At 40.3% G+C, this 72,089-nt stretch overlaps 2 non-coding genes across 2 annotated transcripts; both read left to right on the forward strand.

The window, feature by feature from the left end:
• The first annotated feature begins 10,115 nt into the window (after positions 1 to 10,115).
• On the forward strand, positions 10,116 to 10,223 carry LOC148576862 (small nucleolar RNA R71). Its single transcript, XR_015903430.1, has one exon. It is a non-coding gene; the product is annotated as a small nucleolar RNA R71 (small nucleolar RNA).
• Positions 10,224 to 42,120: 31,897 nt separating this feature from the next.
• On the forward strand, positions 42,121 to 42,227 carry LOC148576863 (small nucleolar RNA R71). Its single transcript, XR_015903057.1, has one exon. It is a non-coding gene; the product is annotated as a small nucleolar RNA R71 (small nucleolar RNA).
• Positions 42,228 to 72,089: the final 29,862 nt, after the last annotated feature.

A 72,089-nucleotide genomic window follows, 5' to 3' on the forward strand; every position in this document is an offset into this window, starting at 1 on the left:
CTAGTATCTGTATACCTCCCATCAAAGCAAGCAGTTTTGAGCTAAATCCTCAGCTCATTGTCATGGTGCAGCAAAATTGCCAGTATTCCGGTCTTCCACAGGAAGAACCTACTGAGTTTCTGACACAGTTCTTGCAAATTGCTGACATAGTACATGACAAGAAAGTAGATCAGGATGTCTACAGATTATTACTATTTCCATTTGCTATAAAAGATCAAGCTAAAAGGTAGTTAAATAACCAACCCACAGCAAGTATAAGAACATGGAAACAGTTATCAGACAAGTTCCTGAATCAATATTTCCCTCCAAAAAGGATGACACAGCTAAGGCTGGACATCCAAGGCTTTAAACAAGAGGATGATGAGTCCCTTTATGATGCCTGGGAGATGTACAGAGGAATGTTAAGGAAATGCCCCTCTGAAATATTTTCAGAGTGGGTACAGTTAGACATCTTCTACTATGGGCTTACAGAAAAAGCTCAAATATCTCTAGATCACTCGGCTGGTGGATCTATACACATGAGAAAGAAAATTGAAGAGGCTCAAGATCTCATTGATACAGTTGCTAGAAATCAACATCTGTACTCAAGCAGTGAGTCCTCCATGAAAGAAGAGGCTAAGGCAGCATCTACTGATCCTAGTCCTCAAGAACAAGTTGTTGAACTCAGTCAGCAATTGCTTCTTATGACAAAACAGTTAGCAGAATTTAAAGAGATGCTCTAAGACACTAAAAATGCTAACAAGAATATGGAAGCACAATTGAATCAGACAAGACAACAGCTATCTAAATAGATAATAGAAGAATTCCAAGCTGTTCAACTAAGGAGTGAAAAGACATTGAATAATTCAGCTCAAGGTAGCAGAAAGCCAAGAAAGGAACAACTGATAGAGGATGACCAAACCACAACCCAAAGTCCCTCTGAGGACAGTAAGAGCCCAGAGAGGAAAAATTCTGGCGTTCAAACGCCAGAAAAGGGTGAAAAATTGGCGTTAAACGCCCAGTGAATGCCCACTTCTGGCGTTCAAACGCCAGAAAAGGGAGGGAATCTGGCATTAAATGCCTAATCCATGTCCAGTTCTGGCGTTCAAACGCCAGAAAAGGGTAGGAATCTGGCGTTAAATGCCCATTCATCTCCCTATCCTAGCGTTCAAACGCCAATGAGGGATCAGACACCTGCAAGTGCTGATAATAACTCCCTCAAAAAGGCTTCTCAACCTACCTCTGTAGGAAATAAACCTGCAGCAACTAAGGTTGAAGAATATAAAGCCGAAATGCCTTATCCTCAAAACTCCGCCAAGCGGAACAGGATAAACAATTTTCCTGCTTTACAGACTATCTCAGGACTCTTGAAATAAAGATCCTGTTTGCAGAGGCACTTGAGCAAATACCCTCTTATGCTAAGTTCATGAAAGAGATCTTAAGTCATAAGAAGGATTGGAGAGAAACTGAAAAAGTTTTCCTCACTGAAGAATGCAGTGCAGTCATTCTGAAAAGCTTACCAGAGAAGCTTAAAGATCCCAGAAGCTTTATGATACCATGCACATTAGAGGGTGCTTGTACCAAGACAGCTCTATGTGACCTTGGGTAAGTATAAACTTAATACCTGCATCCACTATCAGAAAGCTTGGCTTGACTGAAGAAGTCAAACCAACCCGAATATGCCTCCAACTTGCTGATGGCTCCATTAAATATCCATCAGGCATAATTGAGAACATGATTGTCAAGATTGGGCCATTTGCCTTTCCCACTGAATTTGTAGTGCTGGAAATGGAGGAGCATAAGAATACAACTCTCATTCTAGGAAGACCCTTCCTAGCAACTGGACGAACTCTCATTGATGTACAAAAAGGGGAAGTGACCCTGAGAGTCAATAAGGATGAGTTTAAGTTAAATGCTGTCAAAGCTATGCAGCATCCAGACACATCAAATGACTACATGAGCATTGATATTATTGACTCCTTGGTGGAAGAGATCAATATGACTGAGAGTCTTGAATCAGAGCTAGAGGACATCTTTAAAGATGTTCAGCCTGATCTGGAGGAACCAAAGGAAACGGAAGAACCTCTGAAAACTACTCAAGAAGAGGAGAGGCCTCCTAAAACCGAGCTCAAACCACTACCACCATCCCTGAAATATGTGTTTCTGGGAGAGAATGACATTTTTCTTGTGATCATAAGCTCTGCCTTAGAGCCACAGGAAGAGAAAGCACTACTTCAGGTGCTAAGAACACACAAGACAGCTCTTGGGTGGTCCATAAGTGACCTTAAGGGCATTAGCCCAGCCAGATGCATGCACAAGATCCTATTGGAGGATGATGCTAAGCTAGTGATTCAGCCACAGAGGCGGTTAAATCCGGCCATGAAGGAAGTGGTACAGAAAGAGGTCACTAAATTACTCGAGGCTGGGATTATTTATCCTATCTCTGATAGCCCCTGGGTGAGCCCTGTCCAAGTCGTCCCAAAGAAGGGAGGTATGATAGTGATTCATAATGAAAAAAATGAACTAGTTCCTACAAGAACAGTTACAGGTGGTGTATGTGTATTGACTACAAAAGGCTCAATACAACCACCAGAAAGGATCATTTTCCTTTACCATTCATAGACCAGATGCTAGAGAGACTAGCAGGTCATGACTATTACTGCTTTTTGGATGGCTATTCAGGTTATAACCCAATTGCAGTAGATCCTCAGGATCAAGAGAAAACAGCATTCACATGTCCATCTGGAGTATTTGCCTACAGAAGGATGCCTTTTGGTCTGTGCAATGCACCTGCAACCTTTCAGAGATGCATGCTCTCTATTTTCTCTGATATAGTGGAAAAATTTCTGGAAGTCTTCATGGATGACTTCTCAGTATTTGGAGACTCCTTCAGCTCCTGTCTTGACCATTTAGCACTTGTTCTGAAAAGGTGCCAAGAGACTAACCTAGTTTTAAACTGGAAAAAATGTCACTTTATGGTGACTGAAGGAATTGTCCTTGGGCACAAAATTTCAAATAAGGGAATAGAGGTGGATCAAGCTAAGGTAGAGGTAATTGAAAAATTACCACCACCTACCAATGTTAAGGCAATCAGAAGCTTTCTGGGGCATGCAGGATTCTATAGGAGGTTTATAAAGGATTTTTCAAAATTTGAAAAACCTCTAAGTAATCTGTTAGCTGCAGACACGCCATTTTTCTTTGACACGGAATGTCTGCAGGCGTTTGAAACTCTGAAAGCTAAGCTGGTCACAGCACCAGTTATCTTTGCACCAGACTGGACATTACCATTCGAACTAATGTGTGATGCTAGTGACCATGCTATTAGTGCAGTATTGGGACAAAGGCATAACAAGCTCCTGCACGTCATTTACTATGCTAGTCGTGTTCTAAATGACGCACAGAAGAATTACACAACCACAGAAAAAGAGCTGCTTGCAGTGGTTTATGCCATTGACAAGTTTAGATCCTATTTAGTAGGATCAAAAGTGATTGTGTATACTGACCATGCTGCTCTTAAATATCTACTCACAAAGCAGGATTCAAAACCCAGGCTCATAAGATGGGTGTTGCTTCTGCAAGAGTTTGATATAGAAATAAGAGACAGAAAAGGGACAGAGAACCAGGTAGCTGATCACCTGTCCCGGATAGAACCAGTAGCAGGAGCATCCCTCCCTCTTACTGAGATCTCTGAGACCTTTCCAGATGAGCAACTATTTGCCTTTCAGGAAGTACCATGGTTTGCAGACATTGCAAACTATAAGGCTGTGAGATTCATACCCAAAGAGTACAGTAGACAGCAAACGAAAAAATTAATTTCTGATGCAAAGTACTACTTGTGGGATGAACCATATCTCTTTAAGAGATGTGCAGACGGAATAATCCGCAGATGCGTGCCTAGAGAAGAGGCACAGAAGATCCTATGGCATTGCCATGGATCACAATATGGAGGACATTTCAGAGGTGAGCGAATAGCCACAAAAGTCCTCCAATGTGGCTTCTACTGGCCTACCCTCTATAGAGACTCCCGAGAGTTTGTACGTAACTGTGACAGTTACCAGAGAGCTGGTAATCTGCCTCATGGTTACGCCATGCCTTAGCAAGAGATCTTAGAGATTGAGTTATTTGATGTATGGGATATTGACTTCATGGGGTATTTCCCACCATCATACTCAAACACTTACATCCTGGTGGCAGTGGACTATGTATCTAAATGGGTAGAGGCAATTGCCACACCCACTAATGATACTAAGATAGTGCTGAAGTTCCTCCAGAAGCATATCTTCAGCAGATTTGGTGTCCCTAGAATACTAATCAGTGATGGAGGGACTCATTTCTGCAATAAACAGCTTGACTTTGCTCTGACCTGATATGGAATTAACCACAAAGTGGCAACTCCATATCATCCACAGACAAATGGGCAGGCTGAAGTCTCAAATAGAGAACTAAAATGATTCTTGGAACGGACTATAAGTTCCCGTAGAAAGGATTGGGCAAGGAGTCTGGATGATGCTCTATGGGCATACAGAACTGCATTCAAAACTCCTATAGGGACCTCTCCATACCAGCTTGTGTATGGAAAAGCCTGTCACCTGCCAGTGGAACTAGAACATAAAGCCTATTAAGTAACCAAATTCCTAAACCTTGATGCCAAGTTAGCTGGAGAGAAAAGATTGCTCCAGTTGAATGAGCTAGAGGAATTCAGACTCAATGCTTTCGAAAATGCAAAAATTTACAAGGAGAAAGCAAAATGGTGGCATGACAAGAAACTGTCATCCAGAGTCTTTGAGCCAGGACAAAAGGTTTTGCTGTTTAACTCTAGGCTCAGATTATTCCCTGGGAAATTAAAATCCCGGTGGAGGGGCCCATATGTGATTACAAGTGTGTCACCATATGGATATGTAGAGCTTCAGGATATTGACTATGACAAAAAGTTCATTGTTAATGGACAGAGAGTAAAGTATTATCTTGAAAGAAATGTTGAGCAAGAATGCTCAAAACTGAGACTAGATTAAAGCTTAGTAAAGTCCAGCTAAAGATAATAAAGAAGCGCTTGCTGGGAGGCAACCCAGCCATTAGTAAAGTTTATTTGTTATTTAAATAATAATTATAGGAGTTTGATATAAATTATCTTCAAGGTTAATTATCAATTGCAGGAGTTCACAGAGTTACAGAAGGATTCAGAGCATAAAGTAGAGAAAAGGAGCTCACTGGCACAAAAACACCAGTAAGGGGTGTTTTGGGCGTTAAACGCCAGAATGGATACTGTTCCGAGGGTTACCTGAAACTGTAGGTCGATCTCGGACGAGATCTTCTGTACTGGCCGAAGATGATGTGTCCGGCTGGTGGGCGGCGGTCGGAGCTGTCGTGTTCGACTTGTTGGACTGGCTATGCTTCTGATCCTTTGTCACCGGAGGGTGGTGGTACCTGCAAGGGACTCCGATGCTTAAGTTAGCAAGGGTATTAAGCAGGTTTTTAGTAGAATCAGAGTATGAGTTATACCTGGGTGCTCCAGTGTATTTATAATGGTGTGGAGTGACCTTTTTAGATAAGATAAGTTAGTTATCTTATCTTATTTTATCTTATCTTATCTTTGGGTGAGGTCAGCTTATCTTCAAGGGAACCGCCTTTATCTCTATAGGCTTGGACTGCCTTTGGATTTGGGTTGTGTTCCTCTATTTGGGCCCTTTACTGGGCTTTCCTGGTAATTTGGCCGAGCTCTTTAAGAAGAGGTCGGGTAGTCTGACCTGAAGAGGTCGGTTGTCTTGTCGCTACACATCCCGGGTCGAACAGCTTGACCCAGGGTATGAACAGTGCCCCTGCTCGAGCTCGGTCTTTCTCTTGAGGTCGATTCTTAGTTTTAGGACTTTGATCCTTCTCTAGTGAAGCCGAACTCGAGCATTTTGTCGACTTCTTCTTTTGTAGAGTTCTCCTTTGAATGCGGAACGTTTTCTTTTGAATTTTATTCTTTTGAAAACGCGCGTCTCCTTGCTTTGAGAATGCGCGAGGGTTTAATAACCTCATTAATTCTTTAAGTGCTCCGTTTCCTCGTTTATTTTGAACTTTTCACAAAAACGGTTTCTTTTATCTGTGTTTTTGCTGTAACTTCCCCCTTTCTTTCTCACTTTCTGTTTTCGTCTGAAATTTGCCTTTTCGCGTTTCTCTTTGTGACGTCGCTTGGTGATTGTTGGTGCTTTCTTTGTTCTGAAAGGCGATTTTGGATTCTATCTTTCCGTCCTCGATCTCCTTCAAAGCTTTCTCCTTTTTCCAGGTTGGTTCTTCTTTTTGCTTTTTTACTTCTTTTGCTTTGCCTTCGGTTCTTGGTAAAGTTTTGGTTTTGCTTGAATGCATGTTTTGGAAAGCTTGAATCTTTTTGTGTCGTCGTGCTCGCTTGTCGCTGTGCTGCATGTTTTTCTGGTTTTTATGAACCTGTTTACTTTACCCAAAAGGTTGCTCCTTTTGATGGTTTTCGCTATGTTGATGATTTTACTGATGAACCTTTGTAGAAAGTTGGTGCACGAAATTGTGATCATCAACAATGGCACCAAAGGACTTGGAGCTCTCAAACATGAATCACACTTTGTCACAATTCCGCACAACTAACCAGCAAGTGCATTGGGTCGTCCAAGTAATAAACCTTACGCGAGTAAGGGTCGATCCCACGGAGACTATCGGCTTGAAGCAAGCTATGGTCACCTTGTAAATCTCAGTCAGGCAAATTCAGATGGTGATGGAGAATTGATAATTAAAAGATAAATAAAACATAAAATAAAGATAGAGATACTTATGTAATTCATTGGTAGGAATTTCAGATAAGCGTATGAAGATGCTTTGTTCCTCCTGAACCTCTGCTTTCCCATTGCCTTCTTCCAATCATTCATACTCCTTTCCATAGCAAGCTTTATGTTGGGCATCACCGTTATCAATGGCTACTTCCCGTCCTCTCAGTGAAAATGTTCAACGTACGCTGTCACCGCACGGCTAATCATCTGTTGGTTCTCGATCATGTTAGAATAGGATCCATTGATCCTTTTGCGTCTGTCACACGCCCAACAATCGCGAGTTTGAAGCTCGTCACAGTCATCCCTTCCCAGATCCTACTCAGAATACCACAGACAAGGTTTAGACGTTCCGGATCTCAGGAATGGCCGCCAATAATTCTAGCCTATACCACGATGGTTCTAATCTTAGATTAGAAACCCAAGAGATACACAATCAAGCTTGTTTGCATGTAGAACAGAAGTGGTTGTCAGGCACGCGTTCATAGGTGAGAATGGTGATGAGTGTCACATAATCATCACATTCATCATGTTCTTGGGTGCGAATGAATATCTTGGAGAAGAAATAGACTCGAGTTGAATAGAAAAACAATAGTACTTTGCATTAATTCATGAAGAACAGCAGAGCTCCACACCTTCTTCTTGGCCACAACTTCATAGAAGTGGTCTTGATGCACCCTTGAGAGGAATCTCTCCATCTCTCATGACTCGGAGGTGGAAGCTTTCGCCTTTCCTTTCCTCTTTCTAGAGGTTTCTCCGGCCTTTGGTGCCATAAATGGTTATGGAAAAACCAAAAAGCTTTAGCTTTTACCACACCAAACTTAGAAGGTTTGCTCGTCCTCGAGCAAAAGAAGAAAGAAGAGAGTAGAAGAAGAAGAAATAGAGGAGATGGAGGGGCTTAGTGTTTCGGCCAAGGGGGAGAAGTAGTGTTTATGTTGTGTGAAAATGAAGGAGTGAAGATAGGTTTATATAGGAGTGGAGAAGGGGGTAAGGTTCGGCCATTATGGGTGGGTTTGGGAGGGAAAGTGGTTTGAATTTGAATGGTGAGGTAGGTGGGGTTTTATGAAGGATGGATGTGAGTGGTGAAGAGAATGGTGGGATTTGATAGGTGAGGGGTTTTTGGGGAAGAGGTATTGAGGTGATTGGTGAATGAGTGAAGAAGAGAGAGAGAGGTGGGGTAGGTGGGGATCCTGTGGGGTCCACAAATCCTGAGGTGTCAAGGATTTCTCATCCCTGCACCAAGTGGCGTGTAAAAATGCCCCTTTCTGCCAATCCTGGCGTTAAACGCCAGGCTGCTGCCCATTTCTGGCATTTAACACCAGCTTCTTGCCCATTCCTGGCGTTAAACGCCAGTCTGGTGCCCATTTCTGGCGTTAAACGCCCAGAATGGTGCCAGACTGGGCGTTTAACGCCCATTCTGCTACCCTTACTGGCGTTTAAACGCCAGTAAGTTTCTCCTCCAGGGTGTTCTATTTTTAATTCTATTTTTCATTTTGTTTTTGCTTTTTCAATTGTTTTTGTGACTTCACATGATCATCAACCTACAGAAAACATAAATTAACAAAAGAAAATAGAAATTTAACATAGATAAGTAAAAATTGGGTTGCCTCCCAACAAGCGCTTCTTTAATGTCAATAGCTTGACAGTGGGCTCTCATGGAGCCTCACAGATGTTCAGAGCAATGTTGGAACCTCCCAACACCAAACTTAGAGTTTGAATGTGGGGGTTCAACACCAAACTTAAAGTTTGGTTGTGGCCTCCCAACACCAAACTTAGGGTTTAACTATGGGGGCTCTGTTTGACTCTGTATTGAGAGAAGCTCTTCATGCTTCCTCTCCATGGTTACAGAGGGATATCCTTGAGATTTAAACACAAGGGAGTCTTCATTCACTTGAATGATCAATTCTCCTCTGTCAACATCAATCACAGCTTTTGCTGTGACTAGGAAGGGTCTGCCAAGGATGATGGATTCATCCATACACTTCCCAGTCTCTAGGATTATGAAGTCAGCAGGGATGTATTGGCCTTCAACCTTTACCAAGACATCCTCTACAAGTCCATAAGCCTGTTTTTTTGAATTGTCTGCCATCTCCAGTGAGATTCTAGCAGCTTGTACCTCAATGATCCCTAGCTTCTCCATTATAGAGAGAGGTATGAGGTTTATGCTTGACCCTAGGTCACACAGAGCCTTCTCAAAGGTCATGGTGCCTATGGCACAAGGTATTGAGAACTTTCCAGGATCTTGTCTCTTCAGAGGTAATCTCTGCCTAGTCAAGTCATCCAGTTCTTTGATGAGCAAGGGGGTTCATCCTCCCAAGTCTCATTACCAAATAACTTGGCATTTAGCTTCATGATTGCTCCAAGATACTTAGCAACTTGCTCTTCAGTAACATCTTTATCTTCTTCAAGGGAAGAATACTCATCAGAGCTCATGAATGGCAGAAGTAAATTCAATGGAATCTCTATGGTCTCTGTGTGAGCCTCAGATTCCCATGGTTCCTCATCAGGGAACTCCATGGAGGCCAGTGGATGTCCATTGAGGTCTTCCTCAGTGGAGATCACTGCCTCTTCCTCCTCTCCATGTTCGGCCATGTGGGTTGTGGTTATGGCCTTGCACTCTCTTTTTGGATTCTCTTCTGTATTGCTTGGGAGAGTGCTAGGAGGGAGTTCAGTAATTTTCTTACTCAGCTGACCCACTTGTGCCTCCAAATTTCTAATGGAGGACCTTGTTTCAATCATAAAACTTTGAGTGATTTTGATTAGATCAGAGACTATGGTTGCTAAGTCAGAGGAGCTCTGCTTAGAATTCTCTGTCTGTTACTGAGAATATGATGGAAAAGACTTGCTATTGCTAAACCTGTTTCTTCCACCATTATTGTTGTTGAAACCTTGTTGAGGTCTCTGTTGATCCTTCTATGAGAGATTTGGATGATTTTTCCATGAAGGATTATAGGTGTTTCCATAGGGTTCTCCCATGTAATTCACCTCTTCCATTGCTGGGTTCTTAGGATCATAAGCTTCTTCTTTAGAGGAAGCTTCCTTAGTACTGCCTGTTGTTGCTTGCATTCCAGACAGACTCTGAGAAATCATATTGACTTGCTGAGTCAATATTTTATTCTGAGCCAATATAGCATTCAGAGTATCAATTTCAAGAACTCATTTCTTCTGATTTGTCCCATTATTCACAGGATTCCTTTCAGAAGTGTACATGAATTGGTTATTTGTAACCATTTCAATGAGTTCCTGAGCTTCTGCAGGCGTCTTCTTCAGATGAAGAGATCCTCCAGCAGAGCTATCCAATGACATCTTGGATAGTTCAGACAGACCATCATAGAATATACCTATGATGCTCCATTCTGAAAGCATGTCAGAAGGGCACCTTCTGATCAATTGCTTGTATCTTTCCCAAGCTTCATAGAGGGATTCACCTTCCTTCTGTCTGAAGGTTTGGACTTCCACTCTAAGCTTACTCAGTTTTTGAGGTGGAAAAAACTTCGCCAAGAAGGCATTGACTAGCTTTTCCCAAGAGTTCAGGCTTTCTTTAGGTTGTGAGTCCAACCATGTCCTAGCTCTGTCTCTTACAGCAAAAGGGAAGAGCATAAGTCTGTAGACCTCAAGATCAACCCCATTGGTCTTGACAGTATCACAGATTTGCAGGAATTCAGCTAAGAACTGATGAGGATCTTCCAATGGAAGTCCATGAAACTTGCAATTCTGTTGCATTAGAGAAACTAATTGAGGCTTAAGCTCAAAGTTGTTTTCTCCAATGGCAGGGATTGAGATGCTTCTCCCATAGAAGTCAGGAGTAAGTGCAGTAAAGTCACCAAGCACCTTCCTTGCATTGTTGGCATTGTTATTTTCGGCTGCCATGGCTTCTTCTTCTTTGAAAAGCTCTGTTAGGCCCTCTAGAGAGAATTGTACTTTAGCTTCTCTTAGCTTTCTCTTCAAGGTCCTTTCAGGTTCAGGATCAGCCTTAACAAGTATGCCTTTATCTTTGCTCCTGCTCATATGAAAGAGAAGAGAACAAGAAAGTAGAGAATCCTCTATGTCACAGTATAGAGATTCCTTGAGGTGTCAGAGGAAAAGAAGAATAGAAGGAGGAGGTAGACAGAGGAGAATTCAAACTTATCAAGAGGGATAGAGTTCGAATTGCACCTTGAGGAGGAGTGTTAGTCCCTTAAATAGAAGGATGTGAGAAGAGGGGAAGAATTTTCGATAATAAATTAAAAAGATTTTGAAATAATAAAAAGAAATTTGAAAATTTGATTGAGATTTTCGAAAACTAAGATTGGGAAAGAAATTAAGTGATTTTTGAAAAAGATTTTGAAATTAGAAATCAAAAAGGTATGATTGAAACTTAATTTTGAAAAAGATGTGATTGAAAAGATATGATTGAGAAGATATGATTGAAAATCAAATTAAAAAGAGAAAGTTTTAAAATTAAAGTTGATTACTTGACTAACAAGAAATTAGAAGATATGATTCTAGAACTAAAACTTTTGATCCTTTCTTAATAGGCAATTAACAACTAGAAAATTTTGAATTAAATTATTAATTATAGCAAGGATTTTCGAAAATAGTAATAAATAAAAAAATTGAAAAGAAATTGATTTTGAAAAGATATGATTGAAAAGATATGATTTGAAAAAGATTTGATTTTGAAAAATTATGAAGATTTGAAAAAAAATTGAATTAAAAACAAAATCTTCCCTCTAGTGTCATCCTGGCGTTAAACGCCCAGAATGGCATCCATTCTGGCGTTTAACGCCCAAAATCCTACCTTTTTGGGCGTTTAACGCCCAGCCAGGTACCCTGGCTGGCGTTTAAACGCCAGTTTTCCTTCTTCACTGGGCGTTTTGAACGCCCAGTTTTTTCTGTTTGATTCCTCTGCTGAATGTTCTGAGTCTTCAATTCTCTGTATTATTGACTTGAAAAGACATAGTTTTGAAATTTTTTTTGAATTTTTCAATGATGAGAAACAATCAAAATACAACTAATCTTAGGAAACTCAAATCAAACAAACAATGCATGCAGGACACCAAACTTAAAAAATTTTCATATAAGAGATACTAACAAATTGAGAATGCACATGAGAAACAACAAAACACACAAAACAAGAGAATTTAAAGATCAGAGCAATGAAATCATCAAGAACTACTTGAAGATCAATGAAGAATAATATGCATATATTCGAAAAATGCAAGAAGAAGAAAGTCATGCAATTGACACCATACTTAAAAATTGATACTAGACTCAAACAAGAAACATAAAATATTTTTGATTTTTATGGTTTTATAAATTTTTTTTGTGATTTTTCGAAAATTGAGTGGAAAAGAGAATAAAGGGATTCAAAATTTTTAATAAGAATTCCAGGAATCATTGCAATGCTAGTCTAAGACTCCGGTCCAGGAATTAGACATGGCTTACTAGCCGGCCAAGCTTTCAATGAAAGCTCCGGTCCAAAATACTAGACATGGCCAATGGCCAGCCAAGCTTTAGCAGAGCATTGCTAACAACAGCAAAATTGATAGAAATTAATAAGCTCTTGTGATGATAAGTTGAAACCTCGGTCCAATAAGATTAGACATGGCTTCACAGCCAGCCAGACTTCAACAAATCATCATGAAACTCTAGAATTCATTCTTAAAAACTCTGAAGAACAAAATAGAAAAAAACAATTTTTTTGTATTTTTGAATTTTTCAAAAATAAAAATAAAATAAAATTACCTAATCTAAGCAACAAGATGAACTGTCAGTTGTCCAAACTCGAACAATCCCCGGCAACGGCACCAAAAACTTGGTGCACGAAATTGTGATCATCAACAATGGCACCAAAGGACTTGGAGCTCTCAAACGTGAATCACACTTTGTCACAATTCCGCACAACTAACCAGCAAGTGCACTGGGTCGTCCAAGTAATAAACCTTACGTGAGTAAGGGTCGATCCCACGAAGACTGTCGGCTTGAAGCAAGCTATGGTCACCTTGTAAATCTCAGTCAGGCGAATTCAGATGGTGATGGAGAATTGATAATTAAAAGATAAATAAAACATAAAATAAAGATAGAGATACTTATGTAATTCAATTGTAGGAATTTCAGATAAGCGTATGAAGATGCTTTGTTCCTCCTGAACCTCTGCTTTCCCATTGCCTTCTTCCAATCATTCATACTCCTTTCCATGGCAAGCTTTATGTTGGGCATCACCGTTGTCAATGGCTACTTCCTGTCCTCTCAGTGAAAATGTTCAACGCACGCTGTCACCGCACGGCTAATCATCTGTCGGTTCTCGATCATGTTGGAATAGGATCCATTGATCCTTTTGCGTCTGTCACACGCCCAACAATCGCGAGTTTGAAGCTCGTCACAGTCATCCGTTCCCAGATCCTACTCAGAATACCACAGACAAGGTTTAGACATTCCGGATCTCAGGAATGGCCGCCAATAATTCTAGCCTATACCACGAAGGTTCTAATCTTAGATTAGAAACCCAAGAGATACACAATCAAGCTTGTTTGCATGTAGAACAGAAGTGGTTGTCAGGCACGCGTTCATAGGTGAGAATGGTGATGAGTGTCACATAATCATCACATTCATCATGTTCTTGGGTGCGAATGAATATCTTGGAGAAGAAATAGACTTGAGTTGAATAGAAAAACAATAGTACTTTGCATTAATTCATGAAGAACAGCAGAGCTCCACACCTTAATCTATGGTGTGTAGAAACTCCACCGTTGAAAATACATAAGAACAAGATCTAGGCATGGCCATGAGGCCAGCCTCCAAAAGCGTCTAAGATAGCATAAGACTTATCAAAGATGAAAATACAATAGTAAAAGGTCCTATTTATAGAGAACTAGTAGCCTAGGGTTTACAGAAATAAGTAATTAATGCAGAAATCTTCTTCCGGGCCCACTTTAGTGCGTGCTTGGGCTGAGCATTGAAGCTTCCATGTGTAGAGACTTTTCTTGGAGTTAAACGCCAGCTTTTGTTCCCGTTTGGGCGTTTAACTCCAGCTTTTGTGCCAGTTCTGGCGTTAAATGCCAGATTTCTTGAGATGACTTGGAATGCCTGTTTGGGCCATCAAATCTCGGGCAATGTATGGACTATTATATTTCTGGAAAGCCCAGGATGTCTACTTTTCAACGCAATTGAGAGCGCACCAATTGGGCTTCTGTAGCTCCAGAAAATCCACTTCGAGTGCAGGGAGGTCAGAATCTAACAGCATCTGCAGTCCTTTTTCAGCCTCTGAATAAGATTTTTGCTCAGGTCCCTCAATTTCAGCCAGAAAATACCTGAAATCATAGAAAAACACACAAACTCATAGTAAAGTCCAGAAATGTGATTTTTAAATAAAAACTAATAAAAACATAATAAAACTACCTAAAATATATTAAAAACATACTGAAAACAATGCCAAAAAGCGTATAAATTATCCGCTCATCAAAAGTAACGATATTTTCTAGTGGCTCATTTTGATTTTCTTCGTGAACTTTGTTTGTTTGGGGTGTTTATTTTCTAAAAAGGGTGGCGTCTTTGATGACTTCTTCTTGGTATTTTCGTTACTTGGTAGTCCCGTCTGCGACTGTGAATTTTGGGAGGTAGTTATTTTGATGACTTTATTTGATTTGTAGCTCGTGGCTTTCTTCTCAGAGTGTTGTCTTCCTGTTAAGACATGTAGTGATGTAGACTTGTAGGTTTCCCTGAGTCCTTGTTCCATAACTTGCCTCCAAAAGGTGCCCCTGGATCTTTAGTGTGGGTCCTGGGGTTTTCTTTTGTTGCTTGTATTGCTCTGTGTCATGCTTGTCCACGCTGTTCTGATATGGTTTGTTTTTTACTTTATCCGAGATGTTTGGGTTAGTAATTTATTTTCTTCTTTTCTTGCTGTAGGACTAGTTGACCTCATGTCTTCTCGCAAGAACATTGTTGAGACATCTTCCCAAGTCCCTGAGGGCATGGCTGATTGGGTGGATTCCATGGTTCTTTTGTGTGTTTCTTTGGTTGATTCCGAATTTTGTCAGCAGCTTAGGAAATTTCATAGGGTTTGTAGTAGTGGTAGTGAGGAAAAAAATTATGAGCTTGTACCCCACTCCTGAAGAGAGAGTTTGTTTCTCTACTCAAGTTGCTGGAGACCGTCCTTTTTTCTATGCATACGATTTTTTTTGGCCAGATGAATATCACCATTCCTTTTACTCCTTTTGAGACCAACCTGTTGTGGTCTTGCAATGTAGTTCCATCCCAACTTCACCCCAATTCTTGGGGTTTTATAAAGATCTTTCAATTGCTGTGTCGTGAATTTGACGTCCCTACTTCGCAATCCATTTTCTTTTATTTGTTTGTCTTGACAAACCTGGGGTGGTGAAGAAAAAGGTTGCCTGGGTTTCTTTCCGAGCTCGCAAGGGAAGAAAGTTTTTTCTATGTATGACGAGTCGTTTCGTGATTTTAAGAACTATTTCTTCAAGGTTCGAGCTGTTGAAGGAGCTCGTCCCTTTTTTTCTGGATGAGAATGAGCCCACTTTTCCTTTAGAGTGGCAAAAGAACGTTGTTGTGTCGAGGTATTCCTAGGAGATGTTGGACGAGGTCGAGCAGGCCTTTGTGATTGTGTTGGAGGAGAATTGGGGGGAGCCTCCCTATCTTGATACCAAGAAATTCTCAGGGGACCCCTCACTCCTCCGAGATGAGCTGGGTAGTGTTCAATTTTGGCTTTCCTTGTTTTGTCGAGTTTATTTCTTTACGAGCTCTTTTTTGAATTGTAACTTGGTTTCCTGCTGTGATGTTTTGTTTGGCAGAGATGATTAAAAATAATGAATCTATGAAGGCTTTCAAAAGGGTAAGAAAAGCTACTGCAACCCAAAACATCTCGGCAAAGGCGGCCGGGGAGGGATCGTCCCAGGTTCATTCGAAGCCGGCCGTACTGAGCTCACCGGGGGTGAGGAAGGTAATCCCTACTCCCCGGGCTCGTTTGGTTGATCCTCCTCAAGCTTCTGTTGCTACTTCTGGTGCTCCTCCAAACAAAAAACAATTGAGCCTTTCAACCTTGATGCCCCTGACTTTGACGCGGTTGAGTTTGTAGATCAACAGATTGGTCCTTATGGTACCATCCCTACCGACGATGTCTATCTCCTTCGCCACCTGGATTTTATTACTCGGAGTAGTGTTACGATGGCACATATAGGAGCTGCCCTGTACCGCACGGCCCAAGACCTCCCTCTTTATGCTCAAAGCTTTTATGGAGGAGGCTAAGCAGGAGTTTGACAGGATGAAGGGTTTGAAGGAGGAGCTTCAAGTGAAGGTGACCAAACTAGAGAAGGAGCTGGAGGGCGAAAAGGCTAGTTCTATTGCCTTGGCGGCTTCAGTGAGGTTGGCTGAGGATACAGCATTGAGGCACAAGGAGAGCTATGTCACATCCTATCGTGAGGTAATGCGTCTTAGGGAGGAACTGGAATCGGCCCAGGCTGATTATGCCGAGCTCCAGGGTCACCTTGTAGGCAGCGTTAATGCTGCTTATGAGAACTTGAAGGAGCAGGTTCGAGTTCTTGCACCCGAGGTCGACCTTACTTCCTTCAGTCTGGACAATGTTGTGAAGGATGGCAAGATTGTCCCTGACGACCCTGATGACGATGATGTTGAACCTCCCTCTGTGCCTGCTCCCAAAGCCTCTGTGGTGTCGACTTCTGCAGTTCCTTCAGCTGAGGTCGGTCATCCCGTGTCAGATCCTGACTGTCAAATCTTGAATCGGGATGATGGGACCGTGGATGCTGTGCCCATTCAGACTCGCCCTCCTTCACCTCGTGCTGATGCTGCCGAGAAGTCTTCTGATGTTAACTGAATTTTCTAACTGCTTGTGTAGATTGCCCGGCTTGTGGGCTTTTTTAAACTTTTTATTTTGTAAGTGATGTTGCTGACTGTTGACACTTTTTCAGTTGCTTGTTTAGCAACTTCGTTTTGAAAAACAAAAAATAGCTTCCAAGTTCTTGGGGCTGATTTGGGTAGCCTCTTTGAACTTGTTTTTATTATAACTTCATGCTTTTAATATCATGTCGGTCTTTATCTTTCTTGGTACCTTTTTTGGGTTTTTGGTAGCGTTGGAGACTTGTTGCTTGACCTCTTTGGATTGCTTTTGTATTTGTGGCTTTTGATTCCTTTGAGGCTTTTGAAGTTGTTTCTAGTAATCCTGTTTTGTTTGGACCTTTCATGAGGTCTCTGACAGGTATTACTTTTTATCACTTTAGCATTTTATGTGGACCGACTTCGTCATGTCGGGTCCTTCTAGGTTATTTTGTAATCCTCTTTCTTGGACTTTGTTCAGGTCTCTTTCAGGGATTACTTATAACTTTACGTTCTGGACCGACTTCGTTATGTCGGGCCTTTCTAAGTTATTTTTGTAATCCTCTTTCTTGGACCTTGTTTAGGTCTCTTTTAGGGATTAATTATAACTTTACGTTCTGGGCCGACTTCGTTATGTCCGGCCTTTCTAAGTTATTTTTGTAATCCTCTTTCTCGGACCTTGTGCAGGTCTCTTTCAGGGATTACTTATAACTTTACGTTCCGGGCCGACTTCGTTATGTCAGGCCTTTCTAAGTTATTTTTGTAATCCTCTTTCTTGGACCTTGTTCAGGTCTCTTTCAGGGATTACTTATAACTTTACGTTTTGGGCCGACTTCGTTATGTCGGGCCTTTCTAAGTTATTTTTGTAATCCTCTTTCTTGGACCTTGTTCAGGTTTCTTTTAGGGATTACTTATAACTTTACGTTCTGGGCCGACTTCGTCATGTCGGGCCCTTCTAAGTTATTTTTGTAATCCTCTTTCTTGGACCTTGTTCAGGTCTCTTTCAGGGATTACTTATAACTTTACGTTCTGGGCCGACTTCGTTATGTCGGGCCTTTCTAAGTTATTTTTGTAATCCTCTTTCTTGGACCTTGTACAGGTCTCTTTCAGGGATTACTTCTATAACTTTATGTTTTGGGCCGACTTCGTCGTGTCGTGCCCTTCTAAGTTATAGTAATCCTCTTTTATAGGGTTGGCCAGACCTCTTTTCAGTGTTTACTTATAACTATGGTCAACTGGTCCGACTTCTTAACGTCGGCCAGTCTTTAAGTTATTATTTAGCAATCCATCTTATCAAGACCTCATCAGGTCCTTTCTCCGGATCACTTTCGATAACTTCTTGCATTATTCTATTTTCATCTTTGCCGATTTGTAGAAGTTGGGTTCAATCCTTCTTTAGTCGACCTTTAGATGAATTTGGTTTTCATCTCTGTTGGTCTTTATCGTGATCATGCAGTGAATTTGTTTTTCACTTTCTGCCGATCTGCTGCTTTATAATCGGACGATGAATGTTTCAGATTAATGCATCTTGAAAACTTGTAGAACATCTAATATATTTTATTTAAAAGAAAATGCAAATATGTACATGCGGAGTTTTTATCCTTTTAAGTCGGATAATTTGTGGATCTCAGCTTGGTGCCTCATTGAAAAACCTTTTCAGGAAAAAGAGCGCATCTTATGCTGAGATCCTTTACCATTCCTAGCTATAGTACCTTCTTAGGTTGCAGGCGTGCCACGACCTAGGAAGCTCTTGTCCATCGAGTTCGGACAGTCTGTAATAGCCCTTCCCAAGTACTTCTATGACTCGGTAGGGTCCTTTCCAGTTTGCTGCCAGCTTTTCTTCTCCAGGTCGAGTTGTTCTGATATCATTTCGGATTAGGATGAGATCATTCTCAGCGAAACCTTGTGGCACTACCTTTTGATTATATCTGGAAGTCATTCGACATTTTAGTGCTTCTTCCTTGATCCGAGCTCTCTCTTGGACTTCAGGAAGTAGATCAAGTTCTTCCCTTTGAAGTTGGGGGTTGGCTTCTTCATCACAGTGGATCACTCTAGGTGACCCTTCTTCGATCTCTACTGGGATCATTGCCTCCATTCCGTATCCTAACCAGAAGGGTGATTCCTTTGTGGTAGAATGCGGCGTTGTTCAATATGCCCATTGGACTTTGATAAACCACTATTTTATGGTTTATCTTGTGCTCAATTGAGTGGTTTTTATCAACTCTTTACCCACTTATTCATACTATTTGCATGAGTTTACATTCTCCTTCCTGATTTTGGGCTATGATTGAAAACATGCTTCTTTGGTCTTAATTTTGATATATTTAATCCTCTCTTATTACCATTAGATGCCTTGATATGTGTGTTAAGTGATTTCAGATATTACAGGACAGGAATGGCTCAGAGGATGGAAAGGAAGCATGCAAAAGTGGAAGGAATGCAAGAAGTTGGAGAAATTGCTAAGCTGTCTAGCCCGACCTCTTCGCACTCAAACGGCTATAAGTTTAGCTACAGAGGTCCAAACGACACGGTTCCAGTTGCGTTGGAAAGCTAACATCCGGGGCTTCGATTTGATATATAATATGTCATATTTGCCCTGACGCTAGGTGACGCGACCGCGTGATCCATGCGGACGCGTCGCAGTGATGAAAATTCATTAAGTTTGAATTCGCAACCAACGAATTCTGGACTGTTTCTGACCCAGTTTGCGGCCCAGAAAACACAGATTAGAGGCTATAAAGTGGGGAAATCCATTCATTCATGAGGAGGTTCTCACAATTCATAATTTTAGGAGTAAATATAGTTTCTAGAGAGAGAGGTTCTCTCCTCTCTCTTAGGATTATGATTTAGGACTTCTCTTAGTTTTAGGAGTGACTCTCAATCCCAGGTTCAATGTTCTTTTTATTTATTTTCTAATTTAATTTATGAATGTCCATTTCAGATTTAAGTTCTTTTGTGAATGCAATTCGAGGTATTTTTAGATTTAAAATTGCTTTGCTTTATTTATATTGATGCTTTTAATTTAATTTAGATATTTTCTTCCTTTTGGCTTTGGTCAAGTGATTGGTAACACTTGAATCAAACTCAGCAAGTGATTGAAATTGGTAGATTCTGATTGAACTAGGATTGCTCTAAAGCTAGTCTCTCCACAGGAGTTGACTAGGACTTGAGAATCAAGCTAATCAGTCCACTTGATTTACCTTCATAGTTAGAGGTTAACAAAGTGGGATTAAAACCTAATTCTCTTCACACCTGATAAGGATAACTAGGATAGGACTTCCAGTTCTTCATACCTTGCCAAGAGATTTTATTATTGTTAATTTATTTTACTTGTCATTTAAATATACCTGTGCCCATGGCCCAAACTCCAAAACCCCAATTTACAAACTCATAACTAATAATAAGAACATACTTCTCTGCAATTCCTTGAGAAGACGACCCGATGTTTAAATACTTCGGTTATCAATTTATTTAGGGTTTGTTACTTGTGACAACCAAAACGTTTGTAAGAAAGGTTGATTGCTTAGTTTAGTAACTATACTTACAACGAGAGTTTACTATAACCTCTAAACCATCAATCCTCAGCTCTTTCAAAATGGCGCCGTTGCCGGAAAATTGCAAACGTGTGCCTTATTATTGGTTATTGTAAATATTTGCTTTTTACTTGTTTATTTGTTTTTATTTTTGTTTTTATTTTTACTTTTTTTTTCGTAAATTAAGAGGTTATTGGTTTTTATTTTAAAAAAAAAATTTATCTTATCTTATCTTATTTAAAATTTCAAAATTCAAATTTCAAAAATTTAAAATTCAAAAATTCAAATTTCAAATATCAAAAATTTAATTTTCAAATTTCAAAATTTAATTTTTAAATTCAAAATTTAAATAACCTTTTAATTTAAAATTTGTTTTTATTTTTGTTTTTAATTTTTATTTGCTACTATGAACTCTCACCCCTTTGGCTATGAGTCTGGTTACAATTATATTGCAGGAAGAGGAAATTACAATGAGAACAGGCATCAAGGTTGGAACAATCAAAGATGGGAGGAGCCACAAGGATTTGAACAACCTCATGGCAACAACCACCTCCAATGGACTATCAACAACCACCACCATATGCCTATAAACCCTCTTCTCAACATAGCTTTGGACCACCATACTCACAAGCCCCTTACCACCAAACACCCTCATATGATCCTAACCCTTACCCACCATACCAACCACCTTATGAGCCATATGAACCATATCAAGAACCACCACTTCCCTATGTACCATGTCCATATCCATCACCTCAAGACTCAACAGAGCGTCTCACGGAAACATGTGCAAAATTTCAAGCAACCATTCACCAATTGAATCAAGCAATAAATCAATTAGCTTCCCGACGTTTGGACACTCAAGGAACCCCCATGGCTTCATGTGGACAATCTAATGAAGAATGTAGCATGAAGGAGATACTAAAAACTCCAATGGACAGTACAGAGCATGATTTTGTACTGAAACAAGTGGAGGAAGCTGTAATTATTAAAGAGGAAGAAGTGGTTGTAGACTTAAGAGATGCTGAACCTCCATGGGAAAATCAGGTTATAGAACCTCCTTCCAAGGCGATTGAAATTGATGTTGAGGAGGGTGTACAACCTCCAAAGCATATCATAGTTGAAGACTTGGAAGAGGTTGATCAAGAGATGGAGATTCAAGAAGAAGAAGCACAACCTCCCATGCCCTTGGAAAGCAATGAAGAGGAGATTGAATTGGAAGAAAGCTACCAAGAGGAAGAGGTTAAAATTGAAGAAGCTTGCAAAGAGGTGGTAATTATCAGAGAGAGCACAAGGGAGTGGAGCTTGCAATTTCATTAAAAATACCTCCCCCTAAGTTGCCATCATCCTTCACAACATTCAAGTGGGTAAAATTCATATCCCTTAGCTTTCTAATTCCACTTGAATATGGGCTACTGGAGACGGATGGTCAACTTAGAACTCTTTGTGGCATTAAGAGTAAGAGGAAGATGGTCAGTGGTAAGAACTATCCTGCAAGGTTCATTATGGTTGAAAGCTTAAAGTTTAAACACAAAGGTTGGTGTAAAGCTCAATTGAATGGGTCTAGGAAGTTGTTTGGATGCTTCAGTGAGAATTCTAAAGCTGAACCACCCGGATGGAATCATGATAATCAACTTGAAGACGGGTGTAAAAGCAAGATTTGGGATCCTGGAATCTGCTCTGACATCCAACACCCCGGGAGCCTAAGAATCTGTTTGAAGCTGCTCAAAGGCTTTACGTGCCTAGTTTGGGATCCCGGAGGCTATTGGAATTACAAACATTGGCGGAGATTCCTGGATGAGTTCAAACACAAGCCACCATAACAGGAAGCTCATCAAATGTCCAACTTAAGGACTTTAACTAAAAGTGCTAGGTGGGAGACAACCCACCATGGTATGATCGTTCCTTTTTCATTTTTATTTAGTTTTATTTGTTTTCGAGTTTTATTTTATTTTATTATATTGAACCTGGAGTTTTGTATCACATTCATATTAACACTGCATTCTGCACTTTTTTTTTAGATTTAAAATAAAAAAAAGGAGAGCACGCACGCGACGCGGGAGCGTCGCTGACGCGTCCGCGTCACCAGTGCAATGGAAAGAAAAGAAAACGAACAGAGAGTCACGCGAGAGCGTGGCTGGAGGCACGCCTTTAGCATAATTTGACCCCACGCGACCGCATCATTCGTGAAATAGCCTCCCCACGCGTCCGCGTCACCCACGCGACCGCGTGGCCCTGTAAATCGACGTAAAAAGGTGTATGGCCGAAAGTTGAGCTGGAATTGGGCTGGACTCGTGCTGGAAGCCCAAGCCCTACCACGCGACCGCGTGCCCCACGTAGCCGCGTCATTTTAAGAAAATGGCCACTCACGCGATCGCATGCCTCACGCGACTGCGTCACCCTGGATTTTGGCAATACTAAGTTTTGAACAGAGAGTTGTGCGACCGCGAGGCTGCACTCGCGCCACTAGCACAAATCGAGTCACGCGACCGCGTGCCCCACGCGTCCGCGTCGCCTAACCTTATTGCGCACCATGCGACCGCGTCACCCACGCGACCGCGTTGCCAGCGTCGCACAACCTATCCAGATTAGTGCCAATTTTCTTATCTTTTCTTCTCCGAATCCTTATTCTTCTCATCTTTTCTTATTTCTTTCTTCTTCCTTTCTTATTTTCTCTCACTTCCATTCTATTTTATTTAATTTATTTGCATACTTTCATTCTTTGTATATTTTTATTTTTCTAAAATTATTATTGGTGTTCAAATGTTCTTATTCAACTGTTACATCTTTTCTGGTATTTTCTTGGTGCTTAGTGACTTGTTTCATTCTTATTGAGTAATATTATTTAAATTAATACCAATCTTTTATATCTGTATTACTCTTGCATTGACATGAATTTATATTATCTCTCCTTCCCCACTCTCTTCTCCATTGTTGCAAATTTTGCACCGCTGGTATGCCATGGCTTCTATTGTTTTCTCACGTACATGTTGAAGCTTCCATGTAAATGAGACCCTTATCATTTGGCATTAACCCACCCATACTTCATTTATTTTCTTATCTCTATTACTGGGTTACCTTTCTTCCCTTTTTCTTTTAGGATGGCCACCCAGAAGGGAACTGGAAGACGTTTACATGGGGAAACAAGACAAGTCCGTCTGCACAATCTTTGGAAAAAAGCGCTAGTTGGAACAACCCGTCCACCTGCACATCTCAGCATGCACCGAGGACGGTGCAATCTTTAATTGTGGGGAGGTCGATACCGATCTCCATGGGTTAGTATTCTCTTATCAACACCAATATTTTATTTTCCTTGTTAGTTGTTGCATTTGCATATTTGTTTGATTTTATGCATCTAGTTACTACTTGGTTAAAGTAATAAAATTCTTTTAAGACCCTATCTTTGAAAAATTTCACTAATTTAAATTGAGAAAAAATATATTTTTTTATGTTAAAACTTGTTTGAAGTTGTATTTGGAACATGATTTTTGAGCTAAAGAACACACAATCTGTGAGATTTGAGCTTATTTATATGGTTACACTATTTAACCATAAATATTTTATTCCTGTGTGTTTCCTTCTCTATGATTGTAATCTATATTTTGTTCCAATCTATATGTCCATTATTTAGTGTATTTACATGCTTGCATATGATTGAGGCCATTGTTTGATTTTAGCTCACTTATCCCAAATAAGCTTACCCTTTAAATCACCCTTGTCAGCCACCTTGAGCCTTTTAATCCCCATTTATTCTGTATTTTATCACATCACTAGCCTTAAGCAGAAAAACAATTAAATATCCCAATTGAATCTTTGGTTAGCTTAAGATAGGGATTGTGTAACAATTAAGTGTGGGGAAACTGTGGGAACATGGGTTAATAAGGGAATGTATCATGTTTCTAATTTATTTGAATATTGAGAATTTGGGAACCTACTCATGAAAAACCAAAATAGAAAAATAATGGAGAATCCATGTGCATTGATAAGTTATGTTTGCTTTTATGATTCAAAAAAAAAAAGAGAGAAAAAAAAATATATATATATATATATATAAGGGGACAAAATTACCCCAATATTAAGTTTAATAAAAGATCAATGCACATATGATAAAAATTAAAGAAAATTTGGTACATGAGTATGTGAATTATACAAAAGTGGGAATTATGGGTAGCTAGGCATGGATTTAAAAGTATATAGAGTATATGTATATTAGGTGAGAGCTTAGGTTAATTAAAGATTCATATTATAGCTCACTTGGCCATACATATATCCTTACCTTTACCTCAGCCCCATTACAACCTTGAAAAGACCTCATGATGTTTGCATTGGTATATTAAATATTTGTTGATTGGTTAGATGAAGAACAAGGTTTAGAAAGCATGATTAGAGAAGAGTAGAGTGATTGACCCTAGACACTTGAGAGACTAGAGTGATATACACTACCAGTAAGGGTTCATTGCTTAATTCTATGTTCCCTGCTTTCATGAGCTATCTTATTACAAGTTTACTTGTCTCTTATTGTATAATTTGAATCAGTGAAATCTGATTTGTGTTTGTCTTGGAGAACTTATTTGCTTTTAACCAAGTAGGTAGAAACATTTTTGCATGTAGTTGCATTCATATAGGTAGGTTGCATTTCATACATTCTATCATTCCTCTTCATCTTTATAGCTTCTCTTGAGCTTAGCATGAGGACATGCTATTGTTTAAGTGTGGGGAGGTTGATAAACCACTATTTTATGGTTTATCTTGTGCTCAATTGAGTGGTTTTTATCAACTCTTTACCCACTTATTCATACTATTTGCATGAGTTTACATTCTCTTTCCTGATTTTGTGCTATGATTGAAAACATGCTTCTTTGGTCTTAATTTTGATATATTTAATCCTCTCTTATTACCATTAGATGCCTTGATATGTGTGTTAAGCGATTTCAGAGATTACAGGGCAGGAATGGCTCAGAGGATGGAAAGGAAGCATGCAAAAGTGGAAGGAATGCAAGAAGTTGGAGAAATTGCTAAGCTGTCCAGCCTGACCTCTTCGCACTCAAACGGCTATAAGTTTAGGTACAGAGGTCCAAACGACGTGGTTCCAGTTGCGTTGGAAAGCTAACATCCGAGACTTTGATTTGATAAATAATATGCCATAGTTTCCCTGATGCTAGGCGACGCGACCGCGTGATCCATGCGGACGCATTGCAGTGACGAAAATTCAGCAAGTTTGAATTTGCAACCAGCGAATTCTGGACTGTTTTTGACCCAGTTTGCGGCCCAGAAAACACAGATTAGAGGCTATAAAGTGGGGGAATCCATTCATTCATGAGGAGGCTCTCACAATTCACAATTTTAGGAGTAGATATAGTTTTTAGAGAGAGAGGTTCTCTCCTCTCTCTTAGGATTAGGATTTAGGACTTCTCTTAGTTTTAGGAGTGACTCTCAATCCCAGGTTCAATGTTCTTTTTATTCATTTTCTAATTTAATTTATGAATGTCCATGTCAGATTTAAGTTCTTTTGTGAATGCAATTCGAGGTATTTCTGGATTTAAAATTGCTTTGCTTTATTTATATTGATGCTTTTAATTTAATTTAGATATTTTCTTCCTTTTGGCTTTGGTCAAGTGATTGGTAATACTTGAGTTATCAAACTCAGCAAATGATTAAAATTGGCAGATTCTGATTGAACTAGGATTGCTCTAAAGCTAGTCTCTCCACAGAAGTTGACTAGTACTTGAGAATCAAGCTAATCAGTCCACTTGATTTACCTTCATAGTTAGAGGTTAACAAAGTGGGATTAAAACCCAATTCTCTTCACACCTGATAAGGATAACTAGGATAGGACTTCCAGTTCTTCATACCTTGCCAAGAGATTTTATTATTGTTAATTTATTTTACTTGTCATTTAAATATACCTGTGCCCATTGCCCAAACTCCAAAACCCCAATTTACAAACTCATAACTAATAATAAGAACATACTTCCCTGCAATTCCTTGAGAAGACGACCCGAGGTTTAAATACTTCGGTTATCAATTTATTTAGGGGTTTGTTACTTGTGACAACCAAAACGTTTGTAAGAAAGGTTGATTGCTTGGTTTAGTAACTATACTTACAACGAGAGTTTACTATAACCTCTAAACCATCAATCCTCAGCTCTTTCAGACTTGTGGGAGCTCTTCAGCCTAGGCTCCCTTTGCGTCCTGTAATCTCCATTTTAGCCCAGCCAATACCACTTTGTTGGCAGCTTCAGCTTGTCCATTGGCTTGGGGATGCTCTACGGAAGTGAACTGGTGTTTTGTATTCAAGTCGGCCACTAACCTTCTAAAGCCTGCATCTGTGAATTGGGTGCCATTGTCTGTGGTGATGGAGTATGGGACCCCGAACCTTGTGACAATATTTCTATATAGGAATTTTCGACTTCTTTGAGCAGTGGTCCTAGCTAAGGGTTCTGCCTCGATCCACTTTGTAAAGTAGTCTACCCTTACTATGAGGAATTTAACTTGTCCCGATCCCTGAGGGAAGGGTCCGAGAAAGTCCAGTCCCCATTTTGCAAATGGCGATGGTGAGGCCACACTGATGAGTTCCTCTGGTGGGGCGATGTGAAAGTTGGCATGTTTTTGGCATGGTAGACATGTCTTTACAAACTCTGTGGCTTCCTTTTGTAGAGTTGGCCAATAAAATTCGGCCCGGAGTACTTTTTTGGTGAGAGCTTGTGGTCCGAGATGATTGCCACAAATGCCACTGTGTACTTCTTCTAAAACTTTCTTTGTATTGGAATTCGGCACACATTTTAACAGAGGTATTGAAATCCCTCTCTTGTATAGAGTATTGTTTATGATGGTGTAATATTGTGCCTCTCGTTTTAACCTCTTTGCCTCCTTTTCATCTGTAGGGAGTGCTTCTATTTTGAGGTAGTTAATTATGGGAGCCATCCATCCTTGATCTTGACCTGTTATGGCTAGGACTTTTTCTTCTTCCGAGATTGACGGAATCTGCAGTATTTCTTGGATGAGGCTTCTATTGTTGCCCCCTGGTTTGGTGCTGGCTAGCTTTGAGAGTGCGTCAGCTCGGGCATTCTGTTCGCAGGGTATGTGGAGGATCTCATATTCCCAGAGTTGTCCGAGCTGTTCCCTGGTTTTACCCAAGTACTTTTTCATAGTGGGATCTTTGGCTTGGTAGCTCCCTGTTATTTGTGAAGTGATCACCTGTGAGTCGCTGAAGATAATGAGTTTTTGAGCTCCGACCTCTTTAGCCAGCTTCAAACCAGCTAGTAGTGCCTCATATTCAGCTTGGTTGTTTGAGGCAGGGAACCCGAATTTGAGGGAAAGTTCGATTTGGGTTCCTTGGTTGCTTTCAATTATCACACTTGCGCCGCTTCCAGTCTTATTTGAGGAATCGTCCACGTAGAGATTCTATTCTGTGGGGGTTTCCGGGGTGTCTGTAAATTTTGCAATGAAGTCGGCTAAGTATTTTGATTTGATGGTTGTCCGAGCTTCGTATTGAAGGTCAAACTCGGACAACTCGACTGCCCATTGCAAGATTTTGCCTGCTAGATCTGTTTTCTGCAATATCCCTTTTATGGGCTGGTTTGTCCGAACCTTAATGGTGTGAGCTTGGAAGTACGGACGAATTCGTCGAGATGTTAGTATGAGAGCATAAGCAAATTTCTCTATTTTTTGGTAGTTCAGCACGGACCCTTGTAATGCTTTACTGATGAAGTATACAAGTTATTGCCCATTGTCGTCTTCTCGAACTAGTGCTGAGGCTATTGTCCGACTTCCTACTGCGAGGTACAATATGAGTGGTTCTCCTTCCCGTGGTCGAGTTAGGATAGGTGTTTGTCCCAGGAATCTTTTGAAGTCTTGGAAGGCTTGCTCGCACTCCGTTGTCCATTCAAACTTCTTTCCCTTCCTTAGAGTGGCATAGAAGGGAAGAGATCTTATTGCCGATCCTGCTAGAAATCTGGACAAGGCTGCCAACCTCCCGTTGAGTTGTTGTACCTCTTTGACACAAGTCGGACTCTTCATGTCGAGTATGGCCTGGCATTTATCCGGGTTTGCCTCGATTCCTCTTTGTGTGAGCAAAAAACCCATGAATTTGCCAGCTTCTACTGGGAAGGTGCATTTTGTAGGATTGAGTCGCATGCCATGCTTTCTTATAGTGTCGAATACTTGGATCAGGTCAAACAATAGCATCTCTTCACATTGTATCTTTATTAACATGTCGTCCATATAAACTTCCATGATTTTTCCAATGTGATCCGCAAAGACCTTATTCATTAATCTTTGATAAGTAGCTCCTGCATTTTTAAGACCGAAAGGCATGACGATGTAGCAATAGTTTGCCTTTGGGGTTAAGAATGAAGTTTTTTCTTGGTCGGGTGGATACATTGGGATTTGGTTGTATCCCGAGTATGCATCCATAAACGAGAGGTATTTATATCCGGAGGAGGCATCTACCAGAGCGTCAATACTTGGGAGTGGATAAGGATCTTTTGGGCAGGCTTTGTTGAGATCAGTGTAATCGGTGCACATTCGCCACTTCCCATTTGATTTTTTCACCAAGACGACGTTAGCTAGCCATAGTGGATACTTGACTTCTCTTATGAATCCTGCTTCTAGTAAAGCTTGTACCTGCTCTTCCACTGCTTGGGATTGTTCTGGCCCGAGCTTTCTTCGCCTTTGTTGTACTGGCCGAGATCCTGGGTATACTGCCAACTTGTGATACATTAATTTGGGGTCTATACCCGGCATGTTTGCAGCTTTCCATGCAAAGAGGTCGATACTGTCTCGTAAGAACCGTACGATTGATTCTTTTATATCTCTCTTTAGGTTAGTACCAATATTGGTTGTTTTGTCCGGGGTATCTTCGATCCAGACTTTTTCTATTTCACCTTCGGGTTGTGGGTGGAGCTCTTCCCGCCTCTGGACTTCACCGAGTTCGATTGTGTGGAATTTTTCTCCTCTACCTCTGAGATTTAGGCTTTCGTTATAACAGCGACGCGCTATCTTCTGGTTTGCTTTTATTGTAGCTATCCCTTCTGTAGTTGGAAATTTCATGCACAGATGTGGAGTCGAGACTATTGCACCGAGCTGATTTAATGTTGATCGACCTATCAGGGCATTGTAGGCAGACTTTACGTCGACCCTGATGTAGTCTATTTTGAGTGTTCTGGATTGGTTTCCCTTTCCGAAGGTTGTATGCAATGAGATGTATCCAAGTGGCTGCACTGGGGTGTCTCCCAGTCCAAACAGACTGTTCGGGTATGCTCTAAGTTCTTTTTCTTCTAAGCCGAGTTTGTCGAAGGCAGTTTTGAACAAGATGTCGGCGGAGCTTCCTTGGTCTTATCAGTGTGCAGTGGAGATTTACGTTTGCCAGTATAATGGTGATGACCATGGGATCGTCGTGTCCTGAGATGACACCGGATGCGTCTTCTTTAGTGAAGGTAATTGCAGGGATGTCGAGTGCTTCCTCCTTCCCCTCAACATGATATACTTCTTTGAGATATCTTTTTCGAGATGATTTGGAGATCCCTCCCCCTGAGAACCCTCCATGTATCATATGGACATGTCTTTCTGGCGTACGAGATGATCGCTCGGTTCGTCTGACATCCTCGTCCCTTCTTCTTTCCCTTTGCTCGTCGTCCCGAGTGGCCAGGTACCGATCTAATTTTCCCTCTCTTACTAATTTTTCTATGATATTTTTAAGTCAAAACATTCATTGGTGGAACGCCCACGGACTCGATGGTATTCACAGTATTCGGTCCGGTTTTCTCCTCCTTTTTTGCCTTTGAGTGGTCGAGTTGGGGGTATTTTTTCTGTGTGGCAGACTTCTTTGTAGACATCCACAAGGAACACCCGAAGAGGGGTATAATTATGATATTTTTAATTTTTCCCCATGTCGATCTTCCTTCTTTTTGGACTCTTTATCCTTGTCCCGGGGGGATAGGTGAATCCGAATTTTGAGGTTTCTCCTAGTCGAGAATTTTCTTCCATGTTGATGTATTTCTCCGCTTGTTCTTGTACTTCATTCAGAGATGTGGGGTATTTCTTTGATATAGATTGGCTAAAAGGTCCCTCTCGTAGGCCATTGATGAGGCCCATGATGACGGCCTCTGTTGGTAGGCTTTGTATGCCTATGCATGTTTTGTTGAATCTTTCCATGTAGTTGCGAAGACTTTTCCGATCTCCTTGCTTGATTCCTAATAGACTGAGGGCGTGCTTAGCCTTATCTTTTTGGATGGAGAATCTGGCCAGGAACTTTTTGGCTAAGTCGTCAAAGCTTGAGATGGACCTAGGAGGTAGATTGTCAAACCATCTAATTGCTGTCTTTGTAAGAGTTGTTGGGAAGGCTTTACAGTGAACTACATCTGAGGCATCGGTGAAGAACATTCTACTTATAAAATTGCTGAGGTGATGGTTGGGATCTGTAGTGCCATCGTATAAAGTCATATCCAGAAGTTTGAAGTCCTTATGGATTTTGGTCTTCATGATCTCCCTAGTGAATGGATCTTGATCCTTGCGAGAATTGTCCTCAGGGGTGGACCGAGTAGCTTTGGCTTTGAGATCGGCTTCGAGTTTTAGAAGTTTATCTTCTAATTCTTAGCGTCGCCTTACCTCTCTTTGTAGATCCTTCCCAACTTCTCGTTGATGCTGGGTTTCTTTTTCAAGTTGCTCTAAACGATCTTGAAGCGCTTCTATCACTCCCGGATTTGATGAGTTTTTGTCCCCGTTAGATTCTGGGGTATCTTTCAGTGTAGTGTTCGTATTTTTGTGCGGTGTTCTATCCTCTAGATCTGAGTCGTGGTCGTTGTCATGGTCGTCCGCCATGGTGATGGGATGACTTCCAGGTTCCCTGGCAACGGCGCCAATGTTCCAAGGGTTACCTAAAACTGTAGGTCGATCTCGGACGAAACCTTCTGTACTGGCTGGAGATGATGTGTCCGGCTGGTGGCCGGCGGTCGGAGCTGTCGTGTCCGGCTTGTTGGACTGGCTATGCTTCTGATCCTTTGTCACCGTAGGGTGGTTGTACATGCAAGGGACTCCGATGCTTAAGTTAGCAAGTGTATTAAGCAGGTTTTTAGTAGAATCAGAGTATGAGTTATACCTGGGTGCGCCAGCGTATTTATAATGGTGTGGAGTGACCTTTTTAGATAAGATAAGTTAGTTATCTTATCTTATCTTATCTTTGGGTGAGGTCAGCTTATCTTCAAAGAAACCACCTTTATCTCTATAGGCTTGGACTGCCTTTGGATTTGGGTCGTGTTCCTCTATTTGGGCCCTTTACTGGGCTTTCCTGGTAATTTGGCTGAGCTCTTTAGGAAAAGGTCGGGTAGTCTGACCTGAAGAGGTCGCTACACATCCCGGGTCGGACAGCTTGACCCAGGGTATGAACAGATACCATTCTGGGCGTTTAACGCCAGAATTGCAGCATCCTGGGCGTTCAGAAAAATGCCCAGTGACAAAGGATTTCTGGCGTTTAACGCCAGCCAGGGTACCTGGCTGGGCGTTAAATGCCCAAAAGGAGCATCAAATGGGCGTTAAACACCAGAATGGATACCATTCTGGGCGTTTAACGCCGGAAAGGGCAGGGGGAGGAAATTTCGTTTCCACTTCAAATTTTTTTAAACTTTCATGTTTTAATTCATAATTTTTTGCATAAACATGTTACAAATTTTCATCACTCACACTCAATCTTCAAAAATTTAATAATCTTCTAAATCCCTTTTCAATTTTCTTTTAAATCCTTTCCAAATCTTTTTCAAAAACTCATTTATCTTTTCAATTCCTTTCCAAATCTTTTCCAACTCATCATATCTTCTTTTAATTCTTAGATGCATCAACAAATTTTCATATTTAGCTTCTTTATATCTTTTTCATATCTTTTGAATTTTAAAATCTCATCTTTTTCATATCATGATTTATTTTTTTTACCAATCATATCTTTCTATCATATCTTTTTCAAAATTCTCAGAATCCCACCCCTCCACTTTTAAATACACGTTCGGCCACCCCCTCTCCTCCACAACTCAAATTTGACTCTCCTCTTATCCCTCTCATTTCCTTTCTTTTGCTTGAGGACAAGTAAACCTCTAAGTTTGGTATGTTTTTCCGTGATCACCAAGCTAAGACTCATTAAGATCATGGCTCCTAAGGGAAAACAAACCACTTCAAGAGGCAAGAAAGAGAATACTCCAAAGCCACTTTGGAATCAAGAGAGGTTCTTAACCAAAGAACATGCAGACCATTACCACAAAATAATGGGTCTGAGGCCAGTGATCCCGGAAGTTAAATTCGATCTGAAAGAAGATGAATATCCGGAGATCTAGGATCAGATTCGAAACAGAGGCTGGGAAATTCTAGCTAATCCTGAAACAAATGTGGGAAGAAACATGGTTCAGGAATTCTACTCAAATCTGTGGCTGACAGATAAGCAGAGAATGACTGGAACTGCCTTCCATACCTTTCAAACTATGGTAAGAGGGAGAATTATTTACTTCCACCTTGACAAAATAAGAGAGGTCTTCAAGTTGCCTCAATTGCAAGATGATCCAGAATCCTTTAATAGGAGAATGTTGAGAGTAGATAAGCGTTTGGACCAAGTTCTAGAGGACATATGCCTCCCTGGAACTAAGTGGATAACCAACTCAAAAGGTGTCCCAAATTAACTAAAGAGATGAGATCTCAAACCAGTTGCTAGGGGCTATTTGGACTTCATTGGGCATTCTATATTGCCCACTAGCAACCGCTCTGAGGTCACTATCAAAAGAGCAGTGATGATTCATTGCATTATGCTGGGAAACGAAGTGGAGATTCATCATCTAATTTCTTGTGAGATCTATGTAATTACAAATAAGAACTCCACTGAAGCCAAATTGGCTTACCCAAGCTTAATCTCTCAGCTATGTAAAGATGCTGGAATGAAGATGGGAGTAGATGAGTTCATCCCAGTCGAGCACCCAATCACCAAGAAGTCAATGGAAGGACAACAAGTGCAAGATAACTCCATCAAAAGGAGGGCGCAGGAGTTCCTCCCAGAAATTCCTCAGATTGACTACTAGACCCGCCTAGAAGCATCTGTCACCAAGCTGCAAGAAGCTATGGATCAACTTAAGGAAGAACAACAAAATCAAAATAGCATGCTCTGCAAACTGCTTAAGGAGCAAGAAAAGCAAGGGCGTAAGCTACAGGAGCTAAGGCACCAGAGGCTCTCCCTTGAGGGACCAGACACCCCACAGATTGAAGGAGCATCCTTCTCCCAAAATAAAGGTTATTGAGTCCTAATCTTAACTTTGTGATAACTTTTGTTATTAGAGATCTATTTTAAGAGTTACATGAGCATTATTATTAGAGTCATTTATTTTTATGTCCTTAATTTCCTTTCTTTTATTATTATTTGTCTGCTTTTATGCTTATCTCATGTCTTATTTCTATTCCATAATCAATAAAATTTAGAGTATATTTCTTAAAGCTATGAATAATTGATGCACAAAAACTTGTCTCTCAACGAATTTCCCTCGGCAAGTATACCGAATTGTCGTCAAGTAAAAACTCACAATAGAGTGAGGTCGAATCCTACAGGAATTGATTGGTCAAGCAACTTTAATTGGAGGAATGTTCTAGTTGAGCTAAGCAGAATTTGATTAGAGAGTTGCAGGAAATTAACTGGCGGGAAAGTAAATGGCAGAAAGTGTAATTACTGGAAATAAAGAACTGAATGTAAATAACAGAAAGTAAATTACAGAATCTTAAATGAGAAATGGGGAAGATGAACATAAAAGTAAATGGTAGAAAGTAAAGAGAATGGGTAAGATCAGAAATGGGGGATTCATTGGGCTCAGAAGATGTTGTATTCTCCGGATCAAGTTCATTCTCATATCTTCCTCAATCAATGCATTCATTGATCTCCTTGGCAATCTTAAGTGATTGGATTCCAATTCCTTGGTAATCCAATCTCTCAAATATTGATCAATAGCCAATTCCTTGGTCTAATTGCTCATGAGAAGAGATGAAGTATGGTCACTAATTATACCACATGTATTCCCAAATCAAAGTATTGGTAGGATTATATGTCACCATATCCACCCAAACCCCAATTTGGTCCAACATGAGAAAGCATTTCTAGCATGATCTCTTCATTCCTCTTCCAAGGTCCGAAGAGATCCAAGTATGAATAGCTTCTTTTCCAAGATAACTACCCAATAGGATGAAGATTGAAAGCTTTCTAGTAAAATTAAGAGAAAAGAAAGAAGAAGAATAATGAAAACTATTATTGATCCATCAAATTACAATAGAGCTCCCTAACCCAATGAAAGGGGTTTAGTTGTTCATAGCTTTGGGAATTGAAAGCGTAAGTGTAAAATACATTATGAAAACTAAAACTAGAAGTTGCAGAGAAAGTAAAGTATACAGAGTGTAGTTCTCCAAAATGCCAAAAGCTCCCTTTACTAATTCAAAACTACTCCTATATATACTACTCTTCTGATCTTCTAGTTGGCTCTTCAAGTCTTGGATATGGGCCTTTGGATCTTAAGTTGAAGCAGTTGCAGTCTTTAGTGGGCTCAGCTTTGCTTGCAGAGAGAAAATGTGAGTTAGGCATGGACGTTAGTTAGGACGTTAGTTAGGACGTTAGTGGTGTTAACATTAAGTGAAAATGTGGGTTCGAGAACGTTAGTGACGATCACCTTTTTCACTAACGTTCCTAACCCAAGATGGTCCACGTTAACTTCAACGTTAGTGGCACTAACATGACCACTAACGTTGCCTCTTGGTCCTTCGCAAACGTTATTGGCATTCACCTTTTCCAATAACGTTTGCTTGTTGCCTTTCCTTCCTACGTTAGAGTCCACGTTAGTGTAGCTAACGTGACCCCTAACGTGGGCATGCCTCAGCTTCGAGAGCATTAGTGACACTTATCTTTGTCACTAACATGGTGATGATTGCCATCTCCAATGTTAGTGACAAAGGTGAGTGTCACCAACGTTGGCTCATCATTTCTTTCCTCCACGTTAATGTAGTTAACGTGGCAACTAACGTGGCTAATAGTGGCTTGGTCCAACGTTAGTGACAAAGGTGAGTGTCACTAATGTTGGCACTTCTTTGTTCCTTCCACGTTAGAGTTCACGTTAATGTAATTAACGTGACTCTTAACGTGGCTAAGTGTGCCCCTTTTTCCAACATTAGTGGTATTCACTTTTACCACTAACGTTGGAGCTTTACTTCTCTTCCACGTTAGCATCCACGTTAATGTAGTTAACGTGGCAACTAACGTAGGCTATAATGGCTCACGAAGGCGTTATTAGCGATCACTTTTCTCATTAACGTTGCAAGCTAGCTCCCATTCCACGTTAATGGTCACGTTAGTTAGACTAACGTGGCTATTAACGTGGCATCTTCCTTGCTTCTTTTATCCTGAAATCAAGCAAGTAAAGTGCATCAAAGCTAGGTTCTAACTCATGAGATCATGCATCATCCACTTTATCATTCAATTCATGCATAATTCTCATGAAATCATTCAAAATTCACAATGTTTGCTTGAATCAAGATGTAAGTGATTATCTACCCAAAACTTGCTTATTAACTTAGAAAATGCATGAAACTACCCTAAAACAGTAAAGAAAAGGTCAGTGAAACTGGCCAAAATGCCCTGGCATCACAACACCAAACTTAAAGCTTGCTTGTCCCTAAGCAAGTACTGAAATATGAGAATGATGAATGAAATGCCAAGAGAAATGAGTCATTATTGTGGAAGTCATGTCCTTGGTTTTATGGGGTTTCATGCATAGCAACTTAGGTTCATTCTTTCACTGGCTTTCAGACCTTTATCATGCCCTGGAATACTCACTTGATTGCATCCTATGAGACTTTTATTTATTGATCCCCTTATATTTTCAAGGTCTACTTGTGTTCTTAGACTAGGTGCTTTGTGAGAGGGCGACTCTTTAAGATAAGCTTTCAGTTAGCACTCCCGAACCAGTTGGTCCAAGGTGCTGGGTGTTAAGACACCCCTAAGGACTTACTCCCTCAAGTCTCTTTCCCCCATACATACACACCACAGGTACATGGTTTGTTATTTTCTTACTTGAGACCTTGGTGTCCAGTACCTCTTTGGGTTACTAAGTGTTCTGTAGCAAAGGTTACTCTTGATAGTGGACTTTCAGCTGATAATCCCAGGTTAGTTAACCCAAGTTACCAAGTGATAAGGCACCCCTGAGAGCTTATTCATCCAAGTAGATCCTTTACACAGGAGCACCACAGACACATGCCTTAAGATTCAACCCTTGGTGCCTAGCGTTATTTCTTATTCTTTTTCTTTATTTCTCAACTTTCATTTTTCTTTCCCTTTTTCTTATTAGGATCTTGTTATTTAGCTAGTCTCATGGGGTGTGTTTCAAGCATATGATTCAGGACAGCTAGTTGCCTTCCTACCTTGTTGGTGAACCAACTTAGCTAAGTAATTACTACACCACAAGCTTAAGAACTTACTCCACAATATGAACCTCACTCTGGTCTTTCATAACATCTCTTTTTATTTGACTTAGAGGACAAGCATACAAGTAGGCAAGTTAAAAATGCTTCAGGTATCTTGAAACAGCACACATATGACAAAGGCGGGGAAAAATGAACATTAAAACTTAGTCATGTAAACTAAAGAGTAGCTAATAATCAGGGATACATTCAGACTTTCAATTTGAGCATTTCCAAGCATGTGGAATCAAGTAACAATACAACCTTTTAGTGGTGACTTCTAGCCATCCCTTTGTTGTCATCGTCCATAGCTTTTGCATCCTTCTTCGCCTCCTTGGATGATGGTGCACTGCTTTTCCCGAAGATTTGATTGAGTTCCTGCAAATTTATTGGAAGTTGCTTGTTCCCAAAGCACTTGAGAAATAGTTAGCATGCATGTATGCTTGTGAATTTCTGAACCTGATTTGATGTGTGGACACCAAACTTAGTTCCTTGCCTAATGCAACAGATTGAATACATGCAGAGAACCTTATGTGCTTTTATTACTAAAACGACTATGAACTAGAAACTAAACTCTTGTCAAGTGGTTTCCCTGATTGGTTGGGGCTAGCAAACTGCTTTGAAGAGGTGTAGTGTGATTCTAACTGAGATCTTTGGTGGAACACCAAACTTAGAATCACACATTCACTCTTGAATTGTTTTGGTGTGCAACACCAAACTTAGCTCCTCGCAATACAGGGTCACTTGTAACTTTTATTGAGATGATCATGAAAAGGAAACTACCTTAGGTTGGGTTGCCTCCCAACAAAGCGCTCTTTTAGCGTCGCTAGCTCGACGATTTCTCCATCAGTTGAGATGATATTTCATTTTGGGGCTTTCCCCCATGTTGCCCATGTAGTGCTTGAGCCTTTGTCCGTTCACAGTGAAGGTCCTCTTTGAGCTTTCCTCCATGATTTCTATGTGTCCATACGGTGAAACTTTTGTGACAAGAAAGGGTCCAGATCACCTTGACTTGAGTTTCCCGGGGAAAAGTCTCAATTTGGAGTTGTAGAGGAGCACTTGCTGTCCTTTTTCGAAGCTCCTAGGTGTAAAATTGAGGTCATGTCTTCTCTTTGCCTTTTCTTTATAGATCTTGGCATTTTCATATGCTTGAGATCTAAACTCCTCCATTTCCTACAGCTGCAAGACTCTTTTTTCACCAACGGCAAGGCTATCAAAATTTAGTAGCTTGAGAGCCCGGAGAGCTTTGTGTTCAAGTTCCAATGGTAAATGACAGGCCTTCCCATACACCAGTTGATATGGGGACATCCCGATTGGTGTTTTGAATACCGTTCTGTATGCCCAAAGAGCATCATCTAGCTTCTTCGACCAGTCTTTTCTTGATGCTCCTACAGTCTTCTCCAGAATCCTTTTTAAATCTCTGTTAGATATCTCAGTTTTCCCACTTGTTTGGGGGTGGTAAGGTGTGGCAACCTTGTGCTTTACCCCGTATCGTAGGAGAAGAGCTTCTAGTGGTCTGTTACAAAAATGGCTCCCTCCATCACTGATGAGCGCTCGTGGGACTCCGAACCGGCTAAAGATATTCTTTCTGAGAAAGTTCATGACCACCTTGTTATCATTTGTTGGGGTTGCAATGGCCTCTACCCACTTGGAAACGTAATTCACTGCTACTAGGATATACTTGTTTGAATATGAGGTTGGAAATGGTCCCATGAAATCGATTCCCCATAAATCAAACAGTTCCAGCTCTAAGATGAAATTCTGTGGCATCTCATTTCTTTTGGGTAGGTTTCCAGCTCTTTGGCATTCATTGCAGTTCTTTGCTACTTCCTTGGCATCCTTGAAAAGGGTGGGCCAAAAGAATACGCTTTGTAACACCTTGGCTGCAGTTCTTTCCCCTCCAAAGTGGCCTCCATAACACGAACCATGGCAGTTCCATAGGACCTCTCTTCCCTCTTCTTCTGAAACACATCTTCTAAGGATTCCATCTGAACACTTCTTGAATAGATATGGTTCATCCCAAACAAAATACTTTGCGTCATTGATGAGCTTTCTTTTTTGATGTTTGTTGATTTCTGGAGGTAAAGCCCCAGTTGCCTTGAAATTGGCAATATCTGCAAACCAGGGTGCTCTATGAACTGTCATCAACTGCTCATATGGGAAGAACTCATTTACACTTGTATCATGTGTTCCTTCTTTATCATGAGGGATTCTGGATAGGTGATCTGCTACTTTGTTCTCCACTCCTTTCTTGTCTCTAATTTCAATATTGAATTCCTGCAACAACAAGATCCATCTTATTAGTCTTGGTTTTGATTCTTGCTTGGCAAACAAATATTTAAGTGCTATGTGATCTGTGAAAACGATCACTTTGGCACCAATGAGGTATGATCTAAACTTGTCAAATGCAAAAACTATTGCCAGCAACTCTTTTTCAGTAGTGGTATAATTTCTTTGAGTGTCATTGAGGACTTTGCTGGCATAGTATATCACATGGACCAAGTTATCTTTCCTCTGTCCTAACACTGCCCCAACTGCAAAATCAGATGCGTCACACATCAGTTCAAATGGTAAGTTCCAATCAGGTGGGGAAATGATAAGGGCAGAGGACAGCCTCTTTTTCAAGTTTTCGAATGCTAGCATGCATTTTTCATCAAAGACAAATGGTGTATCAGATACAAGGAGATTGCTTAAGGGCTTGGCTATCTTTGAAAAATCTTTAATAAACCTTCTGTAAAAGCCAGCATGCCCTAAAAAGCTCCTATTGCCTTGACATCACTTGGTGGGGGTAATTTTTCAATGAGTTCCACCTTAGCTCTGTCTACCTCAATGCCTTGGTTAGAAACCTTATGGCCAAGAACTATTCCTCCTGTCACTATAAAGTGACATTTCTCCCAGTTCAAGACCAAGTTGGTTCTTGACATCTTTTTAATACGAGGGCCAGGTGATTTAGGCAATTAGGAAAGGAATCTCCGAATACTGAAAAGTCATCCATAAAGACTTCAATGAATTTTTCTATCATGTCTGAGAAAATGGAGAGCATGCAGCATTGGAAAGTTGCAGGCGCGTTACATAGCCCAAATGGCATGCGCCTGTAGGCAAACACTCCATATGGGCAAGTGAATGAGATTTTCTCTTGGTCTCTCGGATCAACCACTATTTGGTTATATCCTGAATAACCATCGAGAAAACAGTAATATGCATGTCCTGCAAGTCTTTCCAGCATCTGATCCATGAAAGGAAGGGGGAAATGATCTTTTCTTGTAGCTTCATTGAGTTTTCTATAGTCTATGCACATCTGCCATCCTGTGACGGTCCTTGTAGGAATGAGTTCGTTCTTCTCATTGGGTACTACAGTGATTCCTCCTTTCTTGGGGACCACTTGGACAGGACTGACCCATGGGCTATCTGAGATCGGGTAGATCACCCCTCCCTGCCATAACTTCATGACTTCTTTCAGTACCACTTCCTTCATGACTGGATTCAGCCTCCTCTGGGGTTGAATGGATGGTTTGGCATCATCTTCCAATAGTATCTTATGCATGCATATGACCGAACTGATCCCCTTCAGGTCAGCGAGGGTCCATCCAATGGCATCCTTATGCTTTCGCAATACTTGGAGTAGTTCATCCTCTTGATCTTGGCTGAGGGCTGAGTTTATGATCACTGGGTAACTTTCATTCTCTCCTAAGTATGCATATTTGAGAGTGGGTGGCAGTGCTTTGAGTTCAAGTTTGGGTGCTTCTTTTCTTTCATTCTCCTCCTTTGGTGCACCCTGAACATGAATCTCCGCTGTTGCAGCTTCTTCGCTAGATGCTGATTCCTCTTCTGTTAACCCTTCAAGTTCTTCTTCAAAAATCTCTTGTACTGCATCTTCCAGTGAATCCAACCTCATACATTCTCTCAATGGTTCTTGTGGGTAGCTCATGGCCTTGAACACATTGAATGTCATTTTCTCATTGTGTAATCTTAGGGTAAGTTCACCTTTTTGGACATCAATGATAGCCCCAGCAGTGGCCAAGAATGGTCTTCCCAGGATGATGGAGGCCTTGGCTTCCTCCTTCATGTCTAACACTACAAAGTCTGCTGGGAAGATAAAATCTCCTACCTTCACCAGCAAGTCTTCTACTATGCCATGAGGAAACTTGAATGATCGGTCTGCCAGTTGTAGGGCCATTTTTGTTGGCTTGGCCTCCTCAATCCTCATTTTTCTCATCATAGCTACGGACATTAGATTTATGCTGGCTCCTAAGTCACATAGAGCCTTCTCCACTGTGATTTCCCCTATAATACAAGGGATCTGGAAGCTTCCAGGATCCTTCAATTTCTGGGGCAGTTTGTGCTGAATGATGGCACTACATTCTTCGGTTAGTATCACAGTCTCATTGCTCTTCCAGCTTCTCTTCTTGGTCATTAATTCCTTTAAAAACTTGGCATAGAGTGGCATTTGCTCTATTGCTTCAGCAAAGGGTATGTTAATTTGTAGTTTCTTGAAGATTTCCAAAAATCTTAAGAATTGGTTGTCAACTCCCTTCTTTTTCAATTGCTGAGGGTATAGAGCTTTTGGGACGTCTGGCTTCAGCATTTCTCCTTTTTGCTGTGAACTGGGAGTGAGAATTTGGACTTCATCTCGTTCCTCTTCCCTTTCATTCGAGTTCCTCTCTTGTGGTTTCTTGGGAGCTTCTTTCAACTCCTTCCCACTTCTGAGGGTGATAGCCTGACATTCCTCTCTTGGGTTTGGATCGGTGTTGTTGCACATGTTATGGCTAGGAATTTGCTTGAATAAGTAGCCAATCTGTGTTTCAAGTTTCTTGATGGCAACATCTTGATTCTGCATATTGGACCGCACTTCCTCTCGGAACATTTTACTGTCTTGAACTTCTTTGCATATACGTTTAAGTAGAGTCTCAATCCTTGAGAGTCTATCTTCGGATGATTATGAGTTGAGATTGGAGGGATGAGAAGGGCCATTTTGGCTTTGGTATGGATGTTGAGATGTGTTGTTAGGTGGGTGCTGATATGGTCTCTGTGTGGAATGTTGGTGAGCCGCATTGTTGTTGGGGTTGTGACGTCTCTGATCTTGGCCTTGATCTTGTTGACTTTTCCACCCAAAGTTTGGGTGGTTCCTCCAACCAGGATTATAAATTTTGGAGTATGGGTCATGGGTCTGCCTAGGTGAGTTTCCAATGTAGTTGGCTTGTTCCTAATCACCTTCTGCTTCTACATTCACTCCTTTTTGGGTTGCTGATGAGGTGGTGATTGCTGCTACTTGGTTCCTCTCCATCTTCTTGGTAAGATCAGCCAGCTGCTTGGTGATCATCTTGTTTTGGGCTAGCAGTGCATCCACGTTGTTTAGCTCCATCACTCCTCTAGTGTTGCCTCTTTCAGAAGCATAGAAGTAGTCATTCTCAGCTATAGTCTCAATGACATCTATGGCTTCTTCAATGGTCTTCTTCTTGTTCAGAGATCCCCCAGATGAGTGATCTACTGCCTTCTTTGATTCATAAGAAAGACCTTCATAAAAAATGTGTAACTACACCCATTCATTGAACATATCTGGTGGGCATCTTCTTGTCAAGTCCTTAAACCTCTCACATGCTTCATAGAGAGTTTCACCATCTTGTTGCTTGAAGGTTTGTACCTCAGCTCTCAACCTGTTGATTCTTTGAAGAGGATAGAATCTCGCCAAGAATTTGTTCACCACATCTTCCCAGGTTGTTAAACTCTCCTTCGGGAAGGATTCCAGCCATTTAGATGCTTTGTCCTTGAGTGAGAAGGGAAACAGAAGTAGTCTATAGGTGTCAGGATGAACACCATTAGACTTCACAGTATCGCATATCCTCAGGAATGTAGTGAGATGTTGATTGAGATCTTCTTGGACACTTCCTTCGAATGAACAGTTGTTCTGAATAAGGGTGATGAGCTGTGGCTTCAGTTCAAAATTATTGGCATGTATGGTTGGCTTTTGGATGCTACTTCCATAGTTTCCTGGGTTTGGATTTATGTAGGATCCCAGAACTCTTCTCTCTTGCCCAGCATGATGCGCTGGACCTTCTCTGCCATGGTTGTGAGCCTCTTCTTCATGATGGTTCTCCATATTCTCATCCATGTCTGGTTCAAAATACTCTTCCTCTTCCTCAGCACCAACAACTCTCTTTCCTCTTGCTTCCCTCCTTAATCTAAGGAAGGTCCTCTCAGGTTCAGAATCAAAAGAAGTTGAAGCCCCACTTCTTCTACCTGTCATACAACCAACAAGGCCAAAGAAAAAGGGAGATGGAGAGTATTCTTGTTAAAAATGCTGTTAGTGTGAGTAATGCAATATATCAAACAGTTAGTGGGTTAGTGAACTGAATTGTAACAAATAAGAGAACACCACAAACGGGTAGGGGTAACGGGAAGAAAATAACTGAAACTGAAAGTGAATTAATTAATAGAAATTAAATCAAACAAAAGAAAAATGCTGAATCTAGTTATCCACCAATTTAATCGTTGTTGATACAAAATCAATCCCCGGCAACAGCGCGATAAACTTGATGCACGGAAACTTGTCTCTCAACAAATTTCCCTCGGCAAGTATACCGAATTGTCGTCAAGTAAAAACTCACAATAGAGTGAGGTCGAATCCCATAGGGATTGATTGGTCAAGCAACTTTAATTGGAGGAATGTTCTAGTTGAGCTAAGCAGAATTTGATTGGAGAGTTGCAGGAAATTAACTGGCGGGAAAGTAAATGGCAGAAAGTGTAATTACTGGAAATAAAGAACTGAATGTAAATAACGGAAAGTAAATTGCAGAATCTTAAATGAGGAATGGGGAAGATGAACATAAAAATAAATAGCAGAAAGTAAAGAGGATGGGTAAGATCAGAAATGGGGGATTCATTGGGCTCAGGAGATGTTGTATTCTCTGGATCAAGTTCATTCTCATCTCTTCCTCAATCAATGCATTCATTGATCTCCTTGGCAATCTTAAGTGATTGGATTCCAATTCCTTGGTAATCCAATCTCTCAAATCTTGATCAATAGCCAATTCCTTGGTCTAATTGCTCATGAGAAGAGATGAAGTATGGTCACTAATTATACCACATGTATTCCCAAATCAAAGTATTGGTAGGATTATATGTCACCATATCCACCCAAACCCCAATTTGGTCCAACATGAGAAAGCATTTCTAGCATGATCTCTTCATTCCTCTTCCAAGGTCCGAAGAGATCCAAGTATGAATAGCTTCTTTTCCAAGATAACTACCCAATAGGATGAAGATTGAAAGCTTTCTAGTAAAATCAAGAGAAAATAAAGAAGAAGAATAATGAAAACTATTATTGATCCATCAAATTACAACAGAGCTCCCTAACCCAATGAAAGGGGTTTAGTTGTTCATAGCTCTGGGAATGGAAAGCGTAAGTGTAAAGTACATTATGAAAACTAAAACTAGAAGTTGCAAAGAAAGTAAAGTATACAGAGTGTAGTTCTCCAAAATGCCAAAAGCTCCCTTTACTAGTTCAAAACTACTCCTATATATACTACTCTTCTGATCTTCTAGTTGGCTCTTCAAGTCTTGGATAGGGGCCTTTGGATCTTAAGTTGAAGCAGTTGCAGTCTTTAGTGGGCTCAGCTTTGCTTGAAGAGAGAAAATGTGAGTTAGGCATGGACGTTAGTTAGGACGTTAGTGGTGTTAACATTAAGTGAAAATGTGGGTTCGAGAACGTTAGTGACGATCACCTTTTTCACTAACGTTCCTAACCCAAGATGGTCCACGTTAACTTCAACGTTAGTGGCACTAACGTGACCACTAACGTTGCCTCTTGGTCCTTCACAAACGTTATTTGCATTCACCCTTTCCAATAACGTTTGCTTGTTGCCTTTCCTTCCTACGTTAGAGTCCACGTTAGTGTAGCTAACGTGGGCATGCCTCAGCTTCGAGAGTGTTAGTGACACTTACCTTTGTCACTAACGCTCCAAACGCCCCTTCTCACGTTAGTGCCTCACGTTAATTGTATTAACGTGGCCACTAACGTGGTGGTCATTGCCATCTCCAACGTTAGTGACAAAGGTGAGTGCATAACGTTGGCTCATCATTTCTTTCCTCCACGTTAGCTTCCACGTTAATGTAGTTAACGTGGTAACTAACGTGGCTAATAGTGGCTTGGTCCAACGTTAGTGACAAAGGTGAGTGTCACTAACGTTGGCACTTCTTTGTTCCTTCCACGTTAGAGTTCACGTTAATGTAATTAACGTGACTCTTAACGTGGCTAAGTGTGCCCCTTTTTCCAACGTTAGTGGTATTCACTTTTACCACTAACGTTGGAGCTTTACTTCTCTTCCACGTTAGCTTCCACGTTAATGTAGTTAACGTGGCAACTAACGTGGGCTATGATGGCTCACGAAGGCGTTATTGGCGATCACTTTTCTCATTAACGTTGCAAGCTAGCTCCCATTCCACGTTAATGGTCACGTTAGTTAGACTAACGTGGCTATTAACGTGGCATCTTCCTTGCTTCCTTTATCCTGAAATCAAGCAAGTAAAGTGCATCAAAGCTAGGTTCTAACTCATGAGATCATGCATCATCCACTTTATCATTCAATTCATGCATAATTCCCATGAAATCATTCAAAATTCACAATGTTTGCTTGAATCAAGATGTAAGTGATTATCTACCCAAAAATTGCTTATTAACTAAGAAAATGCATGAAACTACCCTAAAACAGTAAAGAAAAGGTCAGTGAAACTGGCCAAAATGCCCTGGCATCAATAATCCCATAAATCCCTCACCTTTCTTAAAAGAAAAATGTTTTTATTTGCAAAAGAATAAGAAGTACATGAATTTCGAATTATATCTTGAAAATAATCTAATTATTTTGATGTGGTGACAATACTTTTTGTTTTCTGGATGAATACTTGAACAGTGCATATTTTTGATATTGTTGTTTATGAATGTTAAAACTGTTGGCTCTTGAAAGAATAATGAAAAAGGAGAAATGTTATTGATAATCTGAAAAATCATAAAATTGATTCTTGAAGCAAGAAAAAGTAGTGAATATAAAGCTTGCGGAAAAAAAAATTTTGGCGAAAAATAAAAGAAAAAAAGAAAGAAAAAGAAAAAGCAAGCAAAAAAAGCCAATAACCCTTTAAACCAAAAAGGCAAGGGTAAAAAGGATCCAAGGCTTTGAGCATTAATGGATAGGAGGGCCCACAGGAATAAAATCCTGGCCTAAGCGGCTAAATCAGGCTGTCCCTAACCATGTGCTTGTGGCATGAAGGTCCAAGTGAAGAGCTTGAGACTGAGTGGTTAAAGTCGTGGTCCAAAGCAAAAAGAGTGTGCTTAAGAGCTCGTGGCACCTCTAATTGGGGACTCTAACAAAGCTGAGTCACAATCTGAAAAGGTTCACCCAGTTATGTGTTTGTGGTATTTATGTATCCGGTGGTAATACTGGAAAACAAAGTGCTTAGGGTCACGGCCAAGACTCATAAAGTAACTGTGTTCAAGAATTAACACACTAAACTAGGAGAATTAATAACAATATCTGAATTCTGAGTTCCTATAGATGCCAATTATTCTGAACTTCAAAGGATAAAGTGAGATACCAAAACTGTTCAGAAGCAAAAAGGCTACAAGTCCCGCTCATCTAATTGGAACTGAGCTTCATTGATATTTGAAATTCATTATATAATCTCTTCTTTTTATCCTATTTTATTTTTAGTTGCTTGGGGACAAGCAACAATTTAAGTTTGGTGTTGTGATGAGCAGATAATTTATACCCTTTTTGACATTGTTTTTACATAGTCTTTAGTATGTTTTAGTCACTTTTTATTATATTTTTATTAGTTTTTATTCAAAAATCACATTTCTGGACTTTACTATGAGTTTGTGTGTTTTTCTATAATTTTAGGTAAATTCTGGTTGAAATTGAGAGACCTGAGCAAAAATCTGATTTAGAGGCTGAAAAAGAACTGCAGATGCTGTTGAATTCTGACCCTCCTGCACTCGAAATGGATTTTCTGGAACTACAGAAGCCCAATTGGCGCGTACTCAATTGCGTTGGAAAGTAGACATCCTGGGCTTTCCAGCAATATTTAATAGTCCATACTCGGCCTGAGATTTGGTAGCGCAAACTGGCATTTAAACGCCATCTCCTTACCCTTTTCTGGCGTTAAACGCCAGAACTGGCATAAAAGTTGGAGTTAAATGCCCAAACTGGCACAAAAGCTGGAGTTCAATGCCAGGAATAGCCTATGCACGTGAAAGCTTCAGTGCTCAGCCCAAACACACACCAAGTGGGCCCCATAAGTGGATTTCTGCACTATCTATCTTAGCTTACTCATTTTCTGTAAACCTAGATTACTAGTTGAGTATAAAAACTACTTTTAGAGATTTATTTTGTACCTCATGATATTTTACATCAGAATTTATATTTTCTACGGCATGAGTCTCTAAACTCCATGGTTAGGGGTGAGGAGCTCTGCTGTGTCTCGATGAATTAATGCAATTACTACTATTTTCCATTCAATCACGCTTGTCTCTATTCTAAGATATTCACTCGCACTTCAACCTGATGAATGTGATGATCCGTGACACTCATCATCATTCTCACCTATGAACGCGTGCCTGACAACCACCTCCGTTCTATCTGCAATAGGTTGAGTGCATATCTCTTAGGTTTCTAATCTAAGATTAGAACCTTCGTGGTATATGCTAGAATTATTGGCGGCCATTCCTGAGATCCAAAAAGTCTAAACCTTGTCTGTGGTATTCCGAGTAGGATCTGGGAAGGGATGACTGTGACGAGCTTCAAACTCGCGAGTGTTGGGCGTAGTGACAGACGCAAAAGGATCAATGGATCCTATTCCAACCTGAGTTAGAACCGACAGATGATTAGCCCTGCGGTGACAGCGCAGCCGGACCATTTTCACTGAGAGGATGGATGGTAGCCATTGACAACGGTGATCCACCAACATACAGCTTGCCACGAAAGGAGCTTTGCGTGCGTGAAAAAGAAGACAGTAAGAAAGCAGAGATCCCGAGGACAGAGCATCTCCAAAACCTCAACCTGTTCTCCATTACCGCATAACAAGTATTTATTTCATGTTCTTTTACTTTTTATAATTAAAACTAAGAATCATTACTGATATCCTGACTAAGAATTACAAGATAACCATAGCTTGCTTCAAGCCGACAATCTCCATGGGATCGACCCTTATTCACGTAAGGTATTACTTGTTCGACCCAGTGTACTTGCTGGTTAGTTGTGTGGAATTGCAAAAGTGTGATTGTAATTTCGTGCACCAGTACGCATGGATGACTTTGCGCCTCTAGCACAGTTCCAGCGTGGGGGCAGCACAACTTTCTATCCAAAATGCTATTTACGCCAATTTTCCTATCCACGCGTATGCGTCCTTGACGCGCACGCGTCATAGATGCGTATGCGTGGGTCGAATTATGCGCAGAGCACACCAGCCGCACGATTCTATCACAACTTTCTGTTCGTTGGATGGGGGAGCGAGATTGCTATCGACGCCCACACGTGGCCTGCGCGCACGCGTGGTTTGCCCCCTTTTTTTTATGTGTATGCAGAATGCAAAATGCAGAATGCAGGTGAATATGCAGAAATTGTGAACGAATACTACTAAAAATAAAATAAAATAAGATTAAGAATAGAAAGGAACGATTATACCATGGTAGGTTGTCTCCCACCTAGCACTTTTAGTTATTGTCCTTAAGTTGGACATTTGGTGAGCTCCGTGTCATGGTGGCTTGTGCTTGAACTCATCTTGAAACTTCCACCAATGCTTGGACTTCCAACATTCTCTATCAATTCCAGATACATTCCCCAAGCTTTGATGGAGTTCTTCACAAGCTTTGAGCTCCCAAAGTCGATCCTCATGTATGCTTGGATCCCAAATCTTGTTTTTGCACCCGTCTTCAAGTGGAACATGATGATTCCATCCGGGTGGTAAGCAATCTGAATTCTCACTAAGGCATCCAAACAGCTTCCTAGACCAATTCATTCGAGCTCTACACCAACCCTTGCATTTAGACTTTGAGCTCCCAACCACAACGAACCTAGGATTGTGTTTCCAACCACTAACCATATCCCTCTTACTCTTAAAGCCACAAAGAGCTCTAAGTTGACTATCTGTCTCAAGTAAACCATATTCATGTGGGAAAGTAAATGTCAAGGATAAGAATTTTACCCACTTGAATATTGTATTGGATTTTAATGGCTTTGGGGGAGAGGTCTCCAACAGCTTTTGGAAGGAGATTTCAAGCTCCATTCCCTTGTGCTCTCTGATGGGGTCGGTATTCTCTTGACAGTTTAGAAATTCTCAATTGAAGTCTCATTTTGAAGTATAGTTTCTAAACCAATCAGGAATCCTTCCATGCAAAAATTTTGTTTTTAGGTTGTCACAAGTAACAAACCCCAATGAAAATTTACCGGAGCATTTGGACTCCGGGTTATCTCCCTAGGAATCAATGGAGTGCATGTGTATTGGCTATGATGGGGTAAAAAAAAGGGTTTTTGTTTATGAGATAGCAAGAGAGTAAACTAAGCGAGTGAATAAAGAAAACAGAATAAAGAACTCTTGGCTAAGACCTGGGTACTTGAGATCACAATCCTAGTTAACAAACCGATTATTGACAATTATGAGAGGCCAACCCATTAAGTCTACTTCTCGAAGCCTTAAGTACGTAACATTTACTCCTAGACTGGAAGTATGTCAAACAGGTCTAATCAAATCCACCCATAAGTCCTAACCTCCCTACTAATCGGCTTAGTAGATGGTTAGCGTCAATGAGCTTCAAATTGATCACATAGGATTCTCAAATTACCAAATTCATTATATCCAAAAACTCAAGATCACTCAAGTTCCTTGGCCTAGGCCAAGAGTTGATAAAACTACTCAAGAACTAAAGAGAGCATTTCATCAAACACCTAGAGTGCAATAAAAATCAACATCATAAATTGCAAAGATACTAAAATCTACCAACATTAATTGCAAGAAAAGTGAGGTCACAACTCAATTCATCAATCAAAGAAACATCAACATCAAATTGTATTAAATGTAAACAAATCCAACATGAGTCATCATCACAAAAGAGAGCAAAATGAGGAATTGACATAAAAACTAAGAGGGTCAAGATGTAGAAATGAGAAATTATCAAAGAAACAAGATGAGATCTAATATTCAAACATGAAATTGAGATAATCTAACCTAATCCTAACCTAATTCTAGAGAGAAGAGGGAGCTTCTCTCTCTAGAAAACTAACTAAAGGCTCATGTTGGCTAAAAACTAATTGCTACCCCTTTGCTTGGACTTCAATTCTGCATGAAATACACTCAGAAACAAGTTGGATTTGGGCCTGGGCAGCTCAGAAATCGCCCCCAGCGTTTTGCCTTCAAGTGGGCCACGTGAGGGTATCGGCGTGTGCGCGCCATGTGTGCGTGCGCATCGATGGCAAATTCTCAATCCGCGCAGACGCGATATGTATGCGTGCGCGTCCTTTGGTGCATTCCCAATCCTTGTTTCTCCATGCATTCTCCCTTTGTGTATGCTTTTCTCCTCATTTCTTCCATCCAATACTTGCCTTATGGACCTGAAATCACTCATCAAACACATCAAGGCATCGAATGGAATTAAAGTGAATTAAAATCACCAATTTAGGGCCTAAAAGGCATGTTTTTACACTTAAGCTAAATTCAAAGGAGAATTACAAAATCATGCTATTTCATTGAATAAATGTGAGAAAAAGTGACAAAATCTCCCAAAATAAGCACAAGATAAATCAAGAAATCGGGGTTTATCAAATCTCCCCACACTTAAACTAAGCATGTCCTCATGCTAAAATCAAGAAGAAGCAAAAGGGTATTAATATTTATTCAATGCAACTACTAAATGCAATCTATCTACATGATGCAATGGCTTAGTCAAAATAAATCAACCTCCAAGAATATGCATATAAGCACCAGGGCCATGGTATTAGCAATCAAGCAAACCACAATTAGATTGAATCATGGAAAGAGTTCATAAACTTTCAAGAAAAGATGATCACGGGTGGAAACATGTAATTGAGCGATCGAACCCTCGTCGGATGTGTATCCGCTCTAAGCACTCAAGTGTATGGGGTTGATTCACTCAATTCTCCTCTAATCATGCTTTCCAAGATTTATTTTTCATCTAACAATCAACACTTACTTTATGCATGCATACAAATATCATGAGGTCTTTCCCACAGGTTGTAACGGGGCTAGGGTCAAGATAGGGTGCATGTGGTTAAGTGAGCTAGAAATTCGAATCTTTGATTTACTTAAACTTTCCACCTAACCTATGACGACCTATACAATTTTGAGCAAACCTAACTACCCATTCTTCACTTTTCTCACACACTCATCTATTCTTTTTTGATCGCCACACCTATGCATTGACTCTTATTGAATTTCACTTTGGGGCATTTTGTCCCCTTTTTATTGCTATTCTTTTTCTTTCTTTTCTGTATATATATATATATATATATATATATATATATATATATATATATATATATATATATATATATATAAACTAAAATATATACACTAGAACATCAATGCACATGGTTTACACATGATTAATACATGAGTATGTACCCAATTCCCAATATTTTCAACAAAGATAAAAATTAAACTTCTATCTCTACTTAATGTTCCCAACTCTCCCAAAATCAATTGACAAACACTCTCACTAGCCTAAGCTAATCAAAGATCCAAATTAAGGGATATTTATTGTTTTTCACTTAGGCTTGTAATGTGCTACAATTAAGAACAAGTGGGTTAAGCGTAGGCTCAAAATCGGCTAACAATGGAAGATAAAAGGGTAAGCTATTTTGGGTAAGTGAGCTAATTGAACAATGGCCTCAATCATACAAATGCATGTATACACAAAATAATGGACATATAGAATTAAACAAATTAAGGATTACATCATAGGAGGAGAATAATGCACACAATAATGAAAATAAGTGGTTATACGTGATGTAACCACACAATTGGGCTCAAATCTCACACGCTTGTGTTCTTTGCTCAAAACATGATCCACAACGTGTATAACTCAAGCAAGTTCTAAAAAATTTTTTCAACCAGTTGGGGTGGTGCCCTAAAAATGAGTTTCTTGGGAATTTTCATCATATTGATTAAGCTTATTCTAATGCAATATTGTGATTTAGAAAATTTTTTAAAAAAAATTTCCTAGTTTACCCCTTTTTCAATCAAAACACATTTCTTATATAAAAAAAAGGGTTGACTAGATTTTTAGCAATCCATTAATTTTCTAATCACACTCAACAACTAAGATGCAAATCATATATATATATATACTAAGAGTGTGCGCAACCAAAATAAAAGTGTCTACAATAGCATAAATATGTACAATAATCCCAAAATGATCCAAAATATAAAGTGCGGAATAAAACAAAATAAAGTAGTAGCGAATAGAAATAAGAGTCTGAAAGTTCACCACATGGATGCAAACACCGGTCACGAACGGTGACCTCCCCACACTTTAGAATTAATCATCGTCCTCGATGCTACTACTGAAGCTCGGGATGGGGGTCAACAATCAAACCAGGCTGTGGCTCATGCTCAGGCTCGGGCTGTGGAACTGGAGGTGGTACTGGCTGTGGCTCAAGTACTGGCTGTGGAATATCATGCTGGACCTCAGTGGTGGTCTGCGTCTCTGGTGGTGCCTCCTGCTGTGTCAGCTCCTCACTATGCTCCTCCTCTTGGTCCTGCTCGTCAGAGGCGGGAGAGCCTGGAAGTGGAGGGAGCTCAATGCCCTGTGATACAAACACCTGATCTATCCGGTCAAGGCGTCGCATGACACGACGCTCGAAGCGCATCATGAAGCGAAGAAGGTGCTGCACTAACAGGTAAGTCGGCTCAGGTGCTGGTGGCGGTGGTAGCAAGGATGCTGTGGCTGCTGTCGAGGAAGAGGGTCCTACGGCCTCAACTGCCGCTCTAGCCCGAGAACGACGTCTGGTTGAGGGTTTCTCGTGTACCCATCCACCCCATGGAATAGTAACTTCCTTGTCGTCGTCATCTGGGGGTGGTGGTGTCGTATCATCGTCCTCCCACGGGACATCAGCCAGCTAAGCCAAGCTGGTAATAAGCGTAGGAAACAGTAGCAAGCCGCGGATGTGAGCTCTCCACATACTATGCCTAATCAGCCGTGGGAAATACACCTCTTTCCCTTCCATGACACACCCAATCAGAGTCAGCATATCCATCGGGATCTCTGAGAAGTGAGTGGTAGGTAGGACGTAGTGGGCAAAGATCTGCTGCCAGGTCCTAGCCTCCCTAGACAGATATGCAGAAAGCATCCCCTTAGGCTTCTTGTTGTTCGCATCCATCACCCAGGGAGCGTCTGGTGTAGCAATCACGCGCCTAAGCGCCTCATAGTCAAAAGTCATGGAGAGGATAGCCACATCTGCCTGCTGGTAGGCACAAGTCTCAGGAGTACCAGCTCTGCAAAGCAGTGCATCCCCTATAGCCTCCTCAGTGATCATAATCTCTCTACCCCTTACGTGCATTGAATCCAAGTTCACTCGGAAGAAGTTACAGTAAAACTCTTTAACCCATGAAACGTTAATCCTTCCTAGGTCCCTATCAACGAAATCCAATCCCAACTCTGAAATATGGGCGTTTATAGCACGCCTCACGTCATTGGGAAGATTCAGCTTCTTCTCAATGTTCAAGTTTTTCTTTGTATAACGGGAGAAGCATAGCTCGCAGTAGAGGTTGGGGAATTTGATTGAATCAGTGGATGGAAGTGACTAATTTTCTATATCTTCATCATTCAGCGGGTTCTTGGCATAATTAGCATATAGTGAGGGGGTAGAGGTCTTGGAGCGCTTCCTCTTTTTGGAAGTGGTGGCTATAGCTTTTCCTTTATCCGACATCCTGAAAAATAGAGATAATACAATATAAGAAGATAGCCAATGAAACATAAAGCACTCAAAGCAAAGCAAACTCATGAAGCGAAAGAAGAAATGAGATTTCTTGGAATGCAAGCAAACAGAATTCAGAATTTAAACCAAACTTCAAACCAAGAATTCAAACCATATTTTTCACATTGCTTGTTCACTGAGCTTAGAAAGCACCATATCTAAAAGAATGATATAAAGAGTTAAGTTGAAAACCAAAAGAAGTCAGGTGGTTAAATAGGTTAAAGTTAGAAATCAGTTTGAAAATTAGTGATATGGCGATTACTGACTCAACTCGAAAGGAACGCACAAAACAGGGATGTAAGCATGTTCACAATCATGAATTGCAACAAGTCATTGATGATGAAATATGATGTAGCTAGAAAGCAGTTAATGTGAAATAAACCATCAATCAATGCAAGGATCACTAGCAATGTTGGTGAAATTAAAATCTTGAGAGACAAGTAAATCAAGCACATTTAACACCAATTCTAACAATGCACACAAGTCACAAGTTCAAATGTTAATTGGAAGTCTCATGGTCTATGTAACTCACTGAGACAACGTATGAACACAATGAACTAATTGGTCACATAGATGAGAACGTTCGAACTTGTGTGTCCATGCAAAAGAGGCAAAATTTTTTAAGGAAATCACAAGTGATGGTCAATTAGAAAGTTTATTCAAACCATTTAATGCCTATATGCAAGCCATCATGCATAACAAGCAAAGAGGTTAAACGATACCAAAACTTGTTCCTAAGGATTTTCCAAAACCATTTAAGCAACAAAACTTTAATTGAACAGAATTCATCAACTAGGGGTTGCTACATTCATCAAACAAGATCAACACAAAAACTGTGGTTAAGAAAAATCCGGCAGCATTTCAGCAGCAAATTGGCCATTTTCCAAATTCAAACAGTCAAATCAGATTTCATATGAATTCATTAACAATTAGAAGCACAAAATCACACATATACAAGTTCATATGAATATAACAGATAGCCAATAGTTCAGCACAAGGCAATGCAGACAACACAGAGAACAGGGGTAGTTGCTTCAATCAGCACTCCCTTCACCAATCCATCTCAAGCAAGCAGCATTAACACATTACATGAACACAAAATAGTGCAGCAAAACAGAGCAATTTCACACAGCAACAGAAATTCAAACAATGCCTAAATCCACTATTCAGCCCAGATTCGCTAACCACCTAAATCAAACTAAACTAACTAACTAACCTAATTCTAACTACACTAATGGAATTACAGCAAGCAGTAAAAAGAATGCAGAACAGGGGAAGCAAGAACCTGGGGTGCAGAGACTGAACGAGAGCGGCCGGGGCAAGAGTGGTGGCCTGGGATGTCACCGGAGGGTACGCTGGCGACGGTGGGGTTGCAGCTGTCGAGGGCGATGATGGGGCAGAGCAGAGTGAGAGAAAACAGAGAGGAGGGGCAGAAGAGTGAGAGAGCGAGAAAGAAGGGTGAGGGTGCGCACGGCGATAGCGGCGGCGGTGTGCTAGAGGGCTCGCCGGAGTGTTGGTGGTTGCAGGGGTGACGGTTAGCAATGGAGGGAAATGGAACGTTGGGGGTGAAAGGGACGAAGGGGTAGTGCGCGAATGCTTTAGGGCTTCGCGTCTCTGGTTAAATGGGGTTTTTTGAATCCGCGCGAGCACGCACCGTGCGCGTCAGCGTGGGTGATCGGAAATAGGGAGGTGGCGCGGGAGCGCCACATGCGCCTACGCGCATATGGGCGAGTTAAGGGTTGGCGCGGACGCGTACAGTGCACGTCTGTGCGGGTATGCTGGGCCAGAGGCACAAAAGAGGCCCAGAATTGGCACAACTCTCGGGTCCTTTGGCCTGGGTGATGTGAAAACGCATCGACGCGCGCGCGCACCTTGCGCGTTCGCGTGGATGGTATGAGCCTATGGAATGAGCGCGGAGGCGCGAAGTACGCCAACGCGTGTATGAAGAAACAGGGGGTGGCGCGGACGCGTACAGCGTGCGTCCGCGTGGGTTGAGACACAGAGTTGGCCCAAAAGTGGCACAACTCTCTGGTCTTTGGCCCAGATAGCCGAAATGGGCAGCCTGCGCGCGCGCCTTGCGCTTGCGCGTAGGTTGGCTTCTTTTTTCTCTTCTTTTTTTTTTTTTTTAAAGAGCATCAAAGGACCTCCAAAATTTCCATTCTTCTTCAAGACTCTAAACTAGCTAAGATGTAATATTAAGCACACTTTGAAACATATGGGATCTTTCAAACAACTTGAGAAAACTTGCAGTTCAAGCAAAAACTCAATTCAAAGATTTATCCCCTATCAAAGCATAGAATGCATAGACAACTTAGCAAGCAAAGAAAAATATGCACAGAAATAAAGAAACTCTATACAATGGAACTCAATTCATTCATTCATTATATCTACAAGAGAATGGAAAGAGTTTACCATGGTGGGGTGTCTCCCACCAAGCACTTTTAGTTTAAGTCCTTAAGTTGGACATTGAGAGGCTTCTTGTCAAGGCGGCTTATGCTTGTATCCATCCTTGAACCTCCAAAAGTGCTTGTCCTTCAATCGGTTGTCAGACGTTCCAAACTTCTTCATTAAGCTTTGGTGAGGTTCTTTCCAAAATGCGAGCTCCCGAAATTGACTATCATAGGATAATTCAGGATCCCATATCTTGTCCTCGCACCCATCCTCTAGTTGATTGCCTTGACTTTGTCCGGGCGACGAGAAAATGGAATTCTCATGGAAGCACCAAACTACTCTCCTAGACCCATTTAATTGAACACTACACAAATCCATGCTCTTCAATTTCGAGCTTCCCACCAAAACGACCCTAGATTTAGAATGCCAACCACTAAACATCCTCCTCTTTCGCTTAATTCCACAAAGTGCCCTGAGTTGGCCATCCGTTTCAAGCAAACCATACTCAAGTGGGATAATAAAGCTGAGAGTTAGAAGTTTTACCCACTCAAGTGGAGGATTTGATGACGAACTAGGTGGAGGGGTTCCCAAAGATCTTGATAAAGCATGTTCTACTCTCGTCCATCCTCTTCTAGAGGTTTCCACCACTTGGCAAGGTTCTTCAAGTTCCTCCTCATGCCAAGCTTTCTCAAGTTCACATCCTTCTTCACCAATTTCTTCTATTTCCTCCCCATCACTCTCATCATAGATAGGAGGTAAAGCAAAATCTACCTTATCGTCGAATCTAGATATTTTGGAGAAGGACTCTCCAAACTCGGACGGATCATATGTTGATTCGGAATCATCATAGATAGGGGCACTTGTTGCTTGGAATACTTCTCCCAGTTCTTCATCTTCAGTAGGCCTTGGAGGTTTCAAGTCTTCCTCAACCGTGCTTTCTAATCCACTGGGGAAGGGTTCAACAAGATCGTAAAGGGGGTTGATCAACATAGGCAAAAAATCACTAGTGATGGAACCTACTTCTTGATCAATTTCCTTCGACTCTCTGTTTACTTCTGCAATATTACTCTTTTCTTCAACATTCATTCCAAACTCCTTGGAGGAGGGTTCTTCAAATTGCGATTTCTTTATGCGCTCAACGTATCCCAAACATCCATCCACTGCTTCCTTTTGTTCGCTAATCTCTGTCTTCTCCTCTTGTTGTCCTTGTTGCTTCAATTCTTCCTCCTCATCATGGAGCTTCAAGTTCACATCCTCACTAAGCTCCTTGATTATTTCTCCACATTCAACAATGGGGGTACTTAAGGTGCATGAACTCAAGTGAGATGTTAAGTGGTTCACGGCTTCTACCATGCTAGCTATCTTTACTTTTAGCTCTGTAAACTTAGTTTCATCCTCCTCTTACCGCCTTAAGATGCGAGATTCAAGGTCTCTCAGTTTTGATATGAAGGCTTCATCGGGAGGCGGTGTTGGAGGAGAGAATTCATCGGTAAATGGAAAATTGTTGTAATCGAAAGGTGGTTCATGTTGGCGGAGTTCTTGAGGTGGTGTATATAGAATTTGTGGCTCTTGGGAATGTTGGTATTGGGCTGGTGGTTGTTCTATATGTGATTCAAATAGTGGGTGATATGGTGTGTATGAGCTATGGTCATGTAAGGTGGAATAGTGGTGTGAGGCTTGCGAGTATGATGTGTGGCCATATTGAGGAATGGGGTCACATGCATATGATGATTGTGGTTGATAACCACAATAAAGGTCATCACACACATTGGGCTGGTATACATTAGGATCAAAATCATACCCATAGGAGTTCGTGGGAGGTTGTTGCATGTAGGTTGTTCATAAGCTTGAAGTTCCTCCCATCCTTGATTCCCAAATCCTTGATGCATATCCTCATTGGAGCTTCCATTTCCTACAACATAGTTTGAACTACACTCATAGCCAAAAGGGTGAGAATTCATAATGAAATAGAAAATAAAGACAAAGGGCAATGAGAAATAAAGAAGATAAAATCCTAACTAGTGAAAACTGGAAAACAAACCAAAGTTTAAGCTATTCACAATATGTACAGTAGCCAATAACATAGCACTATTGCTTCCCCGGAAATGGCACCATTTTGATGGGGTCGGTATTCTCTTGACGGTTTAGAAATTCTCAATTGAAGTCTCGTTGTGAAGTATAGTTTCTAAACCAATCAGGAATCCTTCCATGCAAAAATTTTGTTGTTAGGTTGTCACAAGTAACAAACCCCAATGAAAATTTACCGGAGCATTTGGACTCCGGGTCATCTCCCTAGGAATCAATGGAGTGCATGTGTATTGGCTATGATGGGGTAAAAAAAGGGTTTTTGTTTATGAGATAGCAAGAGAGTAAATTAAGCGAGTAAATAAAGAAAACAGAATAAAGAACTCTTGGCTAAGACCTGGGTACTTGAGATCACAATCCTAGTTAACAAACCGATTATTGACAATTATGAGAGGCCAACCCATTAAGTCTACTTCTCGAAGCCTTAAGTACGTAACATTTACTCCTAGACTGGCAGTATGTCAAATAGGTCTAATCACATCCACCCATAAGTCCTAACCTCCCTACTAATCGGCTTAGTAGTGGGTTAGCGTCAATGAGCTTCAAATTGATCACATAGGGTTCTCAAATTACCAAATTCATTATATCCAAAAACTCAAGATCACTCAAGTCCCTTGGCCTAGGCCAAGAGTTGATAAAACTACTCAAGAACTAAAGAGAGCATTTCATCAAACACCTAGAGTGCAATAAAAATCAACATCATAAATTGCAAAGATACTAAATCTACCACTATTAATTGCAAGAAAAGTGAGGTCACAACTCAATTCATCAATCAAAGAAACATCAACATCAAATTGCATTAAATGTAAACAAATCCAAAATGAGTCATCATCACAAAAGAGAGCAAAATGAGGAATTGACATAAAAACTAAGAGGGTCAAGATGTAGAAATGAGAAATTATCAAAGAAACAATATGAGATCTAATATTCAAACATGAAATTGAGATAATCTAACCTAATCCTAACCTAATTCTAGAGAGAAGAGGGAGCTTCTCTCTCTAGAAAACTAACTAAAGGCTCATGTTGGCTAAAAACTAATTGCTCCCCCTTTGCTTGGACTTCAATTCTGCATGAAATACACTCAAAAACAAGTTGGATTTGGGCCTGGGTAGCTCAGAAATCGCCCCCAGCGTTTTGCCTTCAAGTGGGCCACGTGAGGGTATCGGCGCGTGCGTGCCATGTGTGCGTGCGCGTCGATGGCAAATTCTCAATCTGCGCGTGCGCGCCTGGTGCGCGTGCGCGTCCTTTGGTGCATTCCCAATCCTTGTTTCTCCATGCATTCTCCCTTTGTGTATGCTTTTCTCCTCATTTCTTCCATCCAATACTTGCCTTATGGACCTGAAATCACTCATCAAACACATCAAGGCATCGAATGGAATTAAAGTGAATTAAAATCACCAATTTAGGGCCTAAAAAGCATGTTTTTACACTTAAGCAAAATTCAAGGGAGAATTACAAAATCATGCTATTTCATTGAATAAATGTGAGAAAAAGTGACAAAATTCCCCAAAATAAGCACAAGATAAATCACGAAATTGGGGTTTATCACTCTCCCTTGGCAACTTCCACCTCTTTGCGAGCTTCTTCAGTTTCAACCTCTTCCTCTTAGTAGCTTTCTTCCAATTCAAACTCTTCTTCATGGCTTACCAAGGGCATGGGGGGTTGTGCTTCTTTTTCTTTAATCTCCATCTCTTAATCAACCTCTTCAAAGGCCTCAACTATGATATGCCTTGGAGGTTGTACACCCTCCTCAACATCAACATCAAACATATTGGAAAGGGGCTCTATGACTGGACTTTCCCATGGAGATTCAGCATCTCCTAAGTCTGCAACCTCTTTTTCCTCTTCAATAATTGCTGCTTTGTCCAGTTGTTTTAGTATAAAATCGTACTCCTCCTTGATGATTTCCTTTCCATGACAACTCTCTTCAACTACTTCTTCATCTTCAAAGGTCTCTCCTACCTCCACATTTTGGGTCTCCTTTTGCTCTAAGACAAAATCAGACTCCTCCTTGATGTCTTCCTTCACTAATTCTTCAACCACTCCTTCGACTTCAAGGGTCTCTACTACCTCTACCTGTAGGGCCTCCTCTAGCTTCTTATGAAGTATGAATTCGTGAAGACGATCCCTTCTCTCTTGTTCCATGTCAATAGCATAACTGGGATCATCTTGCTCTTGGATTGATAGATGTAGGTGCTCTTCCATGGAAGGTGGTGATGGGATAGGAAGATCATTATGTGGTTAAAAAGGAAGCGCACTAGAGTTTGAGAGTTGAATATTGGAGGTGGAGGGTTGAATATTGGAGGTAGAGGGTTGGTTCATGTGGGATATAAGATTTTGAGTGTCGAGGTGAGACCAATGATGTTAGAGATAAGTGTGTTGTTATCCAATGGAGGTTGGAGTGGATAGGAGGGTTCAATTGTTGGGAGAAAGGGCTCATAATATGGAGGTGGTTCTTCTTGATAAGGATATGGAGATGGTGAATATTGAGGTAGTGGTTCTGGGTGTGGTTCATATGGTGGTTGGTGTGGTGGATAAGGATTAGGGTCATATGGAGGTGAATGGTGGGAAGGGGCATGTGAGTATGGTGGTCCAGAGTTATGTTGAGGAGGGGATTCATAAGCATATGGTGGGGCTTGTTGGTAACTACAAGGGGGTCCACCATATTCATCATCTTTGTACGCTCCCTGGAATGGCTCTTGACCATAGTAATTTGGTGGAGGTGGTTTGTCACAAAAGGGTCCACCATAGCTATTGTCTTGGTATGCATCACAGAATGGTTGTTGGTTATAGCGCATTGGAGGGGATTGTTGCCAAGAGGGTTGATCAAATCCTTGTGGCTCCTCCCATATTTGATTCTTCCAACCTTGATGCCTGTTCTCATTATAGCTTCCATTCCTTACAACAACATTGGAACCAAACTTAAAGCCAGAGGAATGAGAATTCATAGTAGCAAAAGAAATAAAAAACTAATATAAATTAATGAAAATAAACTCCTAAAACTAGAAACACTAACAAAAAAACGAAAAAGCAAATATTTACAATAACCAATAATAAGGCACACGTTTGCAATTCCCTGGCAACGGTCCCATTTTCGACGAACGGGTTTTCTAATGGTAAAGAATTTTGCAAATAAATTGTCATTGTAAATATAGTTTCTAAACCAATAGAGAATCCTTTCGTACAAAAGTTTGGTTGTCACAAGTAACAAATCCCTAATAAAATTGATAACCGAAGTATTTAGACCTCGGGTCATCTCTCAAGGAATTTTAGGGAGGTATGATTTATTATTGGTTATGGAAAAGTATCTTTTTGGGTTTTTGAAATAGGGAACGAGGAAATAAATTGGCAAGAAAGTAAATTAACAATCATGAAAACCCTTGCAAGGTATGAGAACTGGAAATCCCATCCTAGTTATCCTTATCACTTGTGATGAGAATTTTTCCTTACTCACACTTAGTTAACCCTTACTAAATAAAGGAAAGTCAAGTGGACTAATCAATGGGATTCCTCAAGTCCTAGTCAACTCCTAAGGAAAGACTAGCTTTAGAGGAATCCAAATCAACCAGCAAATCCCAATTATCAATCAACACGGGAGTTTGATAACTCAAGTGTCACCAATTACTCAACCAAAGCTAAGAATGTAAAAATCTAAATTAAAATCATAAATGTGAAATACCTCAAATTGCATTAAATATAAAATCAAATCTAACATTGGAAGGTTCATAAACCAAATTGGATAAGAAGAGAATCAATAAGAAAAATAAATAAACCAGAGTACTAGAAAAAATAAAAGTAGAAGAGAAGTTAAATTATAGGAACATTGAACCTGGAATTGAGAAGAAGCAATCCTAAAATTAAGAGAAATCCTAAATCCTAAATCCTAAAACCTAGAGAGAGGAGAGAACCTCTCTCTCTAGAAAACTACATCTAAAACCTAAAATTGTGAATAATTGATGTTGTCTTTATGAATGAATAGATTCCTCCACTTTATAGCCTTTAATCTGTGTTTTATGGGTTAAAAACTGGGTCAGAAACAGCCCAGAAATCGCTGGGGGCGAATTCAGAAACGTACAGGTCACTAGATTTGTGCAGATCCACGTGTACACATGGATTCACGCGTGGGTGTCACTTATCTTCAAGGCAACTATGGTAAATTATATATCATTTCGAAACCCCGGATGTTAGCTTTCCAATGCAACTGGAACTGCCTCATTTGGACCTCTGTAGCTCAAGTTATGGTCGATTGAGTGCGAAGAGGTCAGGCTGGACAGCTTAGCAACTCCTTCAACTTCTTGTATTACTTCCACTTTTGCAAGCTTCCTTTCCATCCTCTAAGCCATTCCTGCCCTATAGAGCCTGAAGTCACTTAACACACATATCACAGCATCGAATGGTATAAAGGGAAATTAATTTTTGTTAATTTAAAGGCTTGGGAAGCAAGTTTCCAATTATAGAACAAAATTAGGAAGGAAAATGTAAAACCATGCAATTTATATGAATAAATGAGTAAAGAGTTAATAAAAATCACTCAAATTAGCACAAGATAAACCATAAAATAGTAGTTTATCAGATGCTAACCCTAAAAGATGTTAATTTAAAATTAAAATATACAGAGATAAATGAAACTAAGCTAAGGAGTGCTGAAATCCACTTTGGGCCCACTTTGGTGATAAGTGGATATTTTCTATGCTTTTTCATCACATTTTCATAGTGTTTTTAGTTATATTTTATTAATTTTATTAAGTTCTTGTATGTTTTAGTGAAAAGTTCATTTTTTAGATGCTACTTTGAGTTTTTGTATTTTCCCTATGATTTTTGGTGATTTTTGGGCAAAATCAGCAAGATTGGAAAACGTCTTGTTCAGAGCTGAAGAAAGGATAGCAGATGTTGTCAGATCCTGACCTCCGTGCATTCCAACGAGCATATTTTGAGCTACAGAAGTCTAAATGAGTCGTTCTCAATGGCGTTGGAAAGCTAACTTCTAGAGCTTTCTAGCAATATATAATAGTTTATAATTCTCGTCTAGATCACTGCCCCTAACTGGCATTGAACGCCCACATCTGGAGTTCAACGCCCAAGAAGGATCAAAGCCCAGCATTGAACGCCTAAGACTGGCGTTCAACGCCACCAAGGGACCTGAAGACAGCACATTCACCCCTCTAAATGGCGTTCAACGCCCATTCTCTAAGTTGAACGCCAGACTTGGACGAGCACAAGACCAAAGTGGGCCCAAAGTGAATTTTAGCATTCCTTAGCTTATGTAGCCTTATCTTTGTAGTTTTTAAATTTAAATTAACATCTTTTAGGGTTAGCATCTCCTATTTAAAGAGGAGATCACTTAGGTTTAGGATCAACTTGTATCATACTTTCAGACCTTAGATCTCTCTGTAAATTATGAGCAACTAAACCTCCTAGATTAAGTTTAGGAGCTCTACTGATTCTGATGTATTAATATGATTACTTCTCTATTTTAATATCTGCTTGATTCTATTCTATGATGTATTATCGTTCTTCATCTAATGAATCTGGGGTGGAACGAGAGTATGACCCTTTATTCTACATGAGTTCCTGTGAGTCTTGGCCTGGATAGTATTGAGCTAAAGCTTGAGAATGCATCACCTAGACCAATAATTTATCTAACCTTGTCTGTGGTGTTTTGAGTAGGATCAAGTAAGAATGAATTGCGTGAGCTTCACCCTCGTTCATATTGAATGACCACGATCAATACCGTTTGATGTGGATTACAGGAGATTAATTGACCACGATCCATGGCATTAATCACTTACAGCTTTGCCAAAGAATGAAACATGAATTGTTGAAATAGTCAGTAGGAAGTATTAATTTAGAAAGATAAAGTATCTCCAAAGCCTATGCTGATTTCTCATCACTATTTCTATATTAACTCTTTACTACTTTCTTCATTATTTTTGTTTTATACGCTTACAGCAACAACCATTATCTTTCTATTCGCCTGACCGAAATCTGCAAGATAACCACTGCTTGTTCAATCAAACAATCCTCGTGGGATCAACCCTCACTCACCTGAGGTATTATTGGACGATCCGGTACACTTGCCGGTGAAGTTGTGCGAGTTCAATTTCGCGTACCAAGTTTTTGGCGCCGTTGTCGAGGATTGTTCGAGATTGACAAACTACCGGTTGTCTTGCTGCTTAGATCAAGTACTTTTTACTAGTCTTTCTTTGGTTTGTATTTCTTGTTAAAATTTTTAAACTTTCTTGGTTTCTTTTAGAAAAACTTTTTTTAAAAAAATTCAGCTTTAGTCATCTTTTTCTCTTGTTTGAGTCTTGTGTCAATTCTTAAGGTTAGTGTCCTTTTGGTCTTTGTTGATTTTTTCTTGATTTTTCGAAAACTGTTCTTGGTTTCTTTTCTCTTGTTTGAATTTTTTTTTTGTGTTTTCTTTTGTTTGATTTCAAAATTTTTAAGTTTGGTGTCCATTTAGTGTTTGTCTTTTCCGTTTAATTTTTCGAAAAAAAACATATTTTCGAAAATTCTTTCTAATAGGGTTCAAATTTTAAGTTTGGTGTCTTGATTAGTAATCTTGTTTTTCTTGTTTATCTTTTCTATCTTTAAATCTTTATCTTATCTTTTTCTTTGATTTTCAAAATTTTGTTATCTTATCTTTAATTTAATTTTAAATTTTAAAAGTTTTGTATTTTGTTAGTTTTTTCGTCTTTTAAATTTGAATTTTAATCTTTAAATTTTTAAAACTTATCTTATCTTGTTTCTCTCTCTCTTGACTTTTTCTAATTTTTGAATTTCAAACATCTTTGTTTGACTTTTCCTTTTTAAATTTCGAATTTCTTTAAATTCAAAACTTTCATATTTTTAATTTCAAATCTTGTTAGTTAGGTGTTTGTTTTATCTTATTCAATTTTAAAAGTTAGGTGTTTCTTTAATTCTTCTTTCTCTTTCCTCTTTTTCGAAATTTCTAACTTCTTTCTCTCTCATCTTTTTTCGAATATTTTCAACTTATTTCTCCTTTCTTATTTTCGAAAACTCTTTTTAGATACAAGACACCTTTATTTTCTTTTCTCTTTATCTGAGTTTCTCATAAGGAGTCCTCTATACTCTGACATAGAGACTCTTTTCTTTTACTCTTCTTGGTCTCTTTCTTCTTGTTTATGAGCAGGAATTGGGATAAAGAACCCCTCTTTGATCCTGTTCCTGAACCTGAAAGGACCTTAAGACGGCGTTTGTAACAAGCTCAGGCTAGCAGAGCTGTAAAGAATCTCACTGAAGCTCTTGAACAAGAAGCTGAAGATACAACAATGGCAGCCAATCCAGAAGCTGGAGGAGACGCAAGAAAGGTCCTTGGATCTTACACTGCACCTACATCTAACTTCTATGGGCGCAGCATTTCCATACCTACCATTGGAACAAACAACTTTGAGCTAAAGCCTGAATTGGTCACTCTAGTACAACAGAATTGCCAGTTTTATGGACTCCTGCAGGAAGACCCCAACAAATTCATCTATGATTTTATGCAGATTTGTGACATTGTCGACTAATGGAGTAAACCCAGAGGTCTACAAGCTCATGTTTTTCCCCTTTGCTGTAAGGGACAGAGCAAGGCTATGGATGGATTCTCAGCCTAAGAAGAGCCTAGATACATGGGAGAAGGTGGTCAATGGATTCTTGACCAAGTTCTTTCCACTTCAAAAGCTGAGCAAGCTTAGGGTGGAAGTACAGACCTTCAGACTGAAAGAGGGAGAATCCCTTTATGAAGCTTGGGAAAGATACAACTAGTTGATCAGGAGATGTACTCCTGACATGATATTAGAATGGACCATGTTAGAGATCTTATATGATGGTCTCTTTGAGATGTCCAAGATGTCATTGAACCACTCTGCTGGTGGCTCACTTCACATGAAGAAGACGCTTGAGGAGGCGCAGGAGCTCAATGATATGGTTGCTAACAACCAATATATGTACACTTCTGAGAGGAACCATATGAACAATGGGGCTACTCAGAAGAGATGAGTCATGGAGGTTAGCACTCTGGATGCCATCCTGGCTCAGAATAAGCTCATGTCCCAACAGATAAACATGATCTCCCAATACTTGAGTGGAGCACGTAGCTCAACTGCTTACTCTCCAGAGTCAACGTATGAAGTGGACGCTGATGACTCTGCATGGACCACCATGGAGGAGGTGAACTACATGGGAAACTCCTCCAGAACCTCTAATAACAATCCCTATTCGAATACTTTCAATCAGAGATGGAAGAACCACCCCAACTTCGGGTGGAGGGATCAGCAGAGACCTCAACAAGGCTTCAGTAACAATTAGGGTGGAACAAACTAAAACCAGTTCAACAACAGACTATTCCAACCCTCTCAGCAACAGATGGAGACTTCCACATAGAGCCTCTCAGACCTGGCTACTATAGTCTCTAACCTCTCCAAGGCCACGCATAATTTCATGGATGAAACTAGGTCTTCCATTCGGAATTTAGAGATACAGGTAGGTAAGCTGAGCAAGAAGATCCCAGAAACCTGATGAGAGGATATTTTATACGCTTTTTGGCATCATTTTTATATTGTTTTAGTTATGTTTTATTTAAGTTTTATTATATTTTTATAGATTTTAGTGCTAAATTCATATTTTTTAGATTCTACTTTGAGTTATTGTGTTTTCTAATGATTTTAGGTAATTTCTGGCTGAAATTGAGGAGTTTTGGCAAAGTCCAATTCAGAGGCAAGGAAAGCGTAGCAGATGTTGTTAGATTCTATAGAGGTTTAGAGGTTTAAATGATGCGCTCTTAATGGCATTGAAAAGCTAAATTCCAGGGCTTTCCAGAAATATATAATGGTCTATACTTTTCTTTAAAGGAGCATGCCCATATTTGGCATTGAACGCCAAGGAGTTACCCCCTTTTTGGTGTTCAATGCCCCTAAGGAACCTAAGCCAGCATTGAATGCCACATTCCACCCTAATGGGTGTTCAACGCCACCAAGAGGCACAAGGCAGCGCCAATCACCCCCCTAATGGGTGTTCAATGCCCATCCCTCAAGTTGGACGCCAAGCTCAGCCCAAGTACTCAACCAAAGTGGGCCCAATAGTAGACTTTCGCACCTTTAGTCTAGTCTATCATATTTTTGTATTCTTTTCATTATTAGATTAGTATAAATAGAACAAAGATCACATTTATTAAGGACTTGAACCTTTTGATCTTTGTCCTTTTGCACATTTTACTATTACTTTCTGTAAGCTATGAGCTACTAAACCTCCTAAATTAGGGTTAGGAGCTGATTCTCATGGATTAATAATATTACTATTTCTATTTCACTACTCGTTTGACTCCATTCTCTTGTGCATTTTCGTTCTTCATCTCATGAATTGAGGATGAACCGTGACATTCATCCTTGTTCTACATGGGTTCCGTGTGAGTCCTGACTCGAATAGCATTGAACCACAGCTAGAGAATGCACTATGGATTCCAAGCGAGTGCCTGTGTGACTTTGGATAAGTGACATAAAATTCCGTTGACCGTGGGTTGCTGAGGTCTCTGTGGTGTTAAGGTTAGAGTCTGAGAAGCAACATTCCCTGATCCGAAAGATCCGACCTTGTCTGTGGCATTTTGAGTAGGATCGTGAAGGGGAGTAGATTGCTTAGGTCTTCACCTTCGGCTATAGTAGGAAGCCATGAGCTAACTTGATGAGGATGTTACATGAGTTGCTCGGATATGGTGGACTTCTATGGTTTAGAAGATGCTAACTTGATGAGGATGCTACATGAGTTAGTCAATTATAGCTGCCACTGAATGAATTATTCGTTATTGAAGTAGACAGTAAGAAAAGTTAATAAGGAAAGAATACGCATCTCTGAAGCCTTAACTAAATCTATATCACTGTTTTCACATCAATCTGGTATTTCGTTCTTTACTATTTTGTTTATGCTTTCAAACAAACATCCATCTTTTCTAATTGCCTGACTAAGATTTACAAGACAGCCATTGCTTGCTTAATCCAACAATCTCCGTTGGATTCGACCCTCACTCACCTGAGGTATTACTTGGACGACCCAGTGCACTTGCCGTTCAGTTGTGCGGAGTTCAATTTCGCACACCAAGTTTTTGGCGCCATTGCTGGGGATTGTTCGAGATTGACAAACTACCAGACTATTTTGTTTATGGTTTATCTTGTGTTTAATTGAGTGGTTTTCATCAAGTCTTCACCCACTTATTCATATGATTTGCATGATTTTATAATCCATTCCTAGTATAGTTTTATGATTGAAAACTTGCTTCCTAGAGATCTTTAATTAGTATATTTTAATTCTCCTTTATACCATTCGATGCCGTGATCCGTGTGTTAAGAGTTTCAGGCTTTATAAGGCAGGAATGGCTTAGAGAATGGAGAGAAAGCTTGCAAAAAAATGGAAGGAACACAGGAAACTAAGGAGATGACCAGCGAGCACTGACGCGCGTGCATGGCTCACGCGAGCGCGCGGAATGGAAAAAATTGCAGCGACGCGTGCGCGTGCCTGACGCGTATGCGTGCAATGGAGTTCTGCAAGATGACGCGCACGCATGGACGACGCGTACGCGTGACAAGGAAAAATGCCAAATGACGCGCACGCGTGACCGATGCGTACGCGTGACCTGCGCGATCTACAAAATTAACAGAAAATGCTGGGGGCGATTTCGGGCCGCGTTTTGACCCAGTTTTTGGCCCAGAAACACATAATAAGGCCAGGAAACATGCAGAGACTCAATATAGACGGAGATACACATTCACATATTCTCATTAGGATAGTTTTTAGGTCTTTAGATCTGAATCTAGAGAGAAAATTATTCTTCCTCTTGTTTCTCTTTACATTCCTAGTTTATTGCTTTTGCCTTTAGATACTGAAGAGTCATTACCTCCGTTGAAGATACTATTCTAGTTTGTGTTCCTTACTTACTCTTTTATTTATTCCATATTCTTAATTCTTGTTTAGAGTGGTAATTGGATTATTTTCATGGATTGTTGATGTAAAGGATTACTTTTATTTTTAATTAATTTTGAATTCCTATTTTATCATGTTCTCTTCTTATATTTCTATGAGCGTTATATTCATGTAAATGGAGTAGATTCCCTACTTGACATGGGGGTTGATTAAAAGGAGACACTTGAGTTGGAAAGCTTAAGTGATGGTTAAACTGAAAGTTGTTGGCTAATTCTGTATTTACTAACGCTAGACCTTCCCAAAGGAGAGGACTAGGATATGCGAATAAGAGTTAGCTCAATCACTTGACTTTCCTTTATTTAGTTAGGGTTAACTAAGTGAAAACAACAACATTTTTGATACTACACTTAAGAGAACCCAACAAGGATAGAACTTCCAATTAATCATTCCCCCACTCAAGGCTTTTTATCTAGAATATTAATAATCATTCTTAGTTTTTATTGCTTTAATTTACAATTATTTAATTGCTCATTATTCAACTCTCAAACTCTCTTGGAAACTCCTAATTAATAAATTAGCATCCTTCCTTGCAACTCGTTGGGAGACGACCTGGGACTCATACTCCCAGTATTTTTATTCTATACTTTTTGTGACAACCTTTCTAAATTGATGAGGCGGATTTTTGCTGGTTAAGAGCTATACTCGCAATGCTATTCTATTATATTATAATCTCTTAATTGGTCTAACTTCTGCCGCTCGTCAGCTTTTGGCACCGTTGCCGGAAAGTTGCAATTGTGTGCTAAATTATTAATTAGTGTACATATTTTATTTGCGTATTTTATTTTACTTTATTACCATGAGCTATATGTTTCTCTCATTGAATGACGCGTTCGTTGCCTGATCCGAGCTTAGCCACATTTGATCCTGAAATTGAAAAAACTATTTCACGTATTAGGCGAGCTCGACGTCCGTTAGCCTCTGAGGGTTGTGAAGTGATTGTTATCGATTCACCAGTCTCATCTGAGGGCGAATTCACGTGTAGATAACATGGCAGCACCTAGGAGGATTACTCTCCAAGAAGCTGGAGCCCCATATTTTACACTGCAGCCATATCAAGTGCATCACCCAACTCTGGCTGTAGATTTTGAGCTAAAAACTGCATTAATCAACTTGATGCCCAAGTTTCATGGCTTACCTGCTCAGGAGCCTATCAAGCACCTAAGGGATTTTCAGACAACCTGTTCTACTGTTAGGCGTCACGGTGTGAATGAAACTTCTATTCTGTTAACCGCCTTCCCGTTTTCTCTTGACGGAAAGGCAAGGGAGTGGTACTACTCCCAACCTGAAGCGACTGTTACCAACTGGGATACGCTCAGGAGAGAATTTTTAGAAAAATATTTTCCAGTTGAAGTTACAGACAGACTGAGGAAAGAGATATCCTGCGTTATTCAAGGAGAATCAGAAACTCTTTATGAATACTGGGAGCGCTTTAAGAACCTTCTAGACCCCATCACATAATTGACAGGCTAGTGTTAATCAGCTACTTCACTCAAGGCATGAAACCTCAGGATAAAACTACACTAGATGGTGCTAGTAATGGTTCTCTGAAAAAGTACAAGACCGCAGATGAAGCATGGCAACTGATCAGTGACTTAGCTGAGTCTACTAGGAATCACAAGCACAGGAGCAACCACTCAAAAGCTGTTGCAGAAGTTTCCTCTAGCACTTAGACTTCTACTCTTACACAGAGTATATGTGAAATGACCAACCTACTGAAGCAAATGTAGTTGAACCAACAACAACAAGCTCATCCTTCCACACCACAACAAAACCAACAGCTAGTTCCACAGAGAGTATGCGGAATATGTGCTGATTATAGTCATTATACTGATGAATGCCCGCAACTCCAACAAGAAGACAACACTATGGCAGCTACTCATAACTTCTATGATCGCTCGAATCAAGGATACAATCAACAAGGCGGCAACTACAACCAAGGTGGAAACTATAACCAAGGATGGCAAGACAACTACAACCAAAGTTGGAGAGATAATTCCAACCATGGCTGGAGGGACAACTATAACAGAGGAGGCAGAGATAACAATAGAAACCAGAGGTAGAATAACAACAACAGACAGCAGAATCAGAACCAACCTTACAGAGCTCTTCACCTAAGACAGTCACAAGGACCCCAGCATAACCAACAACAAGTCCCACAAATCACTTATCATACTTCCTTATCAAATGACGAGATGCTTTGTTCTCTTGCACAAGGACAACAAGACATGCAGACTACACTGAACTCTACCCTGAATGGTCTGAATGCCACTTTACAAGCTCTCGCCGCCCGGATAGATTCATTACCTACTTCCACTAACCAACCTTTAAGCTCCAGCGAAATTCCTTCTCAACCCTTACCTAACCCCAAGGGTGGCATCAATGCCATAACTTTGAGGTCTGAAACCACACTGCAAGAGAGGACCTAAGAAGAGTGAAGCCCAATAGAACACACCCAAATTAAAGACTCAGTGGAAGTGGAAGATGCTGAAATGGAAGATGCTGAAGAGGAAGATGAAGTACAAGACAAGGGTGAAGAAGAAGCAGCTCAGCCAAGAAATGGAGCACCAAAGGATGCAGAGGCTGCAAGTGGCGCCATCCCTATCCCATTCCCACACCTTGTAAGGAAGTCCAAAAAGCAGATGGAACTTGATCCCAAAATGGTAGAAATTTTCAAAAAGATTGAGGTAACTGTTCCCCTTTTTGATGTTATTCAGCAAGTACCTAAATATGCAAAGTTTCTGAAAGATTTATGCATACATAAAGATAAAATTAATGAATTAGAAACTATCCCTTTAGGTAGTTCTATATCCGCTTTAATGGGAGGTATACCTGAAAAATGTAGTTATCCAAGTCCATGTATGGTAAATTGTACCATTAGAGGTGTAATATTTTCTGATTGCATGTGTGACTTAGGAGCGTGTGTTAGTATAATGCCATTGTCTATATATGATACCTTAAGGCTTCCTCCCTTAAAAAGGTCGGCAGCTCGTTTTGTGTTAGCAGATAAAAGCATTATTACAGTAGTTGGAATTGCTGAAGATGTATTAGTGAGCATTAAGGGGCTCACATTTCCCATTGACTTCTATATC

The sequence above is a fragment of the Arachis ipaensis genome, chromosome B1 (assembly GCF_059453495.1).
Source record: "Arachis ipaensis isolate K30076 ecotype BB chromosome B1, ASM5945349v1, whole genome shotgun sequence".
Lineage (NCBI taxonomy): Eukaryota > Viridiplantae > Streptophyta > Magnoliopsida > Fabales > Fabaceae > Arachis > Arachis ipaensis.